The sequence below is a fragment of the Mustela erminea genome, chromosome X (assembly GCF_009829155.1).
Source record: "Mustela erminea isolate mMusErm1 chromosome X, mMusErm1.Pri, whole genome shotgun sequence".
NCBI lineage: Eukaryota > Metazoa > Chordata > Mammalia > Carnivora > Mustelidae > Mustela > Mustela erminea.
Window position 1 is genome coordinate 74,690,249 of NC_045635.1, and position 72,089 is coordinate 74,762,337.

At 35.7% G+C, this 72,089-nt stretch overlaps 1 long non-coding RNA gene and 1 other non-coding gene across 2 annotated transcripts; one reads left to right on the forward strand and one right to left on the reverse strand.

The window, feature by feature from the left end:
* Nucleotides 1-26,778: 26,778 nt before the first annotated feature.
* On the reverse strand, nt 26,779-43,274 carry LOC116582095. Its single transcript, XR_004282378.1, has 3 exons — nt 43,186-43,274; nt 41,776-41,778; nt 26,779-26,789 (listed from the first exon to the last, which is right to left on the reverse strand). It is a non-coding gene; the product is annotated as an uncharacterized LOC116582095 (long non-coding RNA).
* LOC116583762 lies at nt 31,221-31,327 on the forward strand. The gene has a single exon (XR_004282874.1). It is a non-coding gene; the product is annotated as a U6 spliceosomal RNA (small nuclear RNA).
* Nucleotides 43,275-72,089: the final 28,815 nt, after the last annotated feature.

The window sequence follows — 72,089 nt, forward strand, 5'->3', positions numbered from 1 at the left end:
GGGGTAAATTGGAAGAGGAGGTGAATCATGAGAGACTATGAACTCTGAAAAACAATCTGAGGGGGTTGAAGTGGTGAGGGGTGGGAGGTTGGGGTGCCAGGTGGTAGGTATTATAGAGGGCACGGATTGCATGGAGCACTGGGTGTGGTGAAAAAATAATGATACTGTTATGCTGAAAATAAATAAATGGAAAAAAAATAAGTGATGAATTACTGAATTCTGCTCCAGAAACCAGTATTACACTGTATGTTAACTACCTAAACTTTAAATTAATAATAATAATAATATTTATTTATTTATTAAAAAATGAAACTTCTAACACCTGGAGCTGGGACAGCTAGAAAAAAGGTATAATGCATACACACGCAAAAATAATAGAAAGAAATTCAAGCATATTACATATTCCAACATCTTATGGAAGCCATCAAACCACAAAGAAAGACAGAAAGAGAAGATAGAAACAGAGAAAAACTACAAAAACGACAAGTAAAAAATGACAATAAATACATCTACTATTAACTAGTTTGACTATAAGTGGACTAAGGTCTGCAACCAAAAAATATAAGATGACTGAATGGACACAAATGTAAAACTTGTCAATATACTGCCTAAGGAGACTCATGTCAAACCCAAAGACACATGCAGATTAAAAGTAAAAGGATAGAAAATCATTTACCTTCGAAATGGAAGCCAAAAGGAAGCTGAGGTAGCAATACTAACATTGGACCACATGGACTTTAAAAAAAGATTTTAACAAGAGACTGGTAAAGACACTATATAATGATAAAGGAAACAAACAGGAGGCTATAACATAATATTTATGTACCTAACATGGGCACCTAAATACATAAAGCATCTATTAGGAGATACAAAGGAAGAAATGGAAAGTAATACAGTAATAGTAGGGGACTTTAATACCTACTTACATAAATCAATAAATCACCTAGAAAGAAAATCAAAAAGAAAAAAAAATTAGTTTTGAATGACACATTGAGCCACATGGACCTAACAGATATACTCTGGACATCCCAACCAAAAGCAGTGCAATATAAATTCTTTTCATGTCTACATCTATTTTTCTTTTTTTTTTAGAATAGATCACATGTTAAGCCACAAAATTAGTCTCAATAAATTCAACAAGACTGAAATCAGGGGCACCTGGTTGGCTCAGTTGGTTAAGTGTCTGCCTTTGGAGCAAGTCCTGCATCAGGCTCCCTGCTCAGCAGGGATCCTGTTTCTCCCCCTACCTGTGCTCTCTTTCTCCCTCTCAAATAAATAAAATATTTTAAGAAAAATAATGAAATCATGTGCATTTTCACAACCACATTATGAAACTAAATCACAAGAAAATCAGGAAAGAAAAATAAAACATGGAGGCTAAATAGCATGCTATTAAACAATGAATGGATCAACAAAGAAATAAAAAGAAATCACAATACACATAGAGACAAATAAAAATGAACATGCAACAATTCAAAATCATTGTGATGCAACAAAAACAGTTCAAAAATGGAAGATTATAGAATTATAGGCCATGTCAAGAAGCAAGAGAAATCTAATGAACAACTTAATTTATACTTAAGGGAGTTAGAAAAAGAAGAATGAAGTCTCAAAACAATGGAAAGAAGGAAACAATTAAAATTAAGGTACAGAAAAATGAAACAGAGACAAAACAAAACAAAACAGAGAAAACAAACTTAATAATAATAATAATAATAATAATAATAATAATAATAATAATAATAAACAATGGGACATATTGACAAAACCAGGAGCTGGTTTTTGAAAATATGAATAAAATTCAAAAGCCGTTAGCCAGACTCATAGAGAGAGAGAGAGACTGCATGGGAGAGAAGGCTTAAATAAATAAAATCAGAAAAGGAGGAGATTTAAGAAAAGGCATAACAGAAACACAAAGGATTATAAAATAATGTTATAAAAAAATCATATGCCAACAAATCAGACAACCTAGAAGAAACTGATTGATTCTAACAAACATATAACTTTATATAACTTAATCAGGAAGAAATAGGATATTTCAACAGATCAATTACTAGCAAAAAAAAAAAAAAGGAATCAGTAATCAAAACACTTCCAACAAACAAAAGTCCAGGAACAGATGGCTTCACGGGTAAATATTAGCAAGCATTTGAAGAAGAGTTAATACTTACTCTTTTCACACTATTCCACAAGACGGAAATTCCAAAATTCATTCCATGAGGTCAGCATTATTCTGGTATCAAAACCAGATAAAGACACTGGAAAAAAAAAAAAGGAAAGAAAAGAAAAGAAAACAGCAGGCTAATATCTCTGATGAATATCAGTTCAAAAAACTCAACAAAATTTCATAAAAACAAATTCAACAATATCTTAAATATCATTCACCACATTGAAGTGGGATTTATTCCAGGGATACAAGGATGGTTTGATACTTACAAAACAAAGCAATACATCACATAAATGGAAAAAAAAATTAAAAATCATATGATCATCTCAATAGATTCAGAAAAAGCAGTTGACAAAGTACAATATTCATTATGATAAAAGTTGTCAAAAAAGTAGGTTTGAGGGAACATACCTTAGCATAATAAAGGCAATATATGAAAACTCATAATCAACATTATATTCAAGATGAAAAACTAAAAGCTTGCATTCTGGGATCAGGAACAAGACAAAGATACCATTCTCACCACTTTTACTCAACACAGTACTGAAAGTGCTAGCCATAACAATATGACAAGAAAGAAAAGGCATCCAAAATGATAAGGAAGAAGTAAGCATGTCACTACTTGCAGATGACATGATACCACATACAGGAAACCCTAAAGACTCTAACAAAAACCGCTAGGACTAATAAATGAATTCAGTAAAGTCACAGGATATGAGATCAATACACAAGTATGTGGCATTTCTATACACTAATAATGAAATAGCAGAAAGAGAAATTAAGAAAAACATCCCATTTACAATTGCACCAAAAAAAAAAAAAAAACAACAACCCCACTAGGTATAAACTTAGCTAAGTAGGTAAAAAAACCTGTACTCTCTGAAAACTACAAAATGTTAATAAAAATGACACAAAATATGGAAAGATATTATGTGCTCATCTATTAGAAGACAATTAGGTTTGAAATGTCCATACTACCCAAAGTAATCTACAGGTTTAATGCATGTCTCTCAACATGCCAACATTTTCACAAAACTAGAACAAATGATAATAACATCTGTGTTGGACTACAAAAGATTCCAAATACCTAAATCAATCTTGAACAAAATGAAGAAACATATTAAGATGGTGGAGTAGTAGAGGACCTTTTGCTTCCCTTATCGCTCAAATACAGCTACATAAAAATCAAATCATTCTGAACAATGAAGAAATCATTCTAAGGATTTTGAGAAAATAAACTGCACATCTATAAATTGAAAAATGGCAATATTATGGAAGGAAGGAGCTAGAGAGGGTTGATTTATGGGACAAAAGATTTGTGGGTACTGTGGAGGGGAAGGATCCCTGATCATGGAGAAAGGAGAGAGAGGGAGAGAAAGAGGAAAACAAGAACAACAACAACAACAAAACATGCAGGAGATTGCACAGGAAAAATAGTTCCCCAAAATCAGAGACTAGGAAAAAGAGAGGGCTGATTATCAGAACTTTTTACAAGCAGGCTTACCATTGCTCCTGTGAGGAAGGAGATCAGAGGACTGGCCTCAGAAGAGTGTGAATCAGTGTGGAGCTGTGCCATCCTAGGTCCCTAAAATCTGGAGTTCTGAAATTCAGTTGTGCATCTAAATAAGGACATAGGACTCTCAAACAAAGGCTGTGGGAGTTCATCAGCACTAGACCTGCCTGACAAGAAGAAAAGAGTTATTCATGCTGAAACAAAAGGACACTAATAACTAATATGAAAGTATGACACACTGGAAGAGGTAAGTGCATAGAATTCAGAATAATGTAATGTGATGCAGTAACATCATAATTCTAGTATAGAAATTAAAAGACAGAAGTATTAAAAATAACTAAAGCAACAATAATTTGTCAATGGACATGCTATATAGAGACATAAATTGTGACATCAAAAACAAAATTGTGGAAGGAGAAGTAAAAGGGCAGACTATTCATATGTGACTGAAGTTAAATTGTTATCAGCATAAAATAGACATATCTAGAAGATGTTTTATGTAAGTCTCAAGGAAACCAAAAACCTGCCATATATATACAGAAGATATAAAGAAATGAATCTTAGCCTACCACAATAGAAAGACAGCCATAGAAAATTAAAGGAAAAAGAAAACTACAAAAGAGCTAGAAAACAATTAACAAGATGGGAATATTAAGTCCTTACTTATCAATAATTACTTTTAATATAAATGGCTTAAATTATCTAATCAAGAAGCATAGAGTGGCTGAATTGATTTTTAAAATTAGCTATATGCTACCCACAAGAAACTCATTTGAGGTTTAAGGGCATACAAAGGCTCAAAGTGAAATCTTTATATAATGTTAAAGGAACCAACTCATCAAGAGAATATAACAACTAAAAATATATTCAGGTATCAAAGTAGCTCAATATATTAAGAAAAGTCTAATGATCCAAAATGAGAAGTAGACAATACAATAATAATAAATTACAGTATAGTATCTTATGTTTGATAATATATGGGTCATTGTACAGAAAATTAGTAATAAAACTTTGAACTTAAACAATACTTTAGATAAAATAGGGCTAAAAGACATATACTATTTTTTTTTCTTCTAACAGCAGCACAAAAAAATGTTTTCAAACAGACATGGAAAATTCTCCAGGTCTTCATTCATTGGGGCACAAACCAAATCCTAGCAATGTTGAGATTGAAATCATAGCAAGTATCTTTTCTGACCACAGTGGAATGAAACTAGAAATCAGTAATAAAAGGAAATTCACAAATATGTGGAAACTAACTGAATTTCTGAACAACCAATTGGTCAAACATAAAGTCAAAAGTGAAATTAAAAAAAAAAATCTTGAAAGAAGCTAAATCAGAAAGGATGAATACCCAACATATGTGTCAACATGGATGGGACTGAAGGAGATTATGATAGTGATATAGGCTGAGTGAAATAAGTCAAGCAGAGAAAGTCAACCATCATATGGTTTCACTTACTTGTGTAACATAAGGAATAACATGGAAGATATTAGAAGTATGAAAGGAAAAGTGAATTGAGGGAAATTGGAGGAGATGAACCATGAGTGACCATGGACTCTTGAGAAACCAGCTGAGAGTTTTCGAAGGGAGGGGGGTACTGGGATGGGTGAACCTCGTGGTGGGTATTAAGGAGGGCACATATTGCATGGAGGGCTGAGTGTGGTTCAAAAACACTGAATCATGGAACACTGAAAACATAAAATAAAATTTAAAAAAGAAATTGGGTTCCTGGGTCATTCAGATAGTTAAGTGTTTCTCTTTGGCTCAGGTCATGATCCTGGAGTCCTGGGATTGAGTCCACATAGGGCTTCCTGCTTGGTGGGGAGCCTGCTTCTCCCTCTCCCTCTACTGCTCCCCCTGCTTGTGCTCTTTCTCTCTCTCTCTCTTTCTCAAATAAACAAAACCTTTAAAAAGATAAAAACATTTAAGAAAAGCTAAAATGGAAATACAACATACCAATTCTTAAGGGATATAGCAAAAGCAGTTCTAAGAGCAAAGTTTATAATGATAAATGTGTATATTAAGAATGAAAAAAAGATCTCAAATAAGATGTGGAGAAAGGGGCACCCTCCTACACTGTTGGTGGGAATGCAAGCTGGTGCAGCCACTTTGGAAAACAGGATGGAGGTTCCTCAAAAAGTTGAAAATAGAGCTACCCTGTGACCCAGCAATCACACTACTAGGAATTTACCCCAAAGATACAAATGTAGTGATACAAAGGGGCATTTGCACCCAAATGTTTATTGTAGCAATGTCCACAATAGCCAAAATATGGAAAGAACCTAGATATCCATCAAGAGATGAATGGATAAGCTTTTCCGCTAAGGTCAGGAACACGGCAGGGATGTCCATTATCACCACTGCTATTCAACATAGTACTAGAGGTCCTAGCCTCAGCAATCAGACAACAAAAGGAAATTAAAGGCATCCAAATCGGCAAAGAAGAAGTCAAATTATCACTCTTCGCAGATGATATGATACTATATGTGGAAAACCCAAAAGACTCCACTCCAAAACTGCTAGAACTTGTACAGGAATTCAGTAAAGTGTCAGGATATAAAATCAATGCACAGAAATCAGTTGCATTTCTCTACACCAACAGCAAGTCAGAAGAAAGAGAAATTAAGGAGTCAATCCCATTTACAATTGCACCCAAAACCATAAGATACCTAGGAATAAACCTAACCAAAGAGGCACAGAATCTATACTCGGAAAACTATAAAGTACTCATGAAAGAAATTGAGGAAGACACAAAGAAATGGAAAAATGTTCCATGCTCCTGGATTGGAAGAATAAATATTGTGAAAATGTCTATGCTACCTAAAGCAATCTACACATTTAATGCAATTCCTATCAAAGTACCATCCATCTTTTTCAAAGAAATGGAACAAATAATTCTAAAATTTATATGGAACCAGAAAAGACCTCGAATAGCCAAAGGGATATTGAAAAAGAAAGCCAACGTTGGTGGCATCACAATTCAGGACTTCAAGCTCTATTACAAAGCTGTCATCATCAAGACAGCATGGGACTGGCACAAAAACAGACACATAGATCAATGGAACAGAATAGAGAGCCCAGAAATAGACCCTCAACTCTACAGTCAATTAATCTTCGACAAAGCAGGAAAGAATGTCCAATGGAAAAAAGACAGCCTCTTCAATAAATGGTGCTGGGAAAATTGGACAGCCACATGCAGAAAAATGAAATTGCACCATTTCCTTACACCACACACAAAAATAGACTCAAAATGGATGAAGGACCACAATGTGCGAAAGGAATCCATCCAAATCCTTGAGGAGAACACAGGCAGCAACCTCTTCGACCTCAGCCGCAGCAACATCTTCCTAGGAACAACGCCAAAGGCAAGGGAAGCAGGGGCAAAAATGAACTATTGGGATTTCATCAAGATCAAAAGCTTTTGCACAGCAAAGGAAACAGTTAACAAAATCAAAAGACAACTGACAGAATGGGAGAAGATTTTGCAAACGACATATTAGATAAAGGACTAGTGTCCAGAATCTATAAAGAACTTAGCAAACTCAACACCCAAAGAACAAATAATCCAATCAAGAAATGGGCAGAGGACATGAACAGACATTTCTGCAAAGAAGACATCCAGATGGCCAACAGACACATGAAAAAGTGCTCCATATCACTCGGCATCAGGGAAATACAAATCAAAACCACAATGAGATATCACCTCACACCAGTCAGAATGGCTAAAATCAACAAGTCAGGAAATGACAGATGCTGGCAAGGATGCGGAGAAAGGGAACCCTCCTACACTGTTGGTGGGAATGCAAGCTGGTGCAGCCACTCTGGAAAACAGCATGGAGGTTCCTCAAAATGTTGAAAATAGAACTTCCCTATGACCCCGCAATTGCACTTTTGGGTATTTACCCTAAAGATACAAACGTAGTGATCCAAAGGGGCACGTGCACCCGAATGTTTATAGCAGCAATGTCCACAATAGCCAAACTGTGGAAAGAACCTAGATGTCCATCAACAGATGAATGGATCAAGAAGATTTGGTATATATACACAATGGAATACTATGCAGCCATCAAAAGAAATGAAATCTTGCCATTTGCGACAACATGGATGGAACTAGAGCGTATCATGCTTAGCGAAATAAGTCAAGCAGAGAAAGACAACTATCATATGATCTCCCTGATATGAGGAAGTGGTGATGCAACATGGGGGCTTAAGTGGGTAGGAGAAGAATCAATGAAGCAAGATGGGATTGGGAGGGAGACAAACCATAAGTGACTCTTAATCTCACAAAACAAACTGAGGGTTGCTGGGGGGAGGGGGTTTGGGAGAAGGGGGTGGGATTATGGACACTGGGGAGGGTATGTGCTTTGGTGAGTGCTGTGAAGTGTGTAAACCTGGTGATTCACAGACCTGTACCCCTGGGGATAAAAATATATGTTTATAAAAAATAAAAAATTAAAAAAAAAAGAGATGAATGGATAAAGAAGAAGTGGTACATATCTACAATGGAATACTATGAAGCCATCAAAAGAAATAAAATCTTGCCATTTGCAATGACATGGATGGAACGAGAGAGTATTTTGCTGAGTGAAATAAAGTCAATCAGAGAAAGATAGTTATCATATGATCTCTCTGATAAAAGAATTTGAGAGGCAGGGCAAGGGGTTTGGGGGATAGGGAAGGAAAAAATGAAACAAGATGGGATTGGGAGGGAGACAAACCATAAGTGACTCTTAATCTCACAAAACAAACTGAGATTACTGGGGGTAGGGGAATATGGAGAGGGTAGTTGGGTTATGGACATTGGGGAGGGTATGTGATATGGTGAGTGCTGTGAAATGTGTAAGCCTGATGATTCACAGACGTGTACCCCTGGGGCAAATAATACATTATATGTTAATAAAAATAATAAAGTATAAAAAATATTTTTAAAAAAAGAAAAATGATCTCAAATAAACAACCTAACTTTACACTTCAGGGAACTGGCAAAAGAAGAACACACTGAGCCCAATGTAGCAGAAGAAAAGAAATAACAAAGATCATAGAAAAAAAAATAAGTGGATAGAAGCATAAGTGAAATAGAAATACAATAGAAAAGATCAATGAAACTAAGAACTGATTTTTTGAAATGATAAAATTGACAAAACGTTATCTATATTAACTAAGAAACAAAAAGAAAAGACAGATAAAATCTGAAGTGAAAGAGGAGACATATCTGATATCATAGAAATACAAATCATCCCAAGAATCTAGTATAAACATTTAAATGCCAACAAGTTGGATAACCTAGAAGTAATGGATAAATTCCTAGAAACACACAACTGGCCACAGCTATATCATGAAAAAAAAGTAAAAAAGAAAATCTGAAAAGACCAATAGTGAATACGGAAATTGAACCAGTAATGAAAAACCTCCAACAAAGAAAAGCTCAGAATCAGATGATTCACTGGTGAATTCAACTAAACATTTAAAGAACTAATGTCAATCATTCTCAAACCCTGCCAAAAAATGAAGTACAAAACAGTCTCAAATTAATTTTATGAGACCAACATGACTTTGATACCAAAACTACATATGAACATACAAGAAAAGAAAGCTACATTCTTATAACCCTGGTGAAAATAGTTGTGAAACTTATCAACAAAATACTAGCACACTGTATTCAACAGCACATGAAAAGGATCATGCAAACAATCAAGCGGGACTTGTATCTGGAATGTAAGGATGATTCAATATATGAATATTAATAAATTTGATACACCTCATTAATATAATGAAAGATAAATCATATGATCATCTGCATATATACAGAAAAATCAATCAACAAATTTCAACATCTTTTAAGGGTAAAAACTATCATATAAGGAATGTAGTAAAACACAAAGGCTGTATATGACAACACCACACCTAACATCATATTCAGTGATGAAATGTTGCCAGAGTTTTATCTGAGATAGAGACAAGGATATATATGTGTAGATAGATAGATCAATCAACCAATTGAACTAGATCTATATCTATCTATATATCCAAATTGGAAATAAAGAAGTAAAGTTGTCATTGCTTGCAGATGACATGATCTTATATATAAAATCTTAAATTATTTACCAAGAAACTGTTAGATCTAATCAACAAATCTGGTAAAAATTCAGAATACAAAATCAATAAACAAGTAACTTAGCCAAGGAGGTTAAAAAGATTTTGATAAAATAAGTGGAAAAAGGCACAAATAAATGGAAAGATTTTCAGTGTTCATGTTGTAGAAGAATATATATTGAAGTAATGTCAATAATAACCAAAACCATCTATAGATTCAATGCACTCCTTAACAATATTTTAAGGGTATTTTCACACAAATTGAAGAAGACAGTCCTAAATTTTTTATGGAATTACAAAAATTCCCCAATAACTAAGGCAATATTGAGAAACAACAAAGCTAGATACTACACACACACACACACACACACACACACACATTGGCTGTATATTTTACAAGGCAGCCAAAACCACTCAATTGAAAAGATAGTTCAGCAAATAGTGCTGGGAAAACTGAAAAATCACATGAAAAAAAAATGGGTGCCCATCCTACACCAGTGACAAACTTTAGCTTAGAATGGATTAAATACTTAAATATAAGATCTGAAACCATAAACCAACTATAAGAAAACATAGGAGAAAATCTCCTTTGACATTGGACTCTTTCCAAATAATTTTTTGGATGTAAAACCAAAGCACAAACACAAAGCAAAATAAATAAGTGGGACTACCTCAAACTAAAATGTTTCCACATAACAAAGTTTAAAAAAAAAAAAAAAAAGAATAAAAAGCCAACCTGTAGAATGGGAAAAAAATATTGGCAACTGCTATATCTAATACTAGGTTGATATTCAAAATATATAAAAAGCTCATACAGCTGTACAGTAACACTACAAATAATCTGATTACAAAATGGTTGAAAGACCTCAATGGACAATTTTTGAAAGAGGATATACAAATGGTCAACAGGTACATGAAAAGATGCTCAATGTCACCAATCATCAGAGGAATACAAATGAAAACCACAATGAGATATCTCACACCTATTAGAATGGCTGTCATCAAAAAAGACAAGAGATAACATGAGTTTATGAGGATGTGAATAAAATGAAAAATTGTGGGGTGCCTGGGAGGCTCAGTGAGATAAGCCTCTGCCTTCAGCTCAGTTCATGATCTCAGGGTCCTGGGATCAAGCCCTGCATCGGGCTCTCTGCTCAGTGGGGAGTCTGTTTCACCTTCTCTCTCTACCTGCCTCTCTGCCTACTTGTGCTCTCTCTCTCTCTCTGTCAAACAAATAAATAAAACCTTAAAAAATAAAATGAAACATTTGTGTAAATTGGTATATCCATCATGGAAAATAATATGAAATTTTTCAAAAAGTTGTAAATGAAAGTAGCATATGTTTCAGCAAGCCCACTTCTTTGTATATATCCAAAGAAATTGAAATCAGTATCTCATAGAGATATCTGCACTCTTATGTTCATTGCAACATTATTCACGAAGCCAAGATATGAAAACAACTTAAGTATCCATTGAGTATATATATATATATATGATGTAGTATAAAGTATATATATATATATGATGTAGTATAAAGGATAAAGAAGATGTTATATATACATATATATGCATATGTATACATATACATGTATGTATATGTATACATACATATATATTTGTTTTCAAAACTTACTGCATTATATATATAATTACATATAAATATATATAAATATAATCATATATAAATTTGTATATTACACCTATATGGTGATATTATTGAGCTAAAAAAACTCTTGCCTTTTGCAATGTCATGAATGGCTCTGAAAGCATTATGCTAAGTAAAATAATATAGAGAAAGACAAATACTATATGATCTCACTTTTATGTGCAATCTAGAAAAATATAAACTCATAAAAACGGAGGGTAAAATGGTGATTTTGAGGAGCTAGAGGTTGGGGGAAATGGACAAATTTGGTCAAAGGGTACAAACTTCCAAGTATAAAATAAATAAGCTCTGGAAATCTAATGTACATCCTGGTGACTATAATTAACAACATAGTACTGTGTATCTGAAAGTCCCTGAGATGGTAGATTTTAAATGTTCTCAGCACACACACACACACCCACACACACGGCAATTTTGTAAGGTGATGGAGGCATTAACTAACCTTACTGGGTAATCATTTATATATATATATATATATATATATATATATATATATATATATATATGCATCAAATCATGACATTATGTATTTACATTTTTTTAAATCACTACATTATATACTGTAAAGGTATACAATGTTGTATGTCAATTATATGCCAATAAAGGTGGGGAGAAAACACATCATCACTGGTAATAATTCTGCTAATCTCCACTCACCAGATTAGTACTGGTGGATGTGAACACCCACCTAATATCAAGTTAGGTTTGCAATGAGTCTATGATCATCAAGATTAATGACTGGATGCTCTTTCAAAGAAGAGATCAGCAGCTGAGACATCCCCCAAGCTTGACCTCATTCTTATGAGTAGAAATTTAAAAATCAAACTGGGGGTCTCTATGTTAACAAATTAACAGTAAATATTTCAGTCTGGATAATGGGATTGATAATGGTTTTATTTTGCCCTCTTGTTTGTCCATGTTTTCTAAATTTTTTGTAATAAAGGTAAATTACTTTAAAAGAGAAAAATAGCATTTGATAAAACTCAACAATCATTTTTGATAAGTCAAAAATGTTAGCAAAATGTGGCCTTAATTTCATAAAAGACATCTATATAAAACCTACACCTCATATATGTAATAATCCTATCGGAGATTTGGAGTGATAAATGGTACACACCGTTTCTACCTTCATTCAATGTTGTACTGAAAATCCTAAATAGTACACCATGACAAGGAAAAATATAATACAGTAAGTTTTGAAAATAAATATCTTCATATTTTATTTATAAATGCATAGAAAAACTGAAAGAATCTCCTCGCAACATGTTAGGATTAATTAGGATATATATTTTACATACAAAGTAAATAGAAAAAACTAATTTTATTTATATAAGCATAAAAAATACAAAATGAAGTTTAAAATTGATAGTAATTACATCATCAAAAACATCAAATATCCATAGGAGTGAATCTAATGATATCCAAAACCTCTAGAAGAAAACAAAAATATACTGTAAAAACCATATTACTATATGTGATTTTAATCTCAATAAAGCTGTTTAAAAAAAGTAGTGCAGCCAAATTATTATGGATGTAGTTTAATCAAGAGTAATCACAATTTAACTCCTAAGTAAAGAGGGGAACTCCATTTCCTTGAGAAGACTTTTTAACTACATTTATTCATAAACTCTTTCAGTCTGTTTATCCACTCCATCTTCAGGGAAGTGTAGTGATTCTTTTGATTAGTAAATTTGAGACTAATAATTAATAAGCATACTAGCTGGGATTAGATTTTCAAGAGGACCAGATCATGGACAGCATTAGTTCTCTATGACTCCATGTCATCATACATAAAAAACAACTGTTTGAGTGGATGTCTTTCTAATATGGGATTTCATATTAGTAGTCACACTTGGCCAGAGGTATGATTAATCAGCCAACCTAGCCTCTATCAGTAATAAATGCTGGATTTTTATCTTTGTTTATCCTTTTTAAAATGTCTTTTTTTTTAATCTGGGCAAGGAATAGAGGTGTTGCTAATTGCTTTTTTTTCTCTCAGAGAAATAAATATAAACTGTCATAAATGTAGTAGGACACATACAAATCATTTGTATTATAAAGAATCAGTAAGTTTAAAATTATTTCCTACTCTACTGATAAATGCAAGAAAAAGATGCTTAACATATGATAGCATTGCTAAGATATCCATAACAGAATTAACTACTGATTTATATGTAAAACTTTGAAATATATTTTACCTTTTATCAACATCTAGAATTTCAAGCTCAATATTTGCAACATTAAAACTTATAATTTGCCAGCATTTCAAAAACTGTTTTCTAATATTTTATGGAAATTGATAACTTTTACAAATTATCAACTTATCTGACATATGATCCTTTAGCCAAATACTAAAATGAAACAAAAACAAAAGACCTCAATGTGAGACAGGAATCCATCAGAATCCTAGAGGAGAACGTAGGCAGTAATCTCTTTGATATCAGCCACAGCAACTTCTTTCAAGATATGTCTCCAAAGGCAAAGGAAACAAAAGGGAAGATGATCTTTTGGGACTTCATCAAAATCAAAAGCTTCTGCACAGCAAAGGAAACAGTCAAAAAAACAAAGAGGCAACCCACGGAATGGGGAAGATATTTGCAAATGACAGTACAGACAAAAGGTTGATATCCAGGGTCTATAAAGAACTCCTCAAACTCAACACACACAAGACAGACAATCATCAAAAAATGGGCAGAAGATATGGACAGACACTTTTCCAATGAAGACATACAAATGGCTATCAGACACATGAAAAAATGTTCATCATCACTAGCCATCAAGGAGATTCAAATTAAAACTACATTGAGATATCACTTTACACCAGTTAGAATGGCCAAAATTAGCAAGACAGGAAACAACATGTGTTGGAGAGGATGTGGAGAAAGGGGAACCCTCTTCTACTGTTGGTGGGAATGCAAGTTGGTGCAGCCTCTTTGGAGAACAGTGTGGAGATTCCTCAAGAAATTAAAAATAGAACTTCCCTATGACCCTGCAATTGCACTCCTGGGTATTTACCCCAAAGATACAGATGTCGTGAAAAGAAGGACCATCTGTACCCCAGTGTTTATAGCAGCAATGGCCACGGTCGCTAAAATGTGGAAAGAACCAAGATGCCCTTCAACGGATGAATGGATAAGGAAGATGTGGTCCATATACACTATGGAGTATTATGCCTCCATCAGAAAGGACGAATACCCAACTTTTGTAGCAACATGGACAGGACTGGAAGAGATTATGCTGAGTGAAATAAGTCAAGCAGAGAGAGTCAATTATCATATGGTTTCACTTATTTGTGGAACATAACAAATAGCATAGAGGACATGGGGAGATAGAGAGGAGAAGGGAGTTGGGGGAGATTGGAAGGGGAGTTGAACCATGAGAGACTATGGACTCTGAAAAACAATCTGAGGGGTTTGAAGGGGCAGGGGGTGGGAGGTCAGGGTACCAGGTGGTGGGTATTATAGAGGGCACGGATTGCATGAAGCACTGGGTGTGGTGCAAAAATAATGAATACTGTTATGCTGAAAATAAAATTAAATTAAAAAAAAAGAAAAAAGAAATAACCACACACTGGTCTTCAGTTGATCTGGGCTGAAGGAAGAAAGTTAAGCACCAAGGCAAAGAAGTGACACAAATTGTTAAGAATACAAAATAACAAAATCCAATAGGCTAGTGAGAGTGCTTCTTAAGTGCAGAATTTAACAAAACTGGAGAGTCATAAATGTATGAATTTAAGGAATGTATTACAGATTTTTTTTTTATTTTAGGCACTTTAATGAATATTTTTATTATGCACTTATGTAAATAAAAGTTACATCCTCAAATACTGTCAGTGTGTAGTCAGTGCTAAGATTGACTTATTCAAAGAGAGTTAATGCTTGGAGGAGAACTAAGAGCTACATAGTAGGAGGATCCTAGGCTCATCTTATCCCTCAAACACAATTAGATAACTATCAAATCTTTCTGAATACCAAAGAAATCGACCTAAGCTCTGACAGAAAAGACTGCACAATTAGAGGAGAGAAGACATCACACTGAGGAAGGTAGGAAGTGCAGAGACATGGTTTGTAGTAGAAGTGGATTATGGGTGATACAGAGAGGAGGAAGTCCTGGTCCTGGAGAAAGTCAAGAGATAGTGAATTACACAGGGATAAATATAAGGAGAACATACCTCCTAAGTCATTGTCTGGAAAAATGAGAGGGGCTGATTTTTGTGAGTTTTTCCAACCAGCCATCAGTGCTCCAAGACTGGAGTTTTAGAGGTCAGTGGGTTTGGCTATGATAGACTCCTGAGGTCACTGCCCTATTCCTGGACAGAAGGCAGACAAACACCCCTGGGACACACTGCATTGTTTGAGAATCTCATAATGCACCCTGAGAGAGACTGCTGACTCTTCCTGGAGGGCATCTGTGGAGGTAACTTTCACAGAGATGCTTCTCTGGGGATAAAAGAGCTGATGTGCACTTGTTTTCTTCCCTCAACCTTCAGCATAGGCACAAAGACACTTGATTAGGGCCGCTAACCCAGATACTGACTGTTTAACCTGCTTAGCTCCAAATTCCATACCCCTGAGCTCTGGTGTGACTGCCTTGCTTGGGTCAAACCATCTATTGCACTATGGTGAGACCATCCCCCAGAAGACCAGCACAGCCCCTGACATAGCATGTCCCTAGAGTTTGGAATTTGAAAGTCATCAGGTTTGGCTGAGACACAGTGCAAAGTGCACTGTGCTGCTCCAGGCAGGCAAGCAACCCAGAGACAGAAAGCATGATAATAGCAATCTGAAAACCATCTGGGATGCACCGGGGAAAATTTTCACTCTTCTGGGAGGAATTCCTTGAGAGCAATAAATTGAAAGATCCCTCTCCAGAGACAAAAGAGCTGATTGTTGTCTTTCCCCAGCCTAGCCCCTTAACATAAAACAACTTCAGTAAACAGCATAGTAACAACACTGGCTGCCTTTGCTTAAACCAAGCCCCATCCCCTCTTTGCTCTACTACTACTGCTTTTCTTGGGCAAGTGTGCCTAAAATCCAGCACAGAGGGCCCTTTCCACAGAAGTCCAGCAAACTTACCCACACACACAACATGTTTACTGACCAGAAAGTTCTGCAAGGCTTCAGTTCTAAAGGAAGTAGAAAATGTCTCCTTTAACACTTAAGTAAAACTTTCCACACCCTGGCCCAGGTCCAAACAATGCCCAAAGCAGACAGGGAGAGCCCATGCAGACAAGTGGTAAGAAAGATAATGCAAACAAAACCCAGCAGCAGAGTGCATGCAGCACACACCAGAAATACTTCCAGAAATGGCAGGCCCTGGACACTATGTGACCTCTTCTTCATAAACCATTATTTCAGAAGAAAAAAATATAACAGGCTTTTCTAAAACACAGAAGACAGAAATTTAGGGGGAAAATGCTAAAACAGATTAATCCATCCCAAATGAAAGAAGAGCAAACAGTCACAGCCAGAGATCTAAATGGAACAGATATAAGTAATATGGCTGATGGATAATTTAAAGCAACAATCATAAGAATACTTGCTGGGCTTGAGAAAAGCATGGAAGACATGAGGACACCTCCACAATAGAGAGAGTTAAAAACAGTCAGAAATGAAAAATGCAATTATGAGATTTGAGATAGTCTGGATGCAGTAACCATTAAGATGGTAGAAAAAGATGAATGAATAAGTTATATAGAAGATAGAATAATGGAAAGTAATGAAGCTGAACAAAAGAAAGAACTATGTATCATGAGAACAGACTTAGAGAACACAGTTACTTAAACAAATATAGTAACATTTGTATCACAGAAGTTCCAGAAGAAGAAGAGATAGAAAGGTGTGCAGAAGGTTATTTGAGGGAATAATAGCTGAAAACTTACCTAATCTGAGGAAAGAAACAGACATCCAAATCCAGGAGTCACAGAGAACTCCCATCAAACAACAAAAGCAGGCCAACATAAAAACATATTATAGTTAAATTTGCAAAATGTAGTAATTTAAAAAAAAAAAACTAAACTAAAAGCAGCCTGACAAAAGAAGTCCCTAACTTACAAGAGAAGGTCCATAAGGCTAGCTGCAGATTTCTGCACAGTAATGTGGCAAGTCATAAGGGACAGGCATGATATAATCAACATGCTGAAAAGTAAAATCTGTAGACAAGAATGTTTTGCGCAGCAAGGCTATCATTGAGTATTTCAAGTGCATATAGGATACTCTCAAGAACAAATCATATACTAAGTCACAAATCAGAAGATTGAGATCATCCAATGCATACATTCTGAACACAATGCTATGAAACCAGAAGTCAACCACAAGAAAAAAAATTTCAAAGACCACAAATACACGATGATAAACAACATTTAGTAATGAATGAACAGGTCAATGAGGAATTCAAAAAAGAAATTTTAAAAAATACATGGAAAGAAGAGAAAATGAAAACAGGATAGTCCAAAACCTTTGGGATACAGCCAAAATGGTCATACAAAGGAAGTATATTAGCAATACAGGCCTAACTCAAAAAATAAGAAAAATCATAAATAAATGGCCTAACCTTACACCTAATGGAGATAGAAAAAGAACAACAAATGGAGTCTTAAGGCCAGTAGAGGAAGGACAATGTAAAAATTAGAGGAGAAATAAATGATATAGAAAAAACAAACTTAAAACCTAGTAGAACAGATCAATGAAACCAGGAGTTCATTCTTTGAAAAACATAGTAAAATCAATAAACTTCTAGCCAGACTTATCAAAAAGAAGGAGAGAGTACTTAAATAAATAAAATCACAAATGAGAGGAGAAATAACAAGAAACACCAAAGAAATAAAAAAATTATAGGAAAACATTATAAAAATTTGTGCCAAAATATTAGACAGCCTAGAAGAAATCGACAAATCTGTAGAAATATATAAACTGAAATAGCAAGAAATAGAGAGCTTGAATAGACTGATAATCACCAAAGACACTGAATCAGTAATCTTAAATCTCCCAACAAATAGAATGAATGGGCCAGATGGCTTCACAGGGGAATTTTATTAAAACTTGAAAGATGAGATAATACCTATTTTTTCTAAACTATTCAAAAAATTAAAATGGAAGGAAAACTTCCAAAAGCATTCTATGAGGCCTGTGTTACCCTAATTCCAAAATCAAAGATTTGACTAAAAAAGAGAATTATAGACTAATATCTCTAAAGAATATGAATGTAAAAATTCTCAACAAAATACTAGCAAATTGAATCCAACAGTCCATTAAAATATCCTTCACCAAAATCAAGTGGGATTTATTCCTGTGATGCAAGGGTGGTTTAATATTTCTAAACAAATCAATGTGATATATGACCTTAATAAAAAAATGTATGAGAAACATATGATCCTTTCAATAGATAGAGAAAAAAGTATTAGGCAAAGTGCAATATCCATTCAATATAAAAATCCAAAACAAAGTAGGGAAAGAAGGAATCTACTTCAACAACATGAAGGCCATATATGAAAAACCCACAGCTAATATCATCCTCAATAGGCAAAAACTGAGAGCTTTTCCACTATGGTCAGTAACAAGACAGAGATATCCACTTTCACCACTGTTATTTAAAAAAAAAAAACAAAAAAAAACAAAAAAAACACCAAAAACTCCTGGAAGACCTAGTCTCAGTGATCAGACAAGAAAAATAAAAGACATCTAAGTCAGTAAGGAAGAAAGTCAAACTTCCACTATGCACAGAGGATATGATACTCTTTTTAAAAGCCCAAAAGACTCTACAAAAAATGTTTAGAACTGATGCAAAATTCAGTAAATTTACAGAATACAAGATCAATGTATAGAAATCTGTTGAATTTGCATACACCAATAATGAAGCAGCAGAATGAGAAATCAAGGAATTAATCCCTTTCACAATTGTCTCCTAAATTATAAGATGCCTAGGAATAAATGTAACCAAAAATGCCAAATATCTGTATCCTAAGAACTATAAAACACTAATGAAAGAAATTAAAGATGGCACAAAGAAATATAGACATCCCATGATCATGGATTAGAAGAACATATATTGTTTTAAAAACTTTCTAGATTGCCCAAAGCCATATAGAAAGTAAAATAAAAATGATTTAATGCTCATATTTCTTCTTTAAAATAAGAGCCCTCAACTGATTAAAAAAAATAAACAACAATGTACTTTCTCTTCTATAATAATAGAGTGACACACTCTATTGAGTGTGTTTAGTTCATTTCACATGTATTATGTATTTCCTATGGTATGAGACATAAGACATATAAAGATTAATAAGAAATGTGTCTTATTCACAAGAGAATCATATACAGTTAGTCTATTGATATCAATATAAGAAGAGATCAAGTAAGGCAAAATATATTTGTTCAACAAGTATCCACAGGGAAGGTCATGAGAAGGAATCGATAGGGTAGAGACAAAATGGAATAACTTTAGGTCTTTTGCTGCAGAAAAAAGCATGAATAAGTATCAGTGGGTAGTCAATATACCTCATGTAGGAACTTGACTCTGTAGAGGATGGGTATCTATAGGATAGGATATCAAATAATGGATGAAGGCTAAATAAAAGGAGCTGTTAGGGAAGACAAAAAAATATTAACTGACTTTATAATTTTCCTTTTGTGTCTTAATTTAGATTCCCCAAAACAGGCACTCTAGGGCAAGCTTTCCTAATTGTGTTGTGAACCTTACTCATGGGAGCATGAAGAGATATTCCAGTGAATCCATAAAATTTCATAAATATTGATCTCAATTTCCATCATATAGCAGTAATCTTATCTACTCTGAATGATCAAAGTGTATTGTCCTTAATTAAATGCAAATTTATTTCTTCAAATTGATGGTTCACTGAATTGAGAAGCTTGAAGCAACCAAGTGGAAGCCATTAAGTTCAGTGGAACAGTTACTGCCATAGAGGAAGCATTGACTCTGGGAGCCAAGAGTTCCCAACCAGTAGAGCCATAGGGTTACAGAAACAAGAAACACAATTTCTAGAAGTGAAAGATCAGAAGTGATGGTAAGAAAGGTCAATCCTTTATCTACCCTTTGGTTTCTAGGTTAATGTGCTTTTAGTATTTGGCCACAGGCTCATGTCAGTCATTTGTTCAATGCACAAAGTTAATTGGGTAAGCCATCACCTCACTTTTACAAGAATGTTATCCATAAGCTCTTGTCCTAGCTGAGACTTTAATAATCCATTCAAAATTTCTACCAGGGGTTTATTATTCCCTTGGCTGTTACTCATTCATTGCATGGGGTAGGTAAATGTCATGTGACTTGTGGCATGGACTAATAGTTTGAACTGAATGCAGTCAGTTCTTATTAAGAACAAGGACTAGGAAAAAAAAAAAAAAAAAAGACTGACTTGCTGGGTGTCCTCATGGTGAGGTGTGGGAATCCAGTGGGGCACTCTGCTAATGTGGGTCTCCTTCCTGGTATAGTCCTTCCTGACCACCCCACAACCTCATGCCTCTAGGCAGGTATGAATGTACCCAGAGTCCCCAACACAGGCATATGAGGTCTCACACTAGCCATCTGGAGGCCTCAATGCTGCCTTTCACCAGCCCCGCTGGCCCTGCCACCAACCAGCACTGCTGCCTGGTATTTTTAACCCACCAGCTTGCTTCTGGTTGGGGCACTGCTGGGTAGCCCTGCAGAGCTAGGCATTCGGGGCTCACCACTACTTCTAAATGAGGTGGACCCAGACCTGGGTCTTACTGTAGCTAAGTCCCACTTAGAACTGTTTGGCCTCTGCCGATCACTCTAGAAGAGGCCTTTGTAGGAGGTCAGGCTCTTAACCTTGGAGAAGAAGTCCGCATCCCCCCAACTCTAGGACTATGGAGCAACACTGTCATCTCCTGGGCTGTTCCAGAAGTACATGCACTGGTCTGAGTGGGCAGCTATTAATAAAGACACTGGCCTTTGTTGACAAATACAATGTACAATGCATATAACCAACAAGATATGTGCTAATTGGAAGCTTCTCCCACACGGAGTTGGGCTTCCCTCTTCAGCCTTTTCCACTGGGGTAGTGGTGACTTCTGATTGCTCCAAAGTGTTCCACGGTGCACCTTGTCTGGATTGTGGTTTATATATCCAGGCATACATCCCCTCAACCACCTCTCAACAAAATGACTAGGAGGAGGAACACCCAACAGAGGAAACATTCAGATACTGTGCCCTCTCCTTCAGAATTATTGTATATGGACATAAACCATATGTCATAAAGGGAATTCAGGCTAAAAATTACCCAGACAATGGCTAGGATGGAGAAAACCATTAGTGACAACATAGATTCTCTAAGGCAGAAGTGAAAGCTGCCTGGGAAGAAGTTAAAAATGCTATCAATGAATTCCAATCTAATCTAAATATTCTAACAGCTAGGGTAAGACAGAAGATAGAATTAGTGATTTATAAGACAAAATGATAGAGAAAAATGATCATGAGGAGGCATGGAAAAAACAGTTTAGAAGCCATGAAAACAAAATTAGGGAAAAAATGATTCCATGAAACGTTCCAAAGTCAAAATTATAGGGATCGCTAAGGGGGGGTGGAGAAAGAGAAAAGACTAGAAGATATAGTTGAACAAATTCTGGATGAAAATTTCCCCAGTCTGGGGAATGGAACCAGCATTCATGTCCTAGAGGCAGAAAGAACACCTCCCAAGATCAACAAATCTAGAAAGACCTTAAGACACATAATTATGAAACTGATTAATCATAATTTTACACAAGAGCTTCTGAGGGCAGCTAGGGGGAAAAGATTCCTTACATACAGAAGAAGGTCCATCAGAATAAGATCAGACCTGTCCGCAGGTCTGGCAAGCCAGAAAGGGCTGGCAAGACATATCCAGGACACTAAATCAGAAGAACAAGCAAGCAAGAATACTTTATCTAGTAAGGCTGACATTCAAAATGGATGGAAAGAAAAAGAGATTCCAAGACCATCAAGGTTTAAAAGAGTATGTGACCACCAAGCCAGCACTACAAGAAATATTAAGGGTGGTTTTATAAAAGAAAAAAGAATCCAAGAGTGAAATAGAACAGAAATTCACAGAGACAATCTATAGAAACGAGGACTTCACAGGCAACATGATGTCAATAAAAATGTATCTTTCAATAATCACGTTCAAAGTGAACGGCCTAAACACTCCCATAAAACTGCACAGGGGTGCAGATTGGATAAAACAACAGGACCCATCCATATGTCATCTACAAGAGACCCATTTGGAACTAAGGATACATCCAGACTATAAGTGAAGGGATGGAGAAGCATCTCTCATGCAAATGGGCCTCAAAATAAAGCTGGGGAGTGATTCTCATATCAAATAAATTAGATTTTAAACTAAAGACTGTAGTCAGAGATAAAGAAGGACACTACATTATTCTTAAAGGGTCTATCCACCAAGAAAATCTAACAATTATAAATATTTATCCCCCCAATATGGGAGCAGTTAACTACATCAGACAACTGTTAATCAAGATAAAGAGTCATATTGATATGAATACATTAATGGTAGAGGATCTTAACACACCACTCTTAGTAATAGACAGATCATCCTAGCAGAAAATAAGTAAAGAAACAAGAGCATTGAATGACACTTTGGACAAGATGGACCTCATAGATATATACAGAACACTCCACCCTCAAACAACAGAATACTCATTCTTCTTGAGCTCACATGGAACTTACCCCAGAGAAGACCATATACTGTGTCATAAATCAGGGCTCTACTGATATCAAAAGACTGAGATTATTCCCTACATATTCTCAGACCACAATGCTTTGCAACTGTAACTCAAACAAAAGAAAAACTTTCGAAGAAATTTGAACACTTGGAAGCTAAACAACACCCTGCTTAAGAATGTATGGATCAACTAGGAAATCAAAGTACTTAATTCATGGAAACCAATGAGAATGAAGACACCTCAGTCCAAAACCTTAGGAATAAGGCATAGGCAGTCCTAAGGGGGAAATACATAGCCATACAAGCCTCACTCAAAAAAATTGAAAAATCCAGAATACACTGGCTCTCCTTACACCTTAAAGAACTGGAGAATCAACAACAAATTAAGCCAAACCCACACACAAAAAGGGAAACAATCAAGATTAGAGGAGAGATCAATGAGATAGAAACTAGAGGTACAGTAGAACACATCAACAAAACTAGATGCTGTTTTTTTTTTTTTTTTTTTTTTTTTTTTTTTTAAGAATCAATAAGATCGATAAACCACTGGCCAAAGTAATCCAAAAGAAAAGAGAAAGGAACCAATTCAATAAAATTATGAATGAAAAGGGAAAAAAATCACAACTAACACCAAGGAAATGGAACCAATCATCAGAAATTATTATCAACAGCTATATGCCAATAACTTAACCAACCTAGAAGAAATGGGTGCATTCCTGGAAACCTATAAAATTCCAAAACCAAATCAGGAAGAAACTGACAACCTAAATAGACCAATATCTAGTAATGAGTTTGAAGGAGTGATCAAAAACCTGCCAAAAAACTAGAGCCCGAGACCTGATGGATTCCCTAGAGAATTCTACCAAACATTCAAAGAAGGAATAATAACTACTCTCCTGAAGCTGTTTCAAAACATAGAAACAGAAGGAAAACTTTTGAATATGGATGCCAAGAACCTCAACAAGATCCTAGCTAATAGGATTGAACAGCACATTAAAAAGATTACCCACCATGACTAAGTGGAATTTATCCATGGGATGCAAGGATGGTTCAACATTCACAAATCAGTCAATGTAATAGAACAAATCAATAAAAAAAGAGAGAAGAACCACATGGTACTCTCAATTGATGCAGAAAAAGCATTTGACAAGATACAGCATCTGTTCTTGATTAAAATGGTTCAAAGTATAGGGATAGAGGGAACATTCCTCAAGTTCATAAAGTCTATCTATGAAAAACCACAGCAAATGTCATCCTCAATAAGGAAAAGCTGACAGTCTTCCCTTTGAGATCAGGAACATGACAAGGATGCCCACTCAGGATGAACAAGGATGAATACTGCTGTTCAACATAGTACTAGAAGTCCTAGAAACAGCAATCAGACAACAAAAAGAAATAAAATATGTTCAAATTGGCAGAGAAGAAGTCAAACTCTCTCTCTTCACAGATTACATGATATTTTATTTCAAAAATCCAAAAGACTCCACCCCCAAACTACTAGAAGACATACAGCAATTCAGTAATGTGATGGGATACAAAATCAATGTACAGAAATCAGTTGCTTTCTTATACACTAACAATGAAAATATAGAAAGGGAAATGAGAGACTCGATTCCATTTACTATAGCAACAAGAACCATAAGATACCTGGGAATAAACCTAACCAAAGAAGTAAAGTATCCGTACTTGAGGAACTACAGAACACTCATGAAAGAAATTAAAGAAGATACAAAAAGATGGAAGACCATTCCATGCTCATGGATTGGACAAATAAACATTGTTAAAATGTCTATACTGCCTAGAACAATCTATACTTTCAATGCCATCCCAATCAAAATTCCACCAGCACTTTTCAGAGAGCTGTAACAAACAATCCTAAAATTTATATGGAACCAGAAGAGACCCTGAATTGCTAAGGAAATGCTAAAAAAGAAAAACAAAACCAGGGGCATCATGTTGCCTGATTGTAAGTTTTACTATAAAGCTGTGATCACCAAGACAGCATGGTTCTGGCACAAAAACAGACACATACACTGGTGGAACAGAGTAGAGAGCCCAGATATGGACCCACAACTCTATGGTCAAATAATATTTGACAAAGCAGGAAAAAAATATCCAGTGGAAAAAAGACAGTCTCTTCAATAAATGGTGCTGGGATAATTGGACAGTTATTTATAGAAGAATGAAACTCGACTGTTCTCTTACACCACACACAAAGATAAACTCAAAATGGATAAAGGACCTCAACATGAGGCAAGAATCTATCAAAATTCTGGAGGAGAACATAGGCAGTGACTTCTTCAACATTGGCCACAGCAACTTCTTTCAGGACATGTCTCCAAAGGCAAAGGAAATGAAAGCAAAAATGAGCTTTTGGGACTTCATCAAGATCAAAAGCTTCTGCACAGCAATGGAAACAGTCAACAAAACAAGAGACAACCCATGGAATGGGAGAAGATATTTGCAAATGACACTACAAAGGGCTGATATCCAAGATCTATAAAGAACTCCTCAAACTCAACACAGATTAAACAGATAATCAGATCAAGAAATGGGCGGGGGGGGGCACGTGGGTGGCACAGTGGGTTAAGGCCTCTGCTTTTGGCTCGGTTCATGATCCTGGGGTCCTGGGATTGAGCCCCGCATCAGGCTCTTTGCTCAGCAGGGAGCCTGCTTCCCCCCCTCTCTCTGCCTGCCTCTCTGCCTACTTGTGATCTCTCTCTGTCAAATAAATAAATAAAATCTTAAAAAAAAAATAAATGGGCAGAAGACATGAACAGATACTTCTCCAAAGAAGACATACAAATATCTAACGGACACATGAAAAAATGTTCATCATCATTAGCTACCAGGGAGATTCACATCATAACTACATTGAGATACAACCTTACACCAGTTAAAATGGCCAAAATCAACAGGACAGGAAATCAAATGTGTTAGAGAGGATGTGGAGAAAGGAAAACTGTCTTACACTGTTGGTGGGAATGCAAGTTGGTGCAGTCACTTTGGAAAACAATGTGGAGTTTCCCTAAGAAATTACAAATAGAGTTTCTCTATGACCTTGCAATTGCATTACTGGGTATTTACTGCAAAGATATAGATGTAGTGAAAAGAAGGACCATCTGTACCCCAATTTCATAGAAGCAATGGCTACAATCGCCAAATTGTGGAAAGAGCCAAGATGCCTTTCAACAGATGAATGGATAAAGAAGATATGGTCCATATATACAATACAGTATTATGACTCCATCAGAAAGGATGAATGCCAAACTTTTGTATCAAGATGGACAGGACTTGAGGAGATTATGCTGAGTGAAATAAGTCAAGCAGAGAGAGTCAATTATCATATGGTTTCAGTTACTTGTGGAGCATAAGGAATAACTTAGAGGGCATTGGGAGATGGAGAGGGGACATAAGTTGGGGGAAATTAGAGGGTTAGACAAACCATGAGAGACTGTGGACTCTGAGAAACAAACTGAGGGTTTTGGAGAGGAAGTGGGGAGAGGGTTGGGTGGTTCGGGGGTGGGTATTAAGGAGGGCATGTATTGCTTGGGGCACTGAGTGTGGTGCATAAACAATGAATTTTGGTTCAGTGAAAAAAAATTTAAGAAGGACTAAAATCAATAATCTGAATTTAATTGAGATGACTAAGGCCTACCACTGGCTAGGAGGCTATGACAGAGGATTTATTAATCTGGACCCTTGTTTATATAGTTTCCTTTTGGGGACTTCAATCATTGTAAACACTTTCTGCTTAAGGTGTTTGTATACACTCCTGCACTATTTTGTGGAAAACAAATATTACCCTCCATTGTTTTTAAAGACACAGCCATTTGATTGTTGATGTAATGGCTTTGCAATTTTGTTTAGATACAATAAAATAAAATAAAAACTAATACTATAACAGTACAGTAAATTTTGAGATCTATCTGGACTCAATTTTGAAATATTAGAGTTAATTTCTTCATGATAACCTTTGGCTGTCATTTTATCCTGAATGTTTTCATTTTTTGAGTTAAAAGAAAAGCTTAAAAGACATTCATCTTTTCATGTTTGAAATTCTTATTTTTTGAACTAAAATTTACATATGAAGAAATCGTGGTTTTTTCCTCATTCTAAAAAACAAAACAAAAGAGTTGTTTGCTCTTTAGGGGTGGTCATGAGGAACCTTCATATGTTTAATGACACATCACCACATCACAAATCTCATATTGTAGAGATCTTTTCAAAATGAGAATAACCTTACTTAGACAGGAAAGGTTCCCAGAAGGCTAACAGGCCTTTTTAAAAATATACCCTATAAGTAGTTTTCTTTACAATCGAAATAAACCAATTAGAAAATTTGATTCATACTTTGCTCCTGCCTCAAGCTGAAATCATCAATAACACAATCTCAGCTTTAGAAAGAATTCAGATCCACCTCAACTTATTGGCCAAGATTTCTACGGATGGTATAATTGCCCTCAACTTCATACTGGCAGACCTATGTGTTATCGATGCAATTTTTAATACTGCTTTCAGTTCCTGAATTCATTCTTTTGAGTGATATGGCCAGTAAGGAAGTAAAGCTGCCTCACATACTATGATGGATCCTGATGGTTAATATTTGTGATGGTTAATAATATGTGTTCAGCTGATTGAATCCAAGATGCTGGGAGGCATGGTGGAAGTTTATACACCAGGTTTACCTCATTTTGCTGCTTAGAGCATGGTGGACAATTCCCTTAATTAAATGCTGTATGAAAATAATATTTTCAACAAATGTGTGTGTGTGTGTATGGCATCTTCTTTATTCATCATCTATGGATGAACATTAGGTTTGCTTCCATATTTTGACTATTGTAAATATTGTCACAATAAACATAGAGGAGCATATATCTTTTCAAATTAGTGCTTTTATTTTATTCTAGTGAAATAAACCAGAGAAAGAAAAATGCTATATGATTTCACTTATATATGGAATCTAAAAAACACAACAAATGAACAAAAAAGTAAACAAAAAACCACACTCTTAAATTCAGAGAACAAACTGGTAAGTTTTAGAGAGAAGATGGATGGAGGAATGGGTAAAATAGAAAAAGGAGACTATGAGGTACATACTTTCAGTTATGAAATAAATAATTCACAGATATTAAAAGTACAGCATAAGGAGTGCAGTCAACAATATTATAATAACACAGCTTGGTGAAAGATGGTGACTATACTTACTTTGGTGAGCACTGAGTAATGTATACAATTGTTGATTCAATATTTTTACACCTGAAACTAATATAACATTGTATGTTAATTATACTTCAATAAAAAAGAATATAATAAAAAGTATGTTTACTCTAAAAAGGACTCTATTCAATGATGAAAAGGTATGTTACAGAGTGGGAGAAAGTGTGTGCAATCTGCGTAGTGGACAAGGAACCATATCTAGAATACCTAAAATATTCTACAACTCAGCAGTTAAAAGAAAAGAAAGAAGGAAAAAACAATTAAATTAGAAAATGGCAAAATATTTGATGAACCATTTCACAGAAAAATATATACAGATGGATATTGATGAAAAGAGGCTCATATTTACTAACTTTAACAGAAATACAAATTGATTCAGGGGCATCAGTCTGTGAATCATCAGTCTTACACAATTTGCAGACCTTTACCCCTGAAACAAATAATACATTATATGTTAATAAATTTTAAAAAATGTGTTTTGCAAAAAAAAAAAACAACTCAGAAAAAATACAAATTCATAGCACAATGAGATATCACATCATACCTATTAGAAAAACGAAATAACCCATTGTGACAATAGCAAATGCTGGGATGGATGAAGGGAAACTCTCTCATATATTTCTGGAGGGAATGTAAGTGAAATAGCCACACTGGAAAATAATGTTGTAATAGCCTTAAAAAAAAAAAAGCCCTATATTTGTGATATAACTCAGCATCCACATTTATTTCTTTTTCTTTTTTAAGAATTTATTTATTTATTTAACAGAGAGAGAGAAAGATCACAAGAAGGTAGAGGCAGGTGGCAGAGAGAGAGGGGGAAGCAGGCTCCCCACTGAGCAGAGGGCCTGATATGGGGCTCGATCCCAGGACCCTGAGACCATGACCTGAGCTGAAGGCTTAACCCTCTGAGCCACCCAGGCATCCTTTCACGTTTTTTTCTTATATCTCAAAGAAATGAAAAATTTATACTAACATAAAAATGCATACATTATTGTTCTCTTTAGCTTTGTTCATATTTGCTTTACATTGAAAAACAAAAGCAAAAAGAAATGTCCCACAAATGATAAATAGTGGTATTTTCATACCATCTTATACTACTTGGAAATAAAAAGGAACCAATGATTGATACAGGCAACAACTTTGATGAATCCCAAAAGTTATTATGCGGAGTGGGGGAAAAAAAAAAGATCAATCCAAAAAGTTCACACACTATTAACATGCATGTAACATTCTCAAAATGACAAAAATTATGGTGCTAGAGAATATGTTAATGGTCAGGAGTTGTTAAGGAGACTTTGAAAAAAAGGTGTGGGTGTAACTAAAGGGGATAAACTGAGAGATAACTTTGTGGTGATGGTGCAGTTCTGTACTTTGATTTTGGTGGTAGATACATGAATGTAAACATGGGATGAAATGTCATAGAACTCTACACACTTATGCCTTAGCAATGTAAAATTCCTGGTGTTGTTACAATAGTTATGTAAGACGTAACCATTAGGAGAAACTCGAAAAGTATCAAGGACCTCTCTTTACTCTCTTTGTGACTTTCTGTGAATCTGTTTTTACCAAATGGTGGGTTCTTTCCTTATGCAATACCATTCACCAAATAGCCAAATAACAAGACAGTATTTGATAGTAATCAGGTAATTTATTCAATGGCCAGAAAATGAGGAAGGAGATCTCATGCTTTAAAGACACTTTGACTTTGATTAAGTCTAATGGTCCGAGTTTTATGAAATTCAGGTAATTAAGGGGTTAGAAAGCAAGCTTATATCAGGCCATTGGGATGAAGAGAAAAGAGATTTCTCAGATTCAGAGTGCCACCTCTTCTCTTTCTTTAAATGGTGAAGTCAGATCTATCATGACATTGGTAGGTATTTTTTTCCCTTATGGTAATGATCTTGAGGTCATCTGAAGAGCTAGCATGCTATCTGCACTGGCTCAAACTAGTTGAAAACTAGGTCATGGGGACCTGTTTGGACCTTGTGGCTTCTGTCACTTGACTGAATTTATGGTTTATGGTGGCAAGCAGCACCTGTAAGTAGGACTAGAAAACTGGGTTGTAGCTTGTTATTGAATCCTGGGTGACAAAATCTCTTCTCTATTTGCTCCTCATTCTTGAGGGCTCTTGGTGGGTGGAAGTCCATCTTTCATTTCTTCTTGCTGACATTGGACAACATATATCCTAGGGTAGAGGAGCAAAGTAGTTTCCTGGCTATCTTAAAGTAAGTTCGGTTGTCACCAGGATATAACCCCAAATGTTTATACTCTTGAGTATTTACCATCTGTAGTTTAACTGCCTCTAGTCTTTTGGTAACAAAGCTTACCAAAAGAGCTCAAGAATGCAAGACCAAAAAGCAGCAAAATCAGTATTGTCACCAATGGGCCAAGAAAGGAAAGAGTCCAGGTAAAATCAGGTAAGACGTTTCTTACTTTGTCTTGGACTTTATTGGAACTGACCTTGGCTTTTCCCAAAGAGTAGAGCTTTTTGGCTTGATTGTAAAATTTACAGATATTAACTTTTACCTGGCCTGTGGTGTGATTATGAATTAACATTTCCTCCTTAAGTGATCCCAAGTCAAAATAATGGGAGAAAACTGTAACCTTAGTTTGGAAAATCATAGCTAGGTATTCTAGGAAACTGGAAAAAATTAAGATCCAGCCCAACTTTATAGGTGAACAACAAACACTCAATAAATTAGAACTAGAATCTAACATCTGCAAAGGTGTGCTACTGAAACACTTTTTTTCTCTAAAGTCACCCTCATTTCCAAGGAGGAAATTAAGACTAATTATTCATAAAATCCAGTATTAACAAAAGAGGTCTAATTATTTATATAAGTGCAGCAAAAATGGTGATTGCCCGTGCTCACTTTGGCAGCACATATACTAAAATTGGAACGATACAGAGAAAATTAGCATGGCCCCTATGCATGGGTGACATGCAAATTCATGAAGTATTCCATATTTAAAAAAAATTAGTGACTGCCCATAGAGTGTCTTTTAAATATTTATTTATTTTAGAGAGTGAGAAAGAGAGAGCAGGGGAGGGAGAGAATCTCAAGAATACTCCCTGCTGAGTGCACAGACCAATGTGGGCCTCAGTCTCACCACTGTAAAATCATGGCCTGAGCAGAAATCAAGAGTTGAACATTCAATTGACAGAGTCATTCAGGCGCCCCTAGGGTCTTTTACATCTGCTCTGCTGGAACTTTTTATGAGCATTTTTAGAATTAACTTTAAATATTCTCTTTTTGATCAGGTTTACCTATAATACCTATAGATTTGGGTTACTTCCCTTCTTTTTGAGGTCCCCAAAATATCTTGAGTTTCCTGAGCCTGCCAGGAAGTGATCTTACTTGCTCTTCTGATAAGGCTCTTGGGAATTCTGTAAACAAGGTACCAGGCTGATTTTTAAAAAAGGGCTTTATTTGCACCATGAAGTCAGTCTTAGTTCCTTAAAGCTATCTGGTCACATTTGATTCTATATGTGTCCCTCTCAAATATGACATTCTACTCAAAGACTTGATAATATGACAAATATTTCTGTAATGGTGTCTTATTATAGGCAAAACAGATTCTTACTGAAATTATGAAATAATCCTAATCACCATGACTATAAGAATACTTACTGAGAGCTTTTAAATTCTGGAGTCATCAGGGAGAAAAAGATAAATTTGATATATTTCTTTATAAATAGATTTTTTAAGTTATAGATAAGAGCAAAAAATAATTTGGAAGAACAAACATAGTGAACTAGTAATATTTTTAAAAAGAACCATAAAACTATAATTACCTTTTAAAAATTCTATTTAGTATTATGCTACTAATTTTTGCTTTGTTTGAATGTAGTGTTTTTCTTTCATTAGTTCTAGAGATTATTACTCAGTTTAGTTTCATGATCCTAAGAGTAATAGAAACCTGTATTCATTAAAAGTCCTTCCCATGAATCTTTTTAAAGATAAAACACATTTTACAAGATCATCAAAGCAATAGCTCTAAAAGACAAGACTCAAAATGCCCATGGTTAAAGATCTGGTCAGAGTATATTACAATGTAGTTGAAAAGGAAATTTTGTTATTTGTATGACATATAACATTTTAATAATTAGAATTATGTGTGGTGTGCCTGTGTGACTCAGTTGTTTAAGTATCTGACATCAGCTCAGGTCGTGATCTCAGGGTCCTCGGAATCAGCCCCTTGTTGGACTACCTACTTGGTGAGGAGTCTGCTTTTCCCTCTCTCTCTCTCCCTCTACCCCCACTTGTGTGTTCTCTCTCTCAAATAAACAATTATTTAAAAAAAAAAAAGAATTACAGGTGATTACATTATGGAACAACATATTAAAATTTCAGGAATTTATGGACTGTTAAAGCATTTACCTATATAATAAAACCAAAGAAAAATTATCATCAGTTTATTGATAATGGTTCCCATGCTCCTTATCATAGCACATGAATAAATCTAATTTGTCAAAAATGCTTCATTTAGAGTTTGAATTTTGTGAAAGTTTGTTAAAATCTCCAGAAGGTTTTTTTGTGTGTGTGAGGTATATTAGTTTTTATTGCCAAGCTGTGCTTCCTTATTATTATTATTATTATTTTACGTTATGTTAGTCATCTTATAGTATGTCATTAGTTTTCAATGTAGTGCTTTAAGTTTCATTATTTGTGTATAACACCCAGTGCTCCATGCAATATATGCCCTCCTTAATACCCATCACCAGCCCAACCCATTTCCCCAAAACCTCTCCCTTCTAAAACCCTCAGTTTATTTCTCAGAGACTGAGAATGTTTTAAAGCTCATGTTTAAGTAGGATTACAGATCGCTGATAATTTAATACTGTATCTATTTAACTAAGATGACAATAAGAGAGTCTACAGAAGGTTAAATAGTTATTAGCAAGGCTTATCTTTCTTAATATTGAGAAGATTTAATTCTTTAATTAATTGAAGGCCTGATAAAAATAAAACAAAAAAACTGTTTTTGTTTTTGTTTTTGTTTTGAGACAGATGAAGCGAAAAAAATTGTTTATACATATTTAAAGTAGACCAACAATATAAGCAAATCTTGTTATCTTTTAACAGAGAGAAAAAACAGTTTAATCTCCATCCAGTGTATCTATTCCTTTTAATCTTCATCCTGACCATGCATAAAATGTTTTAAAGATTCTTTTTTACAACTTCGTTAAAAAATTTGCATTTAGGGGTGCCTGGGTGGCTCAGTGGGTTAAGCCTCTGCCTTTGGCCCGATCATGGTCTCAGGGTCCTGGGATCGAGCCCCACATCAGGCTCTCTGCTCAGCGGGAAGCCTGCTTCCCCCTCTCTCTCTCTCTGCCTGCTGCTCTGCCTACCAGTGGTCTCTCTCTCTCTGTCTAATAAATAAAATCTTTAAAAAAAATTGCATTTTAATCTAAATGTCCTAAGGTTTTCCTCTTTATACCAGTCTTATTTTAGGATAAAATTATATTTTTTTAACAAAAATGTATTCCCAAACCTCATAACATTTTTACCAAAACAGCTACCTCATTTTATTTGCATACAGATTTGTTTTCCTTATTATTTCCAATAGTCTTAATTACATATGTTAGAATTTTTAATGCTTTATAGCCTTAATCTCTAGTAGAAACTATATAATAATTGTGAACTGTCATACCAGAATTTTTTAGATCAGCAACTTTATTAATATATAATTTTTAGAAACATGTGTTTTCTATAGTATAATCTTTTAATAAAGCTTATTTATTAACAGACCCAAAATTATCTTCAGTTTTTTCTGTAATAATAATATGAAAGTAGACAAACTTACGATTAGTAATCAATGTTTTACTATTTTATCACATTTGGAAAAGATTTAGATGTTCAATTATTTTAACTCAATTTATCATTTAACCTAGAAAAACTTTAAAGTTGCAGGTTCCCAAAGATTTTGGAAGTGACTTAAAAGTATACCTATAGAGTTAAGATGGCAGATAGTGGAAGGGCCCTATGTTTCACTCATCCTTCCAACATAGCAAGATGAATATCAAGTCATTTTGGACACTGAAGAAATTGATTTGAGAACTGAGAGAACAAACTGCAGATCTAGACTGAGAAAAACAGCCACATCATGGAAGGTAGGAGCTGCAGATAGTTGATTTGGGGGAGAAAAGAATTGCTGCTGCTGTGGAGCAGAGGGAGTCCTGACTGCAGAGGAGTGAGAGAGAAAGAGAGAGGGGGAGAGAGATAGATAAAGATAGAGAGAGCGAGATAGGGGGAGAGAGAGCAAGTGATAGAGCAGCAAGCAGGGGATTGCACAAGAAAAACTCTTGCTTCACCCTGCGGCATCTGGGTGGCTCAGTGGGTTAAGCCTCTGCCTTTGGATTAGGTCATGACCTCAGGGTCCTGGGATGGAGCCCCACATTGGGCTTTCTTCTCAGCAGGGATCCTGTTTCCCCCTCTTTCTCTGCCTGCCTCTCTGCCTATTTGTGATCTCTGTAAAACAAACAAACAAACAACAACAACAAAAAAAAAACCTCTTCCTCAAAATCATGCACAGGGAAAAGTTGAGGAGCTGGCTACCTCAAAGTCTGAAGTATGGAGGTCTACACCTTCAGCAGAACCCTGCCTGTTGGCCTTAATTGTGATCCTGTGGGAAAAGACAGAGGCCTGGGAGTGGGAAATGTGGTCTGAGGATCCCTTGGGTTGCATGGAAAGAAGTGGTTCCCCTTCTTGTAGTGCATTTGGGAAAAGTGGCACAACTATTACAGGGAAAAAGAGAACCAGTAGGGAATAATATACTGCCCTCTTCATTAGCATAGGAACAGAGACACCTGCTGAGGGCAGCAAAACTTGGTGCCAGCTTTTTGTTGTGTTCTACCATGAACTCTAAACTGTTGCATGGTTGTACAACTGCTTTTCAGGGACAAGCCAGTACCAGCCACAGTGTGGTGACACCTTACCCCAGAAGATCAGTGTAGTCCTGTGCCATCCCAGGTCCCTAAAATTCGGAATTTTGAAACCCAACTATATCCTTGAGATAAAACACAAGAATGCAGTGCAACCTGGGAGGCAGACAGTTAGACATAGATAGGGTGAAGGCAGGGATCTGACAGAGACCAGGTACACAAGAGAGGAGTTCATTCTTCTGTGAGGGCTTCCTGAAGGGTGGCAGTTATGAACTTCCAACTCTGAGTATAAGAGAATGTCAGACATGACACCATTTCCTCCCTACCCCACCCATCAATAATGACAGACTTCAGTGAGCAACACAGAGCCTCCAGTGGAGGCTGGAGCTGCTTACACCAAGCCCTACCCCCCTGCACCCTGCAGGTGCATCCTCACAAGGGCAAGTACACCTGAAAAACAATGCAGCAGGCCAATCCCCCAGAAAACCAGCACAAACCCCTCACATGCACCAAGTCCACTGATCACAGTAGTTATAAGACTTCAGTTCTAGGTGAAATAGGATCTAACTTTTTGTATTTTATTTTAGACAAACAGCATGAAAAAGGGGGTTCAGAGCACAGGGAGATAATCTTAAGCAGGTTCCATGTCCAAAATGAAGCCAGACACAGTGTTTGATCACATGGCATTGAGATCATGATCTGAACTGAAATCAAGAGTTGGATACTTAACTGATTGAGCCACCCAGACCCCCTGTAAGCAGACAAAAACACACCTAGTTAAAACTTACTACACAGTAGACAAAGCCCAAACACTTTCAACTGGAGACAAGGAGAGACTCTGAAGGAGACTGATCTGAGGGTAGGAGTAGATAAAACACAATAGCAGGGTCTGAACTGAAATACACTGAAACACCAGACCCAAGACAGTATAGGATCTCTTCTTAATATAGCCATTACTGTCAGGAGTAGAAATACAGCAGGCTTTCCTAACATACACTCCCCCCAAAACAAACAAAAAAAAACAGTGACCTAAACAAAATGACAAGATGGAGGAATTCACCCAAAAAGAAAGAACAAGAAGAAGTCATGGCCAGGGGTTTTATAAAAACAAATATAATTAAAGTACCTGAGGCAGAATTTAAAACAATAATCATAAGAATAATAACGGGGCTTGAGAAAATCATAGAAGACACTAGAGAATCCCTTACTTCAGAGATAAAAGAGGTAAAAACTTGACAAGCTAAAAAACTAAAAAAATAAATAAATAAAAACAAAAACAAAACCCACAAAACAAACAAACCAAAAAACCTAAAAAACAAAAAACAAAAGAACAAACAAACAAACAAGAAAACCTTGTAACCAAGATGGAGAATTGGATGCAATGGCAATGAGGATGGACAAATCAGAACAAATCAGTGATATAGATGATAAAATTATGGAGTATGATGAAGCTGAAAAGAAAAGAGAAAGAAAAGCATTGTATCATGAAAGTAGACTTAAGGAATTCAGTGACTCCTGAAAGTGTAATAATATTTTATCCTAGGATTCCAGAAGAAGAGAAGTAAAGAGGGATAGAGGGTTGAACAAATTATAGCTGAAAATTTTCCTAATCTGGGAAGGAAACAGACATCAAAATCCAAGAGGTACAGAGAAATCCCACCAAATTCAGCAAAAGCCAGAAAACACTAAAACATATCATAGTCAAATCACAAAATACACAGACAAGGACAGAATTCTGAGAGCAACAAGGAAAACAAGTCCTTAACCTACAAGAGAAGACAAATCAGGTTCACAGCAGATCTGTCCACAGATAAATGGTAGGCCAGAAGACAGTGGCATGCTATATTCAATGTGCTGAATGGGAAAAAAACATGAAGCCAATAATACTTTATCCACCAAGGCTCTCATTAAGAATAGAAGATAAAGAACTTCCCAGACAAACAAAAACTAAAACAGTTCATGACCACTAAACCAGCCCTGCAAGAGATAATAAAGGGGACTCTGAGTGGGAAGGAAAGAACAAAAATAACAAAGACTAAAAAAAGAAAAAAGAACATCACCATAAACACCAAATTTACAGGAAACACACTGGCACTAACTTCATATCTATCAATAATTATTCTAAATGTAAATGGGCTAAATGCTTCAATCAAAAGACATAGGGTATCAGAAGGGGTTAAAAAAAAAATCCATCTATATGCTGCCTACAAAGAAACTCATTTTAGAGCAAAAGGCACCTATAGATTGAAATTGAGGGGATGGAGAACAGTGTATCATGCTAATGGACACCAAAAGAAAACTGGAGTAGTCACACTTATATCAGACAAACTAGATTTTAAACCAAAGACTGTAACAAGAGATGAAGAAGGTAACTCTAACATAATTAAGGGGTGTATCCAACAAGAAAATTTAACAAATGTAAATGCTTATGCTTCCAACTTGGGAGTACACAAATATATAAATCAATTAATAACAAACATGAAGAAACTAATTGATAGTAATACAAGAATAATAGGGGACTTTAACATACCACATACAGAAATGGAGAGACAGCTAAGCAGAAAACCAACAAGAACACAATGGCTTTGAATAACACACTGGACCAGATGGACTGAACAGATATATTCAGAACATTTCATCCTAAAGCAGTAAAATGCATATTGTTTTTAAATACCTATAGAACATTTCCAAAAGGGATCACTTACTGGATCACAAGTCAGGCCTCACCAAATACAAAAGGAATGAAATCATATCATCCATATTTTCAAAACACAACACTATGAAGCTTGAAGTAAACCACAAGATAAAATTTGGGAAAACCACAAACATATGGAAGTTAAAGTACATCCTACTAAAGAATGAATGGGCGAACCAGGAAATTAAAGAAGAAGAAAGAAAATACACGGATGGAAATGAAAATGACAAAACAATTGTCCAGAACATTTTGGGATACAGCAAAGGTAGTACTAAGGTGGAAATACATTGCAATACAACTATCTCAAAACAAGAAATCCTCAAATACACAATCTAACTTTTCACTTAAAGGAACTTGAAAAAGAAAAGCAAATAAAACCTAAACCAGAAGAAGAAGGGAAATAATAAAGGTTAGAGCAGAATAAATGATAGAGAAAAAGACAAACAAAAATCAACAGAACAAATCAATAAAACCAAAGATTTAGTTCTTTGAAAGAATTTAAAAAATTGATAAACCCCAAGTCAAACTTATCAAGAAGAAAAGAGAAAGGACCCAAATAAGTAAAATCACGAATGAAAGATTAGAGATCCCAATCAACACCACAGAAATACAATCATTAGAGAATATTATGAAAAATTATACATTAAGAAACTGGGCAATCTGGAAGAAATTCCTTGAAACATATGAATTATGAAAACTGAAACAGGAAGAAATAGAAAATTTAAACAGGCCCATAGCCAGCAAAGAAATGGAATCAATAATAAAAAATCTCCCAAAAAACAAGAGTCCAGATCTGGATGGATTCCCAGGGGAATTCTACCAACAATTTAAAGAAGAACTGATACCTATTCTTCTGAAACTGTAACAAAAAAATAGAAATGGAAGGAAAACTTCCAAATTTATTCTATGAGACCAGCATTACATTGGTTCCAAACCCACACAAAGACCCCACTAAAAAGAAGAATTGCAGACCAATAGTTCTGATGAAAATAGGTGGAAAAGTTCTCAACAAGGTATTAACTAATTGAATCCCAGAATACTTTAAACATTTAATTCACCATGATCAAGTGGTATTTATTCCTGGCCTGCTGGGGTAGTTTAATATCTGCAAATCAATCAATGTGATACATCACATTAATAAAAGAAAGAATAAGAACCATATGGTCCTCTCAATAGATGCAGAAAAAGCATTTGACAAAACACAGCATCCTTTCTTGATAATAACCCTCAAGAAAGTAAGGATAGAAGGAACATACCTCAACATGATAAAGGCCATACATGAAAGACCCACAGCTAATATCCTCAATGGAGAAAAAACTGAAATATTTTCCTCTATGGTCAGGAACAAGACAAGGATGTCCATCCTCACATGGGTTGTAGCAACTTATTACTAGATATGTCTCCAGAGGCAAGGGAACAATAAAACTGTTAGGACTTCCCCAAGATAAAATGCTTCTTCAAGTGAAGGAAACAATCAACAAAACTAGAAGGTGACCTACAGAATAGAAGATATTTGCACATGACATATCAGATAAAATATCCAAAATCTATAAAAATACTTACCAAACTCAACACCCCAAAAGTGAATAATCCAGTTAAGAAATGGACAGAAGACATGAACAGATATTTCTCCAAAGAAGACATATAGTAGGCCAACAGATACATGAAAGAAAAAAATGTTCAAATCACTCATCATCAGAGAAATACAAATCAAAACCACCATGAGATACCACCTCACACCTGTCAGAATGGCTAAAATTAACAGCTCAGGAAATAACAGATGTTGACAAGAATGCAGATAAAGGGGAACCCTCTTACATTGTTGGTGAGACTGCAAACTAATGTAGCTACTTGGGAAAGGAGTATGGAGATTCCTCAAAAAGTTAAAAATAGAACTACCCTATGACCCGTCAATCACATTACTAAGTATTTATCCAAAGGTTACAAAAATACTGATCAAAAGGAGCATATGCACCTTGATGTTTATAGCAGCACTATCAACTACAACCAAATTATGGAAAGAGCCCAAATGGATACAGAAGATGTGGGGTGTGTGTGTGTGTGTGTGTGTGTGTGTGTGTGTGTGCATATACACACATATATGTACGTATACAAAAGATGTGGTGTATGTGTATATTACACACACACCCACACCATACACATACACATACACATGCACACACAGACAGTGGAATATTATCTAGCCATCAAAAGGAATGGTATCTTGCCATTTATGATGATGTGGATGGAGCTACAGTGTATTATGCTAAATGAAATATATCAGTCAGAGAAAGACAAATATATGATTTCACTCATATGTGGAATTTAAGAAACAAAAATGAATATAGGAAAGGGAAGGAAAAACAAGATAAAAACAGAGAGCGAAGCAAACGAAAAACAGACTTAAAAAATTATTTATTTCTTTGAGATACAGAGACAGAGTTAGCAAGAGAGACCATGAGCGGAGTGGAGAAGGAGAATCAGACTCCTTGCTGAGCAGGGAGCTGAATGAGGGGCTCAATCCCAGGACTCTGGGTCATGACTGGAGCTAAAGATGGACACTTAACTGACTGAGCTACACAGGCACCCCCACAAAAAATACTCTTAATTATAAAGAGCAAGCTGAGGGTTGCTGGGGGGAGATGTGTGGGGGGATGAGCTAAATGGGTGATGGACATTAAGGAGGTCAATTTTGTCATGAGCACTGGGTGTTGTATGTAAGTGATGAATCACTAAATTCTACTCCTGAAATTAAAACTACACTATATGTTAACTAACTTGAATTTAAATAAAATCTTGGGAAGAAAAAATATAAATATATGAAGAACATAAACAACTGAACACCCCAAAAACAAAGAGTCTAATTAAAAATGGGCAGAGACATGGATAGACATTTCTCCAAATGAGACATCCAAATGACCAACAGACACATGAAAAGATGCACAACATCATTCATTATCATGGAAATGCAAAGCAAAACTACCATTAAATATCACCTCACACCTGTCAGAAGGTTTAAAATCAAAAACACAAGAATCAACTCTTGTTTAATAAATAGGATGTAGACAAATAGGAACCCATTGCACACTGTCGGTAGGAGCACAAACTGGCGAGACCACTAGGATAACAGTATGGAATTTCCTCAAAAATCTAAAAACAGAACTATCATATGATCCAGTAATTGCACTACTGAGTATTTACCACGAAAATACAAAACCACTAATTGAAAGCATCTTGACATTTATAGCAGCATTATCTATAATAACCAAATTATGGAATCATCTCAAGTGTTCAGTGATAAATGAATACATAAAATAGATTATATATATATATATATATGAAATATTATTCAGCCATAAAAAGAGTAAACTCTTTCCATTTGCAACATGGGTGGAGCTATAAAGTATAATGATAAGTGAAATAATTCAATCAGAGAAAGAGAAATATCATATGATTTCACTCACATATGGATTTTTAGAAACAAATGACCAAAGAGAATAAAAGGAGAGAATAAAACCAAGAAACAGACTCCCAACTATAAAGAACAAAGTTGTGGTTACTAGAATGTAAATGGATGGGGGATGGATGAAATTGTTGATGGGGATTAAAAAGTATCATTGGTGAGCAACAAGTAATGTATGCAATTGTTGAATCACTGTATTGTACACCTGAAACAAATGTAACACTGTGTTTTAATTATACTGAAATTAAAATAAAAACTTAGAAGATTGGGAAGAAGTTGAAGTAGGACACCCAACTCACTCTGTCCTATGTTTACAACTACATATCATCCACATTCAATTCAATAAGCCGGAGAGTGACTGAAAAACTGCCATGACAAACTCCATGAGTAAATACAGAGAAGAAACTGCATCTTGAAAGTCTGAGAAGTCAGAAAGTCAGGGGGAGGTTGCTGGCAGGTGGGAGAGAATAGCAAACTGAAGAGAGCTTCCCATGAGAGAGCACATAAGAGGAAAGCTGATCTCCATAATATTTGGCTCTGAGAAGCAAAGGAACTGAATTCCATGAGTTTGTATAACCAACGTGACTTAGAGCCTAGAATGTTAAAAAGCACTTGTCTCAGCACTGTGCCAGCAGAAGAGTGAGTGATAGTTGGGTTGCTGCCCTTAGACAGCAGCTCACAAAGAGGGGCAACATAAAAACTGAAGTTTACACAATGTTCCCAGGGAGCTAACAGAAGACTGATCTGGGGACGCCTGGGTGGCTCAGTTGGTTAAGCAGCTGCCTTCGGCTCAGGTCATGATCCCAGCATCCTGGGATCGAATCCCACATCGGGCTCCTTGCTCGGCAGGGAGCCTGCTTCTCCCTCTGCCTCTAGCCTGCCACTCTGTCTGCCTGTGCTTACTCTCCCTCTTTCTCTCTAACAAATAAATAAAATCTAAAAAAAAAAGAAGAAGAAGAAGAAGAAGACTGATCTGTTCATAGTGACTTTGGCACATGTTGTGGGACTTCTCCTAAAGTGAAGAAGCTGGCAGGTGCCAATAAACACAAATACCTGGAGAGCTGCAAAGACACTTGCTAACTAACCTGTTAGCAGTGTGTCACACCCATGAGTTCTCACCAACTCCAAGCCTGCTAGCCCTGGCCCTGGACTCAGAGCAAGCTTTGTTAAGGGTACAGACCAAATTTTGTTAAAGCCTCATGCTCACCCTGCCCAGCAACCTGATGCACACTGCTGCCCCATACCAACCACAACGAGCCATTACACAGTTCCCAGCCATTGTGCTGCACCAGGCTGGGTGTCTCCAGCCACCATCCCATATAAGACCCAGATGTACTTGGCCATTACCACATGCTGTGCCCAGTCTTATACACCTGTCTACTATAGGCCATGAGCCTAAGCTACCACAAGTCTTTGCATATCTGGCATAGGACTGGTAGCCCAGTGTACATGTTGCTAAAACCACCACCCTGCTTCCAAGTTCCCCAAGGGCACACTCGCCCAGAGCTGGTCTGCCTGGGTCCAACTAACACCACAAAAAGCAAGAAAAGTCCACAACAGACAGAGAGTCAATGAAGATGATGCACTAAAAGAAAAAAAAAATGATTCAGACACAACAGCAGGAAATAGCAACACATAGGACACTCCTGAAGTACCAGGTTCTCATGAAAAGGGATATTGAACTCCAGGGCACTCCAGTAGCTCATCATCATAAAGTCATTACTTTCAAGACCTGAAGATGCAACTGACTTCCTTAACACACAGAAACAGACACAGAGAAACAGACAAAATGAGGAGACAGAGAAATTTGTCCCAAATTAAAGAATAAGACAAGGCCATGGACTGGATTTAAGTGAAACAGATATCAGCAACTTGCCTGATAGAGACTTTAAGGCAATAATCATAAAGATACTCACTGGACTTGTGCAAAGAGTAGAAAGGATGAGTGAGATTCAACACAGAGATAAGGAATAACATAGTGGAAATGAAGGGCACAAAAAAAATGAAATGAGAAATACTTCATGGACTGATTGTCAGGGTAAAAGAGGCAGAAGAACAAATTAGTGACCTAGAAGACATAGTGAAGGAAAGTAATCAAAGTGAAGAAAAGAGAGAAAAAGAATTGTGCAAAATGAGAACAGATTTTGGGAACTCAGTGGCTTTAACAAACATTATAACATTCATATTAGAGGAGTCATGGTAGAATAAGAGAGAGAAAAGGGGGCAGAAAAATATATTGGAAGAGATAATAGATGAAAACCTTCCTACTCTGGGGAAGAGAACAGATATCTGGATCCAGAAGGCACAGAGAACTTCCATCAAAATCAACAAAAGAAGTACCCCACCAAGATATATTGCAATTAAATTTGAAAAATATAATTATAAAGACAAAAATTAAAAAGGAGAAAGATAAAAGACAGCAATAAGTTCAGTGTCCCTTTTCATGACAAGGGGAAACCTAAAAGGCTAGCAGGAGATTTTTCAACAGAAATTGCAAAGCAAAGGGAGTGGCATGATATATTAAAAGTGTTGAATGGGAAAAATCTGAAGCCAGGAGTACTCTTTCTGACACGGCTCTCATTCAAAATATAGAAATAGAATTTCTGAAAAGAAAAATAAAGGAATTCATGACCACTAAACTACCCCTGAAAGAAATATTAAAAGGGATTGTTTGGGTGGAAAGGAGAGACCAAGTGGTATAGAGAGGTAGGAAATACAAAAGCAGTAAAAATGAATATTTCTATAAAAAACCAATAAAGAAACCCACAAAAAAGATATAAAATATAATAACATATACCTAACATGCAGGGAGGAAAGGGGATAATAATACATTCAATTGTAAATGACCATCAACTTAATATAGATAGCTATATGCAGAAGAGATTATATACAAACCTAATGGTAATCATACAAAAACACCACTAATAATTATGTAAACTGTAAAGAGAAATAAATCCAAATATATCAATAAAAAATCAATAAAACATAAAAGAGAGAAAGGAAAGAAAGATCAGAGAAAATCTTCAGAAACAACCACAAAACTAGTAAAATGGCAATAAGTATGTATCTATCAACTATTACTTTGAATGAAAATGGACTAAATGCTCTAATCCAAAGACATAGTGAGGCAGAATGGATAAGAAAACAAGACTCATCTATATGCTGCCTACAAGAGACTCATTTTGGACCTAGAGTCACCTGCATATTGAAAGGTAGGGAATGGAAAAATATCTAGCGTGCAAATGGATGTCACAAGAAAGTCTGCAATATTTATATTGGACAAATTAGATTTCAAAGCAAAGAATGTAACAAGAAACAAAGAAGGATACCATATAATACTGAAGGAGACAATCCAACAAGAAAATATAACAATTGTAAATATTTATGCACCTAACATAGGAGCACCCAAATACACAAAACATTTAATAACAAACATAATGGAACAAATTGACAGTAATACATTGATAGTAGGGAACTTTAACAACCACTTAAGTCAATGAACATATCATCCAAAAAAAAAAAAAATTCAAGAAGGAAAAATTGATCTGAATGCCATACTGCAATATATGGATTTAATAGATATATTCAGAATATTCCATCCTAAAACAGCAGAATATACATTGTTATCTAGTACTCATGGAACATTCTCCAGAATAGATCATATATTAGTGACAAAACAAGCCTTAACAAATTCAAGATCAAAACCATACTATGCATCTTTTCTGACCACAACACTATGAAACTAAAACACACACAAAATGTGGAAAGACCAGAAACATATGGAGTTTAAATAACATGCTAATAAACAATGAGTTAGTTAACCACAAAATCAAAAAGGAAATTTAAAACTACCTGGAAACAAATTAAAATGAAAACACCACAGACCAAAATAAGAATGGGGTAAAAGCAGTCAAAAGAGGGAAGTATATAGTAATGCAGGCCTATCTCAAGAAGCAAGAAAAATCTGATAAATAACCTAACCTTAAACCTAAAGAAGCTAGAAAAAGAAAAAAATAAACTAAACCTGAAAGAAGCAGAAGGAAGAACATAACAAAAATTAAAGCAGAAATAAGTCATATAGAAACTAAAAGCAAAAAACAATGACCAGGTAATGGGCATTATTGTGAAGACCATGTGATGTTATGAGCACTGAGTATTATATGCAACTAATGAATCATTGAACACTACACCAAAAACTAATGATGTACTATATGTTGGCTAACTTAATTTAAATTAAAAAAAAAATAAACAAACACAGTGAAACAGATCGATGAAACCAAAACTGGTTCTTTGGAAAAAAAATCAATAAATTTATAAATTTCTAGCCAGACCTATCAAGAAAACAGAAGAAAGGACTCAAATAAATAATAACAAAACCAAGAGAGGAGAAATAACAATCAGAAATCATAATCAATACCACAGAAATGCATATAATCATAAGAAAATATTATGAAAAACTGTATGCCAAAAACTTGGACAACCTAGAAGAAATATACAAATTTCTAGAACATATAAACTATTAAAACTGAAACAGGAATAAATAGACAACTTGAAGAAAACAATAACAACAAAGAAATTGAATTAGTAATTAAAAAACTCCAACAAACAAATTGCATGATCAGACGACTTCACAGGTAAATTCTACAAACATTAAAGAAGAATTAATACCTATTATTCTCAAACTATTCCAAAAAATAAAAAAGTTGGGAAAACTCTCAAAATTATACTGTGGGACCAGTATTACCCTGATACCAAAACCAAATAAACACATTAAAAAACAAAACAAAACAAAAACCACAAGACAATATCCTTGATGAACATAGATGTAAAAATCCTCAACTAAATATTAGCAAACTGAATTTAACAATACATTAAAAAAATTCAACATGATCAAGTGAGATTTATTCCCAAGTTGCAACTCTGGTTCAATGTTCACAAATCAATCAACATGATACATCATCTAAAAAGAAAGTATAAGAACCATATGATCATTTGAATAGATGTACAAAAAACTTTTGATAAAGTACAACATCAATTCATGATAAAAGCACTTAACAAAATGGGGATAGAGGAAATATACCTCAACATAATGAAGACTATATATATGAAAAACTCACAGTAAGTATCATCCTCAATGTAGAAAAACAGAGCTTTTCCCCTAGGATAAGAACAACACAAGGATGCACACTCTCACTACTTTTATTGAACATAGTAGAGGAAGTGCTAGCCACAGTGATTTAAAATAAATAAAAGGCACATAATTTGGCTAAGAAGTCATATTTTCACTATTTGCTGCTGGCATAATAGTATATAGAGAGAACCAGAAAGACTATGTCAAAAAAAACTGTCAGAACCGATTAATTAATTCAATAAAATTGCAGGATACAAAATCAATGTACAGAAATGTGTTGCATTTCTATACACCACTACCAAAACAGCAGAATGAGAAATTAAGAAAGCAATCACATTAATAATTACACCAATAAGAATAAATACCTACAAATAAACCTAACTAAAGAGGTGAAAGACCTGAAATCCAAAAGTTATAAAAAACTGATGGAAGAAACTAAAGAGGACACAAAGAAATGGAAGGGCATCCCATGGTCACAGATTAGAAGAGCAAATCTTGTTAAAGTGTCTATATACCCAAAGCAATCTACACATATAATGTCATCTCTATCAAAATGCCACCAGCATTTTTCACAGAGCTAGTATAAACAATCTTAAAATTTGTACAGAACCACAAAAGACCCCAAATATTTAAAGCAATCTTGTAAAAGAAAAGCAAAACTGGAGGCATCACAATTCTGGACTTGACGTTATATTACAATGCTATAGTGATCAAAACAACATGGTACTGACACAAAAACAGGCACATGGATCCATGAAACAAAACAGAAAACCCAGAAAATAACCCACAATTATATGGTCAATTAATCTTCAACAAAACAGGAAGGAGTATCCAGTGTGAAAGGCAGTCTCTTCAACAAATGGTGTTGGAAAAACTGGACAGAATGAAACTGGACCACTTTCTTACACCACACAAAAATCAATCTGAAGTGGATTAAAGATCTAAATGTGAGACCTGAACCCATAAAAATCCTAGAAGAGGACACAGGTATAGCAACTTCTTTCTAGATATGTCTCCTGAGGCAAGGAAACAAAAGCAAACAAACAAACAAAAAATCTACCGGGACTTCATCAAGATAAAAATGTTCTGCACAGTGAAGGAATCAATAAAACTAAAAGCCAACCTATGGAATGGAAGAAGATATTTGCAAGTAACATATGATAAAGGGTTAGTATGTAAAATCCATAAAGAATTTATAGAACTGGACACACAAAAATCAAATAATCCAGTTAAAATATTGGTGGAATACTTGAAGAGACATTTCTCTAAATACGATGTACAGACGTCCAACAGACACATGAAAAGATGTTCATCACTTACCATCACAGAAATGCAAATCAAAACTACAATGAGGTATCATCTCATACCTGTCAGAATGGTTAAAATAAACCACACAAGAAAGAACAGGTGTTGGTGAGGATGTTGAGGAAAAGGAACCCTCATGCACTGTTAGTGAGAATGCAAATTGGTACAGCCACCTTGGAAAATAGTATGGGGATTGTTCAAAAAGTGTATAATACAGTAACACTATAATCTCTCAATCACACTACTGGATATATCCAAAGAATACAAAAGCAGTAATTCAAAGGAATACATGATCTTCTATGTTTATATCAGTTTTATGCACAATATGCAAGATTTGGAAGCAGCTGTTTTATATATATATATATATATATATATATATATATATACATACACACACATATAGTTTACTTAGCATCAAAACCCTCTAGCTCAAGTCATATCACTGCAAATAGAATATTTCATTCTTTTTACGGCTGAATAATATTATTATAAGTCAGTCAGAGAAAGACAAATGCCATGTGATATCACTCATTTGTGGAATGTAAGAAATAAAAAAAAATCAAAGGAAAGGAAGAAGAAGAAGGAAGGGAGAAATCAAGAAAGACTCTTAATTTTAAAGAACAAATTGGTGGTTACTAGAGAGAAGGTGGGGGGAATGCATTATGTAGATGATGGGGATTAAGGAGTACACTTATCTTTATGAGCATCTGGTGTGTATGAAGTTGTTGAATCACTATATTGTACACCAGAAACTAATTTAATACTGAATGTTAACTATATATAATTAAAACAAAAACTTTTTAAAAAGAAAAGACAAAAGATGATAGATGATGATAGAGAGATAATAGATAGATAGATAGATAGGTGATAGATAGATCAGATCAAAGGAGATGGCACCATGTAAGAATAAATGTAGTGAAGAGACAGTCTAGAAAAGATCATAGAGAAAAAAAATAAATCTGTGAAAGAATATCAAGAATATGGTATGAACTCAATGTATTCAGGCTGACTGAAATTGAAAACTACTATTCTATATGTTATTGTGTAATTTACATATATGAATAATATAATACTACCATGTAAGACATTCTATTAATGAGAAATATTTTTTACATATTGTATTTACATCTGAAATAATTGTGCACACTTCCTCATGGGTCAGATATTGTACCTCAAGTTTAGAGACTGCTGGGACTTGGGTTGAGTCATAGGTCTAGAAGCAAATAAGGGGGATTTGAGGGTAGGTCCTGAGGTAAATCAGTGGCATCTTTCAAGGCAAATACCTCAGAGGAAATCATTACCATGTTTTCAGTCATAGCCAGGTTAATCTACTCAGATGGAATTGGAGAAACTGCTTCTACTTGCAAAAGAGACTAATCAGAGTTTAGAGGTTCAACATCCACAGCATCATCAATACCTCCCCGTATATACCCATTTTAATTTTCAGGATCCCATTTCTTTTTAATCAATACCCTTACTTTAGCAACAGACAACCTTAAAGTTGGGAATTCAATTTGTGTCATCATTTGTGGACACACAAGAAGACTCTGGGTATTTTTTTTTTTTTTTTCAGGACAGACAATTTTTTTTTTTTTTTTTTTTTTGCAGAATTTGAGTTGGGATTTAGAATCATTGAGCTCTTCATTTCCTTTCTCTGCTTGGTCCATTTCAATTAGGAGTAACCAAGAAATTTCATTATACACATTAGTTTGAAAAAATATACTCAGAAGTATCAAATATGAGGCCACTTAGAACATTGTGTCTTGTAAGTGTTTGATTAGAAGTATTCTATAATGACATTTTGAACTCTCAATTGCTCTCTTAGTGGAAATAGAATCATTAGTGCTTTGAATCAAATCACATTATAAAACAATTTCTGGAAACCCAAGAATCTATTCAAAAGATTCATCCTTAAGTTTCAGTTTTCCCCAACAGTAATAATATTATGAAGGAATCATTTTCTCTATGGAAAATCGTAATGCAATCCCTGGTCTTGTGGCAAATAACTGAAAACTGTGCCCACTTATGACTCTACTCTACAAATCATCTCTACATGCTGACATTTTTGAGTTATAATGTAGTTAGTAAAAATTTATTCTAAAGCACCACAGGAATCTTGTTTTCATGGTTTATGTGGCTTATGATTCATATAGTATGTATTAATTTTAAAACATTTTTATAACAAAATTTTTCAATATAATTAACATCAACTTACGGGTGAATACATAACAGTGTATGTACAGTTGAGTGGGTGACCTTGGTCATGGATTTCATCTTACTTTCATTCCACAAGAAAGTTAATAATAACACTAAAAATATAATTGTGTATGTATTAATGTAGCTGTGTCTATTAACCTAGATTTTAAATATGACTATACTAGATCTGAAGATACAGAATTGGTGGGTATAACGGCACCTAGGCTCAGGAAAATACCAAATGTAATGATTGCTTGCAAATTTCCACAAAAAAAGATTTGTGGGTTTTTTTTCCTAATTTATTAACATATAATATATTATTTGTTTCAGGGATACAGGTCGGTGATTCATCAGTCTTACACAATTCACAGCATTCACCATAGCATATACCCTTCCCACTGCCCATACCTCAATATCATAAATTTCCACAAAAAATTTACAGTCCTTTACTTCCTTGTTGCTTTATAACTATTCTGTAACAGATTTCTTTATTCATAACACAAAGAAATGGAAAAATGTTCCATGCTCCTGGATTGGAATAACAAATATTTTGAAAATGTCTATGCTACCTAAAGCAATCTACACATCCAATGCAATCCCTATCAAAATCCCATCTATTTTTTTCAAAGAAATAGAACAAATAATCCTAAAATTTATATGGAATCAGAAAAAAACCTTGAATAGCCAAAGGAATATTGAAAAAAAAAAAGCCAAAGTTGGTGGCATCACAATTCCAGACTTCAAGCTCTATTACAAAGCTGTCATCATCAAGACAGTACGGTACTGGCACAAAAACAGACATATAGATCAATGGAACAGAATAGAGAGCCCAGAAATAGATCCTCAACTCTATGGTCAACTAATCTTTGACAAAGCAGGAAGGAATGTCCAATGAAAAAAAAGATAGCCTCTTCAACAAATGGTATTGGGAAAATTGGACAGCCACATGCAGAAAAATGAAATTGGACCATTTCCTTATACCACACATGAAAATAGACTCAGAATGTATGAAGGACCTCAATGTGAGGAAGGAATCCATCAAAATCCTTGAGAAGAACACAGGCAGCAAACTCTTTGACCTCAGCCGCAGCAACATCTTCCTAGGAACATTGCCAAAGGCAAGGGAAGCAAGGGAACAAATGAACTATTGGGATTTCATCAAGATCAAAAGTTTTTGCACAGGAAAGGAAACAATTACTAAAATCAAAAGACAACTGACAGAATGGGAGAAAATATTTGCAAACGACGTATCAGACAAAGGGCTAGTATCCAAAATCTATAAAGGGTTCAGTAAACTCAACACCCAAAGGACAAATAATCCAATCAAGAAATGGGCAGAAGACATGAACAGATATTTCTGCAAAGAAGACATCCAGATGGCCAACAAACACATGAAAAAATGGTCCACATCACTCGGCACCGGGGAAATACAAATCAAAACCATTCACACCAGTCAGAATGGCTACAATTAACAAGTCAGGAAATGACAGATGCTGGCGAGGGTGTGGCGAAAGGGGAACCCTCCTACACTGTTGGTGGGAATGCAAGCTGCTGCAACCACTCTGGAAAACAGCATGGAGATTCCTCAGAAAGCTGAAAATAGAGCTACCCTATGACCCAGTGATTGCACTACTGGGCATATACCCTAAAGATAAAAACGTGGTGCTCCGAAGGGGCTCGTGTGCCCAAATGTTTATAGCAGCACAATAGCCACAATAGCCAAACTACAGAAAGAACCTAGATGTCCATCAACAGATGAATGGATAAATAAGATGTGATATATATATATATATATATATATATATATATATATATATGAATACTATGTATATATATATATATATATACACACACACATATATATATACAGGAATACTATGTATATATAGGAATACTATATATATATATATATATATATATATATATATATATATATATATATAGGAATACTATGCAGCCATCAAAAGAAATGAAATCTTGCCATTTGTGATGACGTGTATGGAACTAGAGGGTATTATACTTAGTGACATAAGTCAATCAGAGAAAGACAACTATCATATGATCTCCCTGATATGAAAAAGTGGAGATGCAACGTGAGGGGTTGGGGGGGGTAAGAAAAGAATAAGTGAAAGAAGATGGGATCGGGAGGGAGATAAACCATAAAAGACTCAATCTCACAAAACAGGCTGAGAGTTGCTGGGGGGAGGGTGTCGGGAGAGGGTGGTGGGATTATGGACACTGGGGAGGGTATGCACTATGCTGAGTACTGTGAAATGTGTAAACCTGGCGATTCACAGACCTGTACCCCTGGGGATAAAAACAAATTATATGTTTATAAAAAAATTTAAAAATAAAATAAAAAAAAAAGACCACGCCTAGAGCTTGTCCAAACCCACAGTTGATGAAGAAAAACAATTCCAATGTTACTGTAGAAAAAGATTATATATCCTTCTCCTTCTCCTTCTCCTAGGAATTAAGGAAAATTCTGTTTTTGGAACATATTATCCACTTAATCTGAATTAAAGTTGTATTAAAAAAAATGTTGCTGCAAGCCAGACTGGTTGACTCTATCTCTCTCACAGTTAGAAAATACATTTCAATGATAGAAATATCACCTTCTTATTATCTCACAGTTTCCATCCATGGTTCAGGAGTCTGAGCAGGGCTTAGCTGGATTTTTGGCTTAGAGTCTCACAAGACTGGTGTTGGCTAAGCTGTATTTCTTTCTGGAGTTTGGCATCCTCTTCTAAACCCACTTAATTTTCCCTCATGATTATAAGACAGATTCTTATTTTCTTCCAGACTGCCACCCAGCTCTTAGATGCCATTCACCCGCATTTGCCACATAGCTCTATCACAAATTGGTGTCTTAGTTTTTAAGCTTGGCCAGGAAATTTTTCCCTTTAAATTGCTAAAATGGAGACTCATATAATGTAATAATAATAAAAAAAAACCACCCCATCACATTTGTCATATACTATTGGTAGAAGCACATCACAGACTCTACCCAAAATCTAGGGGAAGGGAATGTAGAAGAGTGTAGCTCATTAGGGGTCACTTTCATGTATTTCTGCCCATAACATATTTTTTCCAACATTATAAAGGTTACAATGGATTATATATATGAATAGAGTAAAAGCAGATGCACCCTAATGTCTAAAAAGATAGACATGATGATTTTTAACACAATTTGCAGAAGTCCTCCATTTTCCTAAAAGATAACTTCTAAATACTGTTACTTTCCCCATATTTGCACTACAGAATTATCACTAAGTCAAAGATATTAAATTATCTGTGGAAAAGTAAACTAAATTCATAGACATCCATCTCATTATAGCTATATTGCATTATCAGATTTCAACTATCAAAAAATATTTTGTCTCATGCATATTCCTATTGCATATTAGCATCCTAAATAAGTGTTTTGCTGTGGAAAGAGCCAAGATGCCCTTAAACAGACAAAAGGATAAAGAAGATATGGTCCATGGGGTGCCTGAATGGCTCAGTGGGTTGGGCCTCTGCCTTCAGCTCAGGTTGTGATCCCGGGGTCCTGGGATCGAGCTCCACATCAGGCTCCCTGTTTGGCAGAGAGCCTGCTTCCTCCTCTCTCTCTGCCTGCCTCTCAGCCTACTTGTGATCTGTCTGTCAAAAAAATAAGTAAAATTAAAAAAAATAAAAGAAGACATGGTCCATATATACAATGGAATATTATGCCTCCATCAGAAAGGATGAATATCCAACATTTGTATCAACATGGACGGGACTGGAGGAGATTGTGCTGAGTGAAATAAGTCAAACAGAGATAATAAATTATCATATGGTTTTGATTATTTATGGAGCATAAGGAATAACATGGAGGACATGGGGAGATGGAGAGGAGATGGTAGTTGGGGGAAATTGGAAGGGGAGAGGAACCATGAGAGACTGTGGACTCAGAAACAAACTGAGGGTTTTGGAGGGGAGGAAGATGGAGGGTTAGGTGAACCTGGTGGTGGGTATTAAGGAGGGCACATATTACATGGAGCACTGTGTGTGGTGCATAAACAATGGATCTTGGAACACTGAAAAAAACTAAATCAAGTTAAAAAATAAAATAAGAGTTTTGATTCATAATAGTCATTTCACTTTTAACAACAGGAAAGAGAAATGTAAAATTCTCTGAAACATAGACAGTATTTGGTTTATAGATAACCTACCTCTTAAAATAGCCAGTTCAATATCAGTCATGGAAACTCAGCAGATGGAGGGCATATGGATGGGCAACACAGCAGCAGCCATTTATCTGCAGGCAGAAAAACTACACCTTAAGGTTTGCCTTGTCAGACTCCCTGACATACTCCCTACAGAATTTAAGATGTTTGTTCTTTCACATTCCAAGTTAATTGCTGTCCATTGCTCTGTTATGAACTATATGGTTTAAGTTTTTTTTTTCTACTGTCTAAATTCCACCTCTGATTAAAACTACCATTGCAGAATAAAACTCTTTGTTGCTTTTGAATACATAATGTTCTTTATTTCCTTCTTTACTGGTTATATTAATAAATTTATACACCAATTATGAAATATACTTTTCTAATTATGTAAAAGTTAACTTTTATTAAAGTGTAAAATTGATTCCCATTTCTCTCTGTTGTCAAGTCTATAACCATTATTTTTAAAAACTGACCTATTTCTTTCCTAAGGGTTTCCCTTTATCTTCTCTTATTTCACATGGAAGTATTTTAATGTAAAACCAAAAGGGAAGGTAACTATATTAATTTAAGTTTTAAAACAATGGGCCTTAAAATTTTGTATGCTTATGAATTAACTAGGATGATTGATGAAAATACAGATCCTTGGGTTCAACTGAACATCTTTATCTTGTGTGTTTTAGGTGGGACCCAGAAATCTTCATTTCCACAATTAGCTGGGGTTATTAAAAGCAAGTGATACATGGAAAACATTTTGAGTCATACTATAAAAACTCACCTTTGTAGAATATTTAAGAATATTAATATTCTTTTTTGGTTTTTTTTATTTTTTTATTTTTTTTAAACATATATTTTTATCCCCAGGGGTACAGGTCTGTGAATCGCCAGGTTTACACACTTCACAGCACTCACCATAGCACATACCCCATATGTGCCATAATCCCACCCCCCTTCTCCCAACCCCCCTCCCCCCAGCAACCCTCAGTTTGTTTTGTGAGATTAAGAGTCACTTATGGTTTGTCTCCCTCCCAATCCCATCTTGTAGGAATATTAATATTGTTAATATAAGAATATTTAAGTTATTTTTATCTCATCTCCTAACTCCTGATTTGAACCCATAGTCTATTTAAATTCGAACCTCTGGTTTGAAAAACAAATACTGGTCTTCTATTTCCGGTAATACAACTAACTATGTAACCAGGCTAACACTCTTAATAATAGTCATCAAAGATGTTGGAGAAATTTTTTTTTGTTTTCTTTAAAAACATGAAAGAATGTTAATCAACATAATGATTAACATTTATATAATACGCTTATAACATATATATAACATTTATAATTCATATATTTATAAAACATATTTATAAATATATAAATATATATATAATGTCTCCAAATAATGACAATTTTACTTTTTTTTCCAATTTTCCAATTTGGATATTTATATATATACACACACACACACACATACATATATAAATAAAATTTCCCACCCCAAAACTACTAGAACCAATAGGTGAATTCGTTCAAGTTGAATAATACAAATTTAATACACACAAATCTATTATTGCATTTCTACAAATTAATAAGAAACCGTTAGAAAGAGAAATTAAGAAAGCAATCGGCCTTTTGGCTAAGATCAAGTGAAGAAAGCAATCCCATATACAGTTGCAACAAAAAGAATAAAATACTGGGGAATAAATTTAATTAATGAGGTGAACGACTACTCTGAAAACCAGAAGATATTGATGAAGGAATTGAAATCAATAGAAATAAATTGAGAGATATACTTTCCTTGTGTGTTGGAGGCATTAGTATCATTAAAATATCCATACTACTCAAAGCAATCTACAGATTTAATGCAATTCTTTTCAAAATACCAATGACGTTTTCCACAGAACTATAACAAATAATACTAAAATTTATATGAAGCCACAAAAGACCTCAAATAGCCTAAGCCATTTTGAGTAAGAAGAGCAAAGCTGGAGGTAGCATGCTCCCTGATTTCAAACCATACTACAAAGCCATAATAATCAAAACACCAGGAGTCAAGATGGCGGAGAAGTAGCAGGCTGAGACTACTTCAGCTAGCCGGAGATCAGCTAGATAGCTTAGCTAAAGATTGCAAACACCTGAAAATCCATTGGCAGATTGAAGAGAAGAAGAACAGCAATTCTGGAAACAGAAAAACAACCACTTTCTGAAAGAACTCTACGGAAAGCGCTCAGGGAACAAAAGCTCCTGAAAGCAAACCCGAGCGGATTACTCACCCCGGCCCCTGATAAGGGCAGTGCAATTCCGCCTGGGGCAAAGACACTTGAGAATCACTACAACAGGCCCCTCCCCCAGAAGATCAACAAGAAATCCACCCAAGATCAAGTTCACCTACCAAGGAGTGCGGTTTCAATACCAAGGAGAGCAGCAGAATTCCAGAGGAGGAGAAAGCAAAGGACGGAACTCATGGCTTTTTCCCTGTGATTTTTTTTAGTTTTGCAGTTAATTTAATTTTTTTCTTTTTCATTTTTTGTTTTTTTTCTCGCCTTCTGTTAAAATTTTTTTTTAACTTTTACCTTTTTCTTTTTTAACGTTTTTTAACTAGTTTATCCAATATATATATTTTTTCTTTTTTATATTTTTCTTATTTGTTTTCTTTTTTTAATTCTTTTCTGTTCTTTTTTTATTCTTCTTTTTTTTTCTTTCTTCCTTTTTGAACCTCTTTTTATCCCCTTTCTCCCCCCTCACGATTTGGGATCTCTTCTAATTTGGTTAAAGCATATTTTCCTGGGCTTGTTGCCACCCTTTTAGTATTTTACTTGCTCCTTCATATACTCTTAGCTGGACAAAATGACAAGACAGAAAAATTCAACACAAAAAAAAGAACAAGAGGCAGTACCGAAGGCTAGGGACCTAATCAATACAGACATTGGTAATATGTCAGATCTAGAGTTCAGAATGACAATTCTCAAGGTTCTAGCCGGGCTCGAAAAAGGCATGGAAGATATTAGAGAAACCCTCTCGAGAGATATAAAAGCCCTTTCTGGAGAAATAAAAGAACTAAAATCTAACCAAGCTGAAATCAAAAAAGCTATTAATGAGGTGCAATCAAAAATGGAGGCTCTCACTGCTAGGATAAATGAGGAAGAAGAAAGAATTAGTGATATAGAAGACCAAATGACAGAGAATAAAGAAGCTGAGCAAAAGAGGGACAAACAGCTACTGGACCACGAGGGGAGAATTCGAGAGATAAGTGACACCATAAGATGAAACAACATTAGAATAATTGGGATTCCAGAAGAAGAAGAAAGAGAGAGGGGAGCAGAAGGTATACTGGAGAGAATTATTGGGGAGAATTTCCCCAATATGGCAAAGGGAACAAGCATCAAAATTCAGGAGGTTCAGAGAACGTCCCTCAAAACCAATAAGAATAGGCCCACACCCCGTCACCTAATAGTAAAATTTACAAGTCTCAGTGACAAAGAGAAAATCCTGAAAGCAGCCCAGGAAAAGAAGTCTGTAACATACAATGGTAAAAATATTAGATTGGCAGCTGACTTATCCACAGAGACCTGGCAGGCCAGAAAGAGCTGGCATGATATTTTCAGAGCACTAAACGAGAAAAACATGCAGCCAAGAATACGATATCCAGCTAGGCTATCATTGAAAATAGAAGAAGAGATTAAAAGCTTCCAGGACAAACAAAAACTGAAAGAATTTGCAAACACCAAACCAGCTCTACAGCAAATATTGAAAGGGGTCCTCTAAGCAAAGAGAGAGCCTACAAGTGGTAAATCAGAAAGGAACAGAGACCATATACAGTAACAGTCACCTTACAGGCAATACAATGGCACTAAATTCATATCTCTCAATAGTTACCCTGAATGTTAATGGGCTAAATGCCCCTGTCAAAAGACACAGGGTATCAGAATGGATAAAAAAACAAAACCCATCTATAAGTTGCCTCAAAGAAACTCATTTTAAGCCCGAAGACACCTCCAGATTTAAAGTGAGGGGGTGGAAAAGATTTTACCATGCTAATGGATATGAGAAGAAAGCAGGAGTGGCAATCCTTATATCAGATCAATTAGATTTTAAGCCAAAGACTATAATAAGAGATGAGGAAGGACACTATATCATACTCAAAGGGTCTGTCCAACAAGAAGATTTAACAATTTTAAATATCTATGCCCCCAACATGGGAGCAGCCAACTATATAAACCAATTAATAAGAAAATCAAAGAAACACATCAACAATAATACAATAATAGTAGGGGACTTTAACACGCCCCTCACTGAAATGGACAGATCATCCAAGCAAAAGATCAGCAAGGAAATAAAGGCCTTCAATGACACACTGGACCAGATGGACATCACAGATATATTCAGAACATTTCATCCCAAAGCAACAGAATACACATTCTTCTCTAGTGCACATGGAACATTCTCCAGAATAGATCACATCCTCGGTCCTAAATCAGGACTCAACCGATATCAAAAGATTGGTATCATTCCCTGCATATTTTCAGACCACAATGCTCTAAAGCTAGAACTCAACCACAACAGGAAGTTTGGAAAGAACCCAAATACATGGAGACTAAACAGCATCCTTCTAAAGAATGAATGGGTCAACCGGGAAATTAAAGAAGAATTGAAAAAAATCATGGAAACAAATGACAATGAAAATACAACGGTTCAAAATCTGTGGGACACAACAAAGGCAGTCCTGAGAGGAAAATATATAGCGGTACAAGCCTTTCTCAAGAAACAAGAAAGGTCTCAGGTACACAACCTAACCCTACACCTAAAGGAGCTGGAGAAAGAACAAGAAAGAAACCCTAAGCCAAGCAGGAGAAGAGAAATCATAAAGATCAGAGCAGAAATCAATGAAATAGAAACCAAAAAGAGAATAGAGCAAATCAACGAAACTAGGATCTTGTTCTTTGAAATAATTAATAAAATTGATAAACTCCTGGCCAGACTTATCAAAAAGAAAAGAGAAAGGACCCAAATAAATAAAATCACGAATGAAAGAGGAGAGATCACAACTAACACCAAAGAAATACAAACTATTATAAGAACATACTATGAGCAACTCTACGCCAACAGATTTGACAATCTGGAAGAAATGGATGCATTCCTAGAAACATATAAACTACCACAACTGAACCAGGAAGAAGTAGAAAGCCTGAACAGACCCATAACCAGTAAGGAGATTGAAACAGTCATTAAAAATCTCCAAACAAACAAAAGCCCAGGGCCAGACGGCTTCCCCGGGGGAATTCTACCAAACATTTAAAGAAGAACTAATTCCTATTCTCCTGAAACTGTTCCAAAAAATAGAAATGGAAGGAAAACTTCCAAACTCATTTTATGAGGCCAGCATCACCTTGATCCCAAAACCAGACAAGGATCCCATCAAAAAAGAGAGCTATAGACCAATATCCTTGATGAACACAGATGCGAAAATACTCAACAAAATACTAGCCAATAGGATTCAACAGTACATTAAAAGGATTATTCACCACGACCAAGTGGGATTTATTCCAGGGCTGCAAGGTTGGTTCAACATCCACAAATCAGTCAATGTGATACAACACATCAATAAAAGAAAGAACAAGAACCATATGATACTCTCAATAGATGCTGAGAAAGCATTTGACAAAGTACAGCATCCCTTCCTGATCAAAACTCTTCAAAGTATAAGGATAGAGGGGACATGCCTCAATATCATCAAAGCCATCTATGAAAAACCCACCGCAAATATCATTCTCAATGGAGAAAAACTGAAAGCTTTTCCGCTAAGGTCAGAAACATGGCAGGGATGTCCATTATCACCACTGCTATTCAACATAGTACTAGAGGTCCTAGCCTCAGCAATCAGACAACAAAAGGAAATTAAAGGCATCCAAATCGGCAAAGAAGAAGTCAAATTATCACTCTTCGCAGATGATATGATACTATATGTGGAAAACCCAAAAGACTCCACTCCAAAACTGCTAGAACTTATACAGGAATTCAGTAAAGTGTCAGGATATAAAATCAATGCACAGAAATCAGTTGCATTTCTCTACACCAACAGCAAGACAGAAGAAAGAGAAATTAAGGAGTCAATCCCATTTACAATTGCACCCAAAACCATAAGATACCTAGGAATAAACCTAACCAAAGAGGCACAGAATCTATACTCAGAAAATGATAAAGTACTCATGAAAGAAATTGAGGAAGACACAAAAAAATGGAAAAATGTTCCATGCTCCTGAATTGGAAGAATAAATATTGTGAAAATGTCTATGCTACCTAAAGCAATTTACACATTTAATGCAATTCCTATCAAAGTACCATCCATCTTTTTCAAAGAAATGGAACAAATAATTCTAAAATTTATATGGAACCAGAAAAGACCTCGAATAGCCAAAGGGATATTGAAAAAGAAAGCCAACGTTGGTGGCATCACAATTCCGGACTTCAAGCTCTATTACAAAGCTGTCATCATCAAGACAATATGGTACTGGCACAAAAACAGACACATAGATCAATGGAACAGAATAGAGAGCCCAGAAATAGACCCTCAACTCTACAGTCAACTAATCTTTGACAAAGCAGGAAAGAATGTCCAATGGAAAAAAGACAGCCTCTTCAATAAATGGTGCTGGGAAAATTGGACAGCCACATGCAGAAAAATGAAATTGGACCATTTCCTCACACCACACACAAAAATAGACTCCAAATGGATGAAGGACCTCAATGTGCGAAAGGAATCCATCAAAATCCTTGAGGAGAACACAGGCAGCAACCTCTTCGACCTCAGCCGCAGCAACATCTTCCTAGGAACAACGCCAAAGGAAAGGGAAGCAAGGGCAAAAATGAACTATTGGGATTTCATCAAGATCAAAAGCTTTTGCACAGCAAAGGAAACAGTTAACAAAATCAAAAGACAACTGACAGAATGGGAGAAGATATTTGCAAACGACATATCAGATAAAGAACTAGTGTCCAGAATCTATAAAGAATTTAGCAAACTCAACACCCAAAGAACAAATAATCCAATCAAGAAATGGGCAGAGGACATGAACAGACATTTCTGCAAAGAAGACATCCAGATGGCCAACAGACACATGAAAAAGTGCTCCATATCACTCGGCATCAGGGAAATACAAATCAAAACCACAATGAGATATCACCTCACACCAGTCAGAATGGCTAAAATCAACAAGTCAGGAAATGACAGATGCTGGCAAGGATGCGGAGAAAGGGAACCCTCCTACACTGTTGGTGGGAATGCAAGCTGGTGCAGCCACTCTTGAAAACAGCATGCAGGTTCCTCAAAATGTTGAAAATAGAACTGCCCTATGACCCAGCAATTGCACTATTGGGTATTTACCCTAAAGATACAAACGTAGTGATCCAAAGGGGCACATGCACCCGAATGTTTATAGCAGCAACGTCCACAATAGCCAAACTATGGAAAGAACCTAGATGTCCATCAACAGATGAATGGATCAAGAAGATTTGGTATATATACACAATGGAATACTATGCAGCCATCAAAAGAAATGAAATCTTGCCATTTGCGACAACATGGATGGAACTAGAGCGTATCATGCTTAGTGAAATAAGTCAAGCAGAGAAAGACAACTATCATATGATCTCCCTGATATGAGGAAGTGGTGATGCAACATGGGGGCTTAAGTGGGTAGGAGAAGAATCAATGAAACAAGATGGGATTGGGAGGGAGACAAACCATAAGTGACTCTTAATCTCACAAAACAAACTGAGGGTTTCTGGGGGGATGGATTTGGGTGAAGGGGGTGGGATTATGGACATTGGGGAGGGTATGTGCTTTGGTGAGTGCTGTGAAGTGTGTAAACCTGGTGATTCACAGACCTGTACCCCTGGGGATAAAAATATATGTTTATAAAAAATAAAAAATTAAAAAAAAAATAATCAAAACACTATGGTTCTGGCACACTTAGCTATGGTAACAGACACATAGATCAAGGGAGCAGAATATTCCAGAAATAAAACCATGCTAATATGGCCAATTAATTTTTTATCAAAGGACAAAAGGACATACAATGAGGAAAAAGCAATGCCTTCAATAAATGGTATTGAGGAAAATGAACAACTATAGTTAAGCCTTGAACAATGCAGGGGTTAAGGACACTGATCCCCATCTCAGTAAAAAAAAAAAAAAAAAAAAAAAAAAAAGTTCTTTATAACTTTGACTCTCAAAAACCTTAATTACCAAAAGTCTACATATATATGCAATGGAATATTATCTGGCCATAAAAATAATTAAATATTGACATTTGTGGGATCATGGATGGTGCTTGAGGGTATTATGTTAAGTGAAATGGATCCAGATGAAAGAGAGGTATCATATGCTTTCATTTATATGTGGAATCTAAAAAAAAAAATGAACAAAAAATACAAAACAGAAATGGACTCACATGTACAAAGAACAATCTGACAGCATTGCTAAAATAGGGGCAAATGATTAAAAAATATAAACTTCCAGTTATTAAAAAAAATAAGAAAGAGGGATACAAGGTACAGCATAGAGAATAGAGTTAATAGTATATAACAAATTTATATGGCAACAGATAGCTAGAATTATTGTGGTGACCACTTCTAATGTATATAAATATTAAATCACTAAGTTGTACACCTAAAACTAGTATAATATTTTATGTTAACTGCACTTTAATTGAAAAAAAAAGAAAGAATAGACAAAATGGTAAAGAATTATTAAGTGAATAAAGAATCAAAGATAGTGAGGAAAACACTAAGCTACATTTGCCTTAAGGTCCCCCCCACCAACAACTCTGGCCTAATCTAATAGATTTTGATAGTCTTGAAGGGTTTGAAAAATGCAAACAAAAACCTGCACATTCCTAAGATGGGGTGTCAAGCAGGAGATAACTTCTGCACAATATTGGGATCCCCCAAACTTATCCCATTGGGTGAGTTTCACCTAGATATAAACTGCATGTATGTTCTATCACTTTTGGCCCACAAACTACAGGGAAAGTTGTTGAAAGACCAGGCATTGTAGGACTAAAATAAAGTACACCTACAAATTATAAATACAAACGAGTTCTTACAGTATTTGCACCCCAAATTCACACTATTCAGACATTTTAAAATCCAAATCTTCCAGCAGAAAATAGTAATCTCATGTTACTGCTGTCCTAAAGCATATGTTAGATGAGAGGCAAAAATTATACTGAGAATTTCACCTTCATTCTAAATCTCAAATAATCCCAGCAGTGTTTTTTTTCCAAGAAGCAAGCAGTTTACACTCAAAATAAGATTGATAGGGAAGAAAAAACAGACAAGCATGTTACCATGTATGGAAATATCAGAAAACTCAGACAGCAAAAATTGGTCCACAAAGAATTCATAAGCTTGAATTATCAGAAGCAAATTTTTAAGTACCTAGGTTTATGGTACTTAGGAAATATATGATGAGTGTGAAAATATCTACAAAGAAATGGAAACCATAAAAATGATATAACAGATGTGAATAAGTATAAAATACATTTATAAAGGTGAAAAGTAAAATATTGTAAATAATGGACTAGAGAATAATGTCAATGGGATGGCAAGCTACAAAGCGGCTGGACCTTGTTTATCCATGAAAACTTCAAATAAACAACTATAGACTAATTAACTTTATATGAAATCTAGAATGAAGTCAAAGATCTACAGCAGCCACATAAATGTCAAACAAAAGCCATATTCAAAATGAAAAGAAATTTAATGGCATTTTTTTTTAAGATTTGATTTTATTTATTTGACAGAGAACACAAGTAGGCAGAGAGGCAGGCAGAGAGAGAGGAGGAAGCAGGCTCCCCACCGAGCAGAGAGCCCGATGTGGGGCTCGATCCCAGGACCCTGGGATCATGACGTGAGCCAAAGGCAGAGGCTTTAATCCGCTGAGCCACCCAGGCGCCCCAATTTCATGGCATTTTTAATTTTTTTTCTTTTTGTTTCATTTATTTATTTTCAGCATAACAGTATCATTATTTTTTCATCACACCTAGTGCTCCATGAAACACGTGCCCTCTATAATACACACCACCTGGTACCCCGATCTCCCACCCTCCCGCCACTTCAAACCCCTCAGATTGTTTTTCAGAGTCCATAGTTTCTCATGATTTACCTCCCCTTCCAATTTACCCAAACCCACTTCTCTCTAACTCCCCATGTCCTCCATGCTTTTTGTTATGCTCCAAAAATAAGTGAAACCATATGATAATTGACTCTCTCTGCTTGACTTATTTCACTCAGCATAATCCCTTCCAGTCCCGTCCATGTTGCTACAAAAGTTGGGTATTCATCCTTTCTGATGGAGGCATAATACTCCATAGTGTATATGGACCACATCTTCCTTAGCATCTTGGTTCTTTCCACAGTTTGGCGACCTTGGCCATTGCTGCTATGAACATTGGGGTACAGATGGCCCTTCTTTTTACGACATCTGTATCATTGGGGTAAATTCCCAGGAGTGCAATTGCAGGGTCATAGGGAGGTTCTATTTTTAATTTCTTGAGGAATCTCCACACTGTTCTCCAAAGAGGCTGCACCAACTTTCATTCCCACCAACAGTGGAAGAGGGTTCCCCTTTCTCCACATCCTCTCCATCACATGTTGTTTCCTGTCTTGCTAATTTTGGCCATTCTAACTGGTGTAAAGTGATATCTCAATGTAGTTTTAATTTGAGTCTCCCTGATGGCTACTGATGATGAACATTTTTTCATGTGTCTGATAGCCATTTGTATGTCTTTACTGGAGAAGTGTCTCTCCATATCTTCTGCCCATTTTTTGATATGATTGTCTGCTTTGTGTGTGTTGAGTTTGAGGAGTTCATTATAGATCCTGGATATCAACCTTTGTCTGTACTGTCATTTGCAAATATCTTCTCCCATTCCGTGGGTTGCCTCTTTGTTTTCTTGACTGTTTCCTTGGCTCTGCAGAAGCTTTTGATTTTGATGAAGTCCCAAAAGTTCATCTTCGCTTTTGTTTTCTTTGCCTTTGGAGACATACCTTGAAAGAAGTTGCTGTGGCTGATATCGAAGAGATTACTGCTTATGTTCTCCTCTAGGGTTCTGATGGATTCCTGTCTCATATTGAGGTCTTTTATCCATTTTGAGTTTATCTTTGTGTACGGTGTAAGAGAAGGGTCGAGTTTCATTCTTCTACGTATAGCTGCCCAGTTTTCCCAGCACCATTTATTGAAGAGACTGTCTTTTTTCCACTGTATATTTTTTCCTGTTTTGTGGAAGATTAATTGACCATAGAGTTAAGGGTCCATATCTGGGTGCTCTAATCTGTTCCACTGGTCTATGTGTCCGTTTTTATGTCAGTACCATGCTGTCTTGGTGATCACAGCTTTGTAGTAAAGCTTGAAACCAGGTAACGCGATGCCCCCCGTTTTATTTTTGTTTTTCAACATTTCCTTATTAATCCTGGGTCTCTTCTGATTCCATACAAATTTTAGGATTATTTGCTCCAGCTCTTTGAAGAATACCAGTGGAAATTTGATTGGAATAGCATTAAAAGTATAGATTGCTCTAGGCAGTATAGACATTTTAACAATGTTTATTCTTCCGATCCAAGAGCATGTAATGGTCTTCCATATGTTGTCTACAAGAGACACATTTTGAACCTAAAGATACACCCAGACTGAAAGTGAAGGTATGGAGAAGCATCTTTCATGCCAATGGGCCTCAAAAAAAGGCTGGGGTAGCGATTCTCATATCAAACAAATTAGATTTTAAACTAAAGACTGTAGTCAGAGATACAGAAGGACACTACATCATTCTTAAAGGGACTATCCACCAAGATGATCTAACCATTGCAAATATCTATGCCCCCAATATGGGAGCAGCCAATTACATAAGAAAACTGTTAATCAAGATAAAGAGTCATATTGATATGAATACACTAATCATTGGAGATCTTAACATGCCTCTCTCAGAAATAGACAGATCATCGAAGCAGAAAATCAATAAAGAAACAAGAGCATTAAATGACACATTGGACCAGATGGACCTCATAGATATATACAGAACATTCCACCCTAAAACAACAGAATACTCATTCTTCTCAAGTGCACATGGAACCTTCTACAGAATACACCACATACTGGGTCACAAATCAGGACTCAACCAATACCAAAAGACTGAGATTATTCCCTGCACATTCTCAGATCACAATGCTTTGAAACTGGAGCTCAATCACAAGGAAAAGTTCCGAAGGAACTCAAACACCTGGAAGCTAAAGACCACCTTACTTAAGAATGCTTGGATCAGGGGCGCCTGGTTGGCTCAGTGGTTAGGCTTCTGCTTTCGGTTCAGGTCATAATCTTGGGGTCCTGGGATCAAGCCCCACATCGGGCTCTCTGCTCGGCAGGAGCCTGCTTCCCCCTCTCTCTCTCTGCCTGCCTCTCTGACTACTTGTGATCTCTGTAAAATAAATAAATAAAATCTTTAAAAAAAAAAAAAAAGGATGCTTGGATCAACCAGGAGATCAAGGAAGAACTGAAACAATTTATGGAAACCAATGAGAATGAGGACACTTCGGTCCAAAACCTATGGGATACAGCAAAGGCGGTCCTAAGGGGGAAATACATAGCCATCAAAGCCTCTCTCAAAAATCTTGAAAAATCCAGAACACAGCAGCTGTTTCTACACCTTAAATAACTGGAGAATCAACAACAAATCAAACCAACTCCACACATAAGAAGGGAAATAATCAAGATTAGAGCTGATATCGATGAGGTAGAAATCAGAGATACAGTGGAAAGTATCAATGAAACTAGAAGCTGGTTTTTTGAAAGAATCAATAAGATCGATAAACCACTGGTGACACTAATCCAAAAGAATAGAGAGAAAGCTCAAATACATAAAATTATGAATGAAAAGGGAGAGATTACAACTAACACCAAGGAAGTAGAAACAATCATCAGAAGTTATTGTCAACAATTATATGTCAATGAGCTAAGCAACCTAGATGAAATGGATGCATTCCTGGAAAACTATAAACTCCCAAAATTGAACCAGGAAGAAATTGACAACCTGAATAGACCAATATCTAGTAACGAGATTGAAGCGATGATCAAAAACCTCCCAAAAAAACAAGAGCCCAGGACCTGATGGATTCCCTGGAGAATTCTACCAAACTTTCAAAGAAGAAATAACACCTATTCTCCTGAAGCTGTTTCAAAAAATTGAAGCAGAAGGAAAACTTCCTGACTCTTTCTATGAAGCCAGCATTACCCTGATCCCCAAACCAGGCAAAGACCCTACCAAAAAGGAGAATTTCAGACCTATATCACTGATGGATATGGATGCTAAGATTCTCAACAAGATCCTAGCAAACAGTATCCAACAACACATTAAAATATTATCCACCATGACCAGGTGGGATTCATCCCTGGGCTACAAAGATGGTTCAACATTCGGAAATCAACCAATGTGATAGAACAAATTAATATGAGAAGAGAGAAGAACCACATGGTACTCTCAATTGATGCAGAAAAAGCATTTGACAAAATCCAGCATCCGTTCCTGATTAAAATGCTTCAAAGTATAGGGATAGAGGGAACATTCCTGAACTTCATCAAATCTATCTATGAAAGACCCACAGCAAATATCATCCTCAATGGGAAAAAGCTTGTGTCCTTCCCGTTGAGATCAGGAACACGACAAGGATGCCCACTCTCACCACTCTTGTTCAACATAGTATTAGAAGTCCTAGCAACAGCAATCAGACAACGAAGGGAAATAAAAGCTATCCAAATTGGTAATGAAGAAGTCAAACTCTCTCTCTTTGCAGATGACATGATTCTTTATATGGAAAACACAAAAGACTCCACCCCCAAACTACTAGAACTCATATAGCAATTCAGCAACATGACAAGATACAAAGTCAATGTACAAAAATCAGTGGCTTTCTTATACACTAACAATTAAAATACAGAAAGGGAAATTAGAGAATTGATTCCATTTACTATAGCACCAAGAACCATAAGATACCTGGGAATAAACCTAACCAAAGAGGTAAAGGATCTGTACTCGAGAAACTACAGAACACTCATGAAAGAAATTGAAGAAGACACAAAAAGATGGAAGACCATTTTTACTTTTTCTTACTCCATTCCTTCTTCAGTGTGAGGTGGCAGAGATCTAGAGGAAGTGGCCTGATTTTTGTTTCCCTCTCTTGGGCCAGAAAAAAAAAATCAGAATGCAGATTGCTTGCAATATTCTGCCATATGTGCGGATTCATAGGCTAAGTGGTATCTGTTTTCCTTGGGGCTCAGATAGTAATGATAGGATACTTTGGCTGCCAGAATAGAAGCTTCAGAGGCAGTAGCAGTTTCTATGATGAATCGAAACTACAGGAGCACGGCAGACCTACAGATTTCTGGGTCAATGTATTACAGGAAAGGAAAGCATTGACTAGGAGGAATTGGAAGTCTCAATCCTCATTCTCCCCCAGTACCTCCAATTTAACAATGATACGCACACCAAAATGCTTTTATGAGAAGTTGAGCATCCAGTTAGGAAATTGCAGTAGTCCAGGTGAACACAAAATTCAGAACAACAGTATTGGAAAAGTAAGAGTAATTTCATTTTACCCACATCAATGTCTCCCTTCAAACTGACATAGCCCAACACCAATAGGTATCACCTCCGGTCATTACTTCTTCAGGTAAAAGAGAAAATGGAGCACAACTTCAGTGTCCTGGCCTTTCAGTGTACTGACAGAGGGGTTGGTTTCTATCTCACCTTACATGGAGTGCTGGTAGAACCGGTATATTTAGATGTCTGTGGGCAGTTGAAAACAAAGGAAGGAAGGAAATCAAAGTGATAGCCTACTGCCACTGGCACAGCTCTGCAAGACTGAGAGAATCTGAAACATCTTCTTCAGGAGGGAGGGAGATGGATTAAGTGTTTTTCCAGCTTTTAGGGTGCTGCCTGAGGGGCTGGTTTCTGTCTCTTCCCAAAGAACACTGATGGAACCAGCATAGTTCAGACACCTAGTGGCAGTTGGGGGTGGGGGGAGGAGCAGGGCATTGGTGCAGCCAGCACTGTTCTCTAATGTTGAGAAGATACAGAATTCAAGGTTTCTCCATGGAGAATGGGGGAGATGAATGGAGTGTATCTCCAAAATCCTGGCCCATAATACAACAGTTAGTATATGACAGCATGTTAAACTATAACACTACAAGGAAATGTAAAATAGATTAATACAGAATACTGTAATACTGTAAGGTGGAATGTAAATCACTTTATAAATATTTTATTTATTTATTTGAGAGAGAGAGAGAGAACAGATCAAGAGAGAACACAAGCAGTGTGGGGGGGAGGGGCAGAGAAAGAGGAAGAAGCATGTTCCTCATTGAACAGGGATCTCATACAGTTCTTGATCCCAGGACCCTGAGATTATGACCTGAGCAAAGGCAGACACCCAACCTACTGAGCCACCCAGGCACTCCCACTTTTTAATTCTAGTATAAAATTTAGAAGATACAAATAGTGGGGCATCTGGGTGGCTCAGTGGGTTAAGCCTCTGCCTTCAGCTCAGGTCATGATCTCAGTGACCTGGGATCGAGCCCTGCATTGGGCCTCAGTGGGGGGCCTGCTCCCCCATTCTCTCTGCCTGCTGTTCTGTCCACTTATGATCTCTTTCTGTCAAATAAATAAAATACTTAAAATATTTAAAAAGATACAAGTATTAAGAATAACAATAACTAAAATTGTTAATATATAATATAAAAATAGGTAAGTTGTGACATAAACAACACATAGTGTTTGAGGAGGAGAAATAAGTTGTAGAATTTTTAAATATGATTAAAGTTATTGTTAAGAGTTCCTGGGTGGCTCAGTTGGTTGGGTGTCCAACTTTTGGCTTCGGCTCAGGTCATGATCTCAGGGTCATGGGATTGAGCATTGTGTCAGGCTCTGTGTTCAGCAGAGTCTGCTTGTCCCTCTCCCTCTGGTCCTCTCCCAATTGTATCTCCCTCTCTCTCTTTCTTGTTCTCTCTCTCTCTCTCTCTCTCTCAAATAAATGAATAAATAAATAAAAACTTTAAAAATGTTAAGTTATTGTCAGCTTGAAATAGACAACTCAAAATGCTTTAAAGATTTCAACATAAGGCCTGAAACTGTAAAAATCCTTGAAGATAACACAAGGGAAAAGCTCCATGATATTGGTCTTAGTAATTTTTTTTTAATACCATAGCTAAGCCAAAAGCAATAAAAGTGAAAATAGGCAATCTTGAGTACAACAAACTATAAGCTTCTGCACAGTGAACAATCAATAGATCTAAAGGGAAACATATTGAATGTGAGAAAATATTGGCAAATTATAGATCTGATATATATCAAAAATATTTAGATATTAATAACAATAGCAAAAGAAAGCCTATTAATCATAATTTCCTAATTAAAAATGGGCAAAGCATTAAAATAGACATTTCTCAAGAGAAGACATATAAGTTGTTACCATGAATATGAAAAGATGCTCAAAACCACTAACCATCAGGGAAATACAAATTAAAACTGCAAAATGAGATCACCTCAACTTGTTAAGGTAGCTATTATCAAAAGGATAGGAGGTAACAAGTGTTAATGAGGATGTGGAGTAACTGGAATCCTTGAGTACTCTTGATAGGCATGTAAAATGGTCCAGTGACTATGGAAAACACTATGAAGGTTCATATATATATATATATATATATATATATATATATATACACACACACACACACACACACAAACACACACACACACATAATGTGATCCTGTAATCCTATCCTACTTCTGGGTATATACCTGAAGGAGATGCAATCATTATACAATCAATAGCTTAAAAGGTATCTGAATTCCCATTTTCATTGCAGCAAGGTATGTAATCATTCTACTTATCCATGGGTTTGATGACTGAACAAGGATAACATGATATAAATATGCTGAGAAAAAATATTCAGCTTTAAAAACAAGGAATTGCTGCCATTTGTGACAAGATGGATGAACCTGGAGGACATTATGCTAAGTGAAATAAATCAGTGAAGAAGGTCAAATACTGCTTGAGTCTAGTAGCTAAGCTCATAGAAATTAAGAGGAGAATAGTGGTTTTCAGGCACTGGGGAAAGGAGAAAATGAGAAGTTGGTGTTCATTGAGCCTTAACTTTCAGTTAAACAAGACAAATAAATTCTAAAAATCTGTATAGATAATTGTGCCTACTGTTAATATTCTATTGCACACTTAGAATTTTAAGATGGTAGAAATTATGTTTTATTCTTACTACCATTAAAAGAAAATGGATTAACAGCAAAATATAGTACAACACATATGTTCTCCAGAAAAGCTAGTGTGAGACCAGTTGGTGAATTCTATAATTACTTATGTAGAGAGATACAAATGTAGATATAGATAGATAAAGATATAGATATATATCTCCTTAGAAAAATAGGGGAAAAAGGAGACAAACAGGCCCAGTCAAAATGAATGTCCAGAAAAGACCTGAGAATGTGTTGAGCTTTTATTCCATTCTGATATTAAGGAGGTCAAGAATCTGTAAAGATTTTCCACACCAATCTGAAAAAAACAACAACAACAAAAAAAAAAAAAAATGAAAGAAGTGCCTGCTTCAAACACCAAAATTTCAATAAAAGTTTACAAGGCATGAAAAACAAGAGAGAAACTTGTTCAATTCAAAGGATCAAAAATTAATCTTTAAAAATTATTCCTGAAGGAACACACACTGAATCTTGTTAGATAAAGACTCCATTAAAAACTGTCTTACATATGCTTGAGAACATAAGGAAAACACAAACAAGGAAATAAGGGATATCAGGA